Source organism: Drosophila novamexicana, unplaced genomic scaffold (genome assembly GCF_003285875.2).
Source record: "Drosophila novamexicana strain 15010-1031.04,08,12 unplaced genomic scaffold, DnovRS2.1 tig00000193-arrow-pilon, whole genome shotgun sequence".
Taxonomy (NCBI): domain Eukaryota; kingdom Metazoa; phylum Arthropoda; class Insecta; order Diptera; family Drosophilidae; genus Drosophila; species Drosophila novamexicana.
The window spans coordinates 8,685,658-8,753,472 of NW_020824787.1; the positions used below are offsets into that span (position 1 = coordinate 8,685,658).

The 67,815-nt window shown below is 40.7% G+C and overlaps 1 protein-coding gene across 1 annotated transcript; it reads left to right on the top strand.

Moving 5' to 3' along the window:
- The first annotated feature begins 13,795 nt into the window (after nucleotides 1–13,795).
- On the top strand, nucleotides 13,796–54,118 carry LOC115759106. The gene is made up of 13 exons (XM_030699945.1): nucleotides 13,796–13,897; nucleotides 28,406–28,733; nucleotides 31,488–31,593; nucleotides 36,914–37,145; nucleotides 37,205–37,352; nucleotides 42,806–42,985; nucleotides 44,914–45,053; nucleotides 45,291–45,498; nucleotides 49,534–49,746; nucleotides 49,941–50,173; nucleotides 51,120–51,258; nucleotides 51,581–52,693; nucleotides 53,061–54,118. Exons 2-12 carry the CDS (start codon nucleotides 28,454–28,456, stop codon nucleotides 52,036–52,038), a joined length of 2,337 nt encoding a protein of 778 aa, XP_030555805.1. The 5' UTR covers nucleotides 13,796–13,897; nucleotides 28,406–28,453; the 3' UTR covers nucleotides 52,039–52,693; nucleotides 53,061–54,118.
- The last annotated feature ends 13,697 nt before the right edge of the window (nucleotides 54,119–67,815 follow it).

Genomic DNA, 67,815 nt, shown 5'->3' on the forward strand with positions numbered 1-67,815 from the left:
TGATAGAATTGAATTCGTGAGAATCGCATAGTAGGGACACATTTTAACATAAATACTTTTTTTCACTTGCAGCATAGAAGAATATAAATAGATCACCTTATTTATATATACAAAACTTATTTCAAATGCAGAAACAGCCCTCGCATGCACATGCAGAGCAATTCGCAGTTTTGGCTGTCAGAAAAACGAAATAAAAAGAAAAAAACTATCGAAACGTAAATGCTCGACAGCAACAAATCGCCCGAAACAAAAGAAAAACAAAAGTACTATATAACATGTCTGCAGCAGAAGCGTTCGCAAAGATACTCGAGCGTACAAAGTTGTAGATACTCGTACTCGTATTCGTATTCACATTTACATTCACATTCGTATTTGTATTTGTATTCGCATGCTGTTCTATGGCCGGTAGCAGCAGCCGCTCGCTACAAGTTCATTAAATAAATAATTCATACGCAACGTGTGCCAACAAAATGGCGACTGGCGGCCGTCGCTTTGTTTCACTTTTTTCACACACACACAGACACAGTCACACAAACCCATGGTGGAACATTTTCATTGGCAGTTTGTTTTATTTGGCGATGTCTGCACCGTTGTGCGGAATGAAAACGCATTCGGTTTAAATATTTATGGCCAAATGTCTGTGTTTGTGTGTGCGGGCCTCGTACCAAATGGCCAAAGCCTCCCTGTATCACCAAAATGGGTCGTTTGGCGGTACCGAGGCCGGTTTCATTCTCAACTTGACATTTGCGAAGTGTGCGCCGCTTTCACTCAACGGGCTGTCAAGTGGCAGCATCATTAGGCCACCCCTGCCAGTACTTTATCTCTCTACCTCTCTCTGCACTTCTCATTTACAATGCTAAATGCCAAAGTCCGCAAAGTGAGAGCTGAGAGGCCGCAACAAAGTATGCAACACTTTTCACCAGGCAACAATTTCGCAAATCAAAACTAATTTAATTCGTAATACTGAATGACATCTGGATGCCCATTCGGACACCGGCTCTGGACTCTGGGTGATGACTACATCACAGATTACAGCTAACCAAGCTTGCTGGCTGCCCACCTCTCAGTTGGCAAATGGCAAGCATTTGACTGACATCTCTGATGCTGCTGCATGCGGCTACAGAATTTAAGCTGTTAAATGGAATTTTTTATATCCTTCTGCTCACAGTCGTAGTAGTAGAGTATTCCTGGGCCGGGTTAACCAATAAAAATGCATAGTGAAGTATGCAAATGTCAAATGTAAATGCCAGTAACCGACGATTGTATGAATACTTCTACATGTCAATGCATTCCAAGAGTTGGACCTGCATTTTTGACAGTTGCAACTTGTTGTCGGCCCCTGCTCCCAACCTCTCAACCCTTTGCTTCCATCAGTTGAGAGTACTATGTGGCATGCAAAAGTTGCTCGACATTTTTTTTATTGTACATTGCGGTTGGCTGAGCTGCATGAGATTGCATTTTGAAAAGTCGGATACATGCGAGCAGAACGCAAGAGTCTAATATTTGACTAATTTGAATTGGGGCGAATTGTTTCTGCCTCACTGGTCCCATGCAAAATGACAAAAACAGCTTACCCAAAGGGTCTGCACCATCCCTGTACAGTACGCCTTACTATTCGATTCTCAGCTGGAAGTTTCTTGAATGCAATTGTAGCCAGGTTGGCAGAATAAATATTAAAAAAAGTTCATGATTCGAAAGGTGAATACACATTAAGTGAACTAATGTTTGCTTAAATTGATAGGGAACTGTTTAGGAATATATAAAAACAATGTAATAAGGAATATACATAAATTGTGTATTGAGACTGGGAATGTAAAGTAAACTTAAATGGGTTCAGTTATGAAAAAATTAGTCAGAAGTTAGTAAGTTGAGTGTAGGCTAATCGTATAGTAGGATAAAGTATAAATCCAATATAAACACTTCCTATCCTGAGTAAAAATTCCAATATAACTTGTATGTAAACATCGTTTACACGCATCTTTACCATTGGAACGGATTCTATTTATAAGCATTTAGTTCATTTTATGACTTCGTATATTACATTATAAGCATTCGATAGCCGGCAAGTTCTCGCGCTGTTCCCGAAGAAACTGACTTCGGTCGAAGCTGGTCTCATTATTGCTGTTTTCCCACGCAGTTCCATCACTTTGACAGCTGGCCAAAGAGTGGAGCAGCAGCAAAATGTCAACGAACTGGCAATTTTTTATAATTTGCAAGCGGAAAACGTTCAAAATGAAAATATTTTTGAACAAGCGCAAACAAATTCATTAAAACGCAACAGCAACAACAACAGAGGCTAAAGAGGCTGCATATGAAGAATAACGATCCCAAACACAACAATTGACATTGACAAAGAGGCGTCGACGATGACAACGACTGAGCAGCTGGCAGTGCGGGACGGGGCGGTGGGGGCAAGCGGTGGCAACCGTCTGGGGGCTCTTCCAGACAGGCGGCGATGCTTTCTAATAAATCGGGGCGCACTTTTTGCCTAGCACTGAGAATTTAATTAAAACTAAGCTCTTCATTTGCCTTCGTGCTGCTTAAATGGGTCAGTCAAGTGGGCGTGGCAACAGCTGCTGACGACGCCCGCAAAACTTTTGCTTTCGGCCTTCGCCCATAATTGTGGGAATTTGTAATGAGACTGCGTGTCCCAGAGCGGCACAGAGGCTGGATCGGAAGGCGGGGCAGTGGGGTTGCGGCGCGACGGATCCATATGCTAATGATTATTGTCATCATCTTTGAGCATTTACTTATTCATATTTTTAATATGCTTGTCGCTGCCGAAAATTAACGTCAAATAATATGTTTTCATTATGTTTAAAGTCGCCTTTTCTGCCACCGTTGTCAAATTAATTTCACTCCATTTTCTTATTAATGCGCACAAAATTATGCTTCGCTCTTTGCCCAGCCATCATTTTTTTTTAGCCCAATTTCTTGCTGTTTTTGTTGTGGCTGCTGCGGCGCTCTTGCCTTGCCTGATGGAATGATTAAATGGCCAACAGAAATTGCGGACAAATTATGCATGCTACGAAAATACTTAAAAGTCTTGCAATTAGCAAAAAGTTACTTCGATTTTTGAGGCAATTTACGGAAGATGCTTATAAAAGGTCACAGTCTGATAGGTGGCAAATTTTTGTGTGCAAGCTTGGCGCTTTAGATTATCAATTATCAATAAAAGTCTGAAGTTGAGATCAACGTAGAGTTCAAATTTTCATTTTAGCGTGGTGGAAAGGTGGACAGTTCATATCCAGGAAAAAAATTTAAAAAAAAATAGAACGAAAGTTCAATCCGGCACGTAACCCAGCTGGAATTACCCCTTTCTGTTTTTTGTGGATAGGCAAGTGCATCCAATTTCTGTATATTTCCGGACTACAAGGTTTTATAAAAACAAGTTGCAGGACTAAACTGGACTAAGCAAAAACTGAAACATCAAGGGGTGCTGGGGTGGCGATTCAACTGGCGTACCGACACGCCCACAGTCTAGTGGACACTGATGTCAGCAACAATTTTAACCTCTATACACCCCCCACCCACACACTCACACACACAAATGCACCACATATGGGAATAGAGAGCAGCACCGCACGGGATTATTGCTATCTCGCTCTGTCGCGCTTTGCACTCTGCTCGTGTCGAATAAATTTATTTAAATAAATAATTTTTCCATTAACCGCAAACATGGATTTTGGCGCAATTGCATAAATGGAATGTAATAAATGAAGTGCAGCGCACCGCTGCAGAGGGGCAAAGCATTATTATTGTGGTTGTTGTTGTTGTTGTTTTTTATGTTTTCCATTGTTGTTTTCCATATTGTTGTTGCTGCGGTTGCTGGCGTGTTGACGCGGTCGCATCGGCTTCGTCTATGCGTCGGATTTTCATTACAGTTTTTGGTTTCCACACTCTGTACACACGGCACGCAAAAATGGGGTATGCAAATCGTATACAAGCGATGTAACTAGGCTCAATTATAGGAGCCAATCATCTGGCTAAGCCTCAGACAATTTTATTTTCCCACAAATGGGATTAATATCAGCTATCATATCATATGTATATATATGAGATTCGCTCGATTAAAGCTTATTTTTCAGCTATTATTTGATCTCTTGAACTGTGTACACGAGATATCATTAAGTCGAGCACTGCCGCTGAGTGCAATTGCCTGCTTTGGTTATTTTTTTTTCCTTTTTGTGTGTTGTTTGAGACTGAAAATTAGTTTGTAATTTGTTTAGTTTACACAGAGAAAATGGCCGCACAATGCATTTACATATTACATATTATGTTTTGCGGTCGCATTGTTGTTTCGTGTTGCTCGCATTCTCTGGTTAACTCGATTCCCTTCCGTGTTCGCTCCTTTGTGCCATAAACTCCAAAGCTGACTGGCTGTTAAAATTTAATGCCGACTTTTAGGCGTTCGCAATGTATGGGCATGCGGCCGCCTCTACTGTGGCTCTCAGTGAGTCGAGTTAGTTAATTAATTAACTGGTGATTGGGTGGGCAAAGAGGGGGGGTGTGTGTGTGTGTGTGGCGAACAGCTCTGAAGCCTTGTCATGTGTATTATTGTTGGCGAGTGGGGAGGGGGGAATACTCAGTATATGGAAAATATTTATTTGTTTTTGGCTATAAAACTAATGAGCAAAATAAAAGTTGTGCAGCTGCCTAAGGGTTAATTACAGATGTCATATCATAACAGCAATAATACTTATTAATAATAATAATAATAGTATTTATTTAGTTCATGGAATATTGTTGTGTTCCGCTGGCTACTGAGCTGGGATTGTCCTTAAATATCCCTTTTAACATGCGTCTCCTTTGTATGATTTATCAAAAATGTTCTATATATGTTGCTGGTATTTAAATTCATTCATTTATTCATACAAAGATATGCCAAGTTGAAAATGCTTTTGTGTTGATTTTGTTGTTTTCAAAACTCACTCAAAGTTATTCGCTGATAATCCAAACAACTTTGGCTGGCGACTTCCTAGTTCTTGTAGGCCCCCAAGAAGCACAAACCATTTGACAATTCACAGAAACTGACCTCACGCGGCATGTGGCAGCAGCAGCAGCAACAACAATTGAAAACTCTATGCAACGCACATCTCATAAACAAAGTGACTTCAATTGAAAAATTATACAAAAATAACAGCAAATGAAAACAATTTGTTCGACTATTGCCTTTGTTGTTGTTGTTGGTGTTGTTGTTGTTGTTGTTGTTTATCGTTTAATATAAACAAAACAAAATACATATTTAGCTAAAAGGCAACTCTCGAGTCGCGTCCGCCTTTTCGTTTGGCCACTTGAAGCCATCGATCGCCACGTCGTCTTCGATTTGACTCGACGCGGCTCGACTTGCCATTTCGACATCCTGCGTAGCATTTTTATTCAGCTCTCAGTTATTATCGAAACGTGCAGTGACAATTTGTGTATTAAATTTATGGCCCATTGTGCAATAGATGTCATGCCAGCGCTTCAAAATGGTAGTAGCAAAAAAAGAATATTTATTTATATAGACGAGGTATGTGGTATGTTATTGTTTTCAATAATTTTATGGCACTTTTACAACGTCACGTCTTCGAACAGCTTTCGAGCGTTTCGAGCGTATTCTTTTTTATGAATTTCTAATTAGGCATTTGCAACGCACATTTCTGACACCTATCGAAGGGTTAAGAGCACAACTCGCCCAGTCGTAAATGTTGTGAGCCGTTTTACGAGATTTTTATTTAATTGCAAAAATACGCATTAATGTAATCGAGGGGGGCGTCACCCCATCGGGCAGCCCACAAGCTGCTTCCTTGGGTTTTACGACAGCTGGCAGCCATTTGGAGCGACGATGTTGCACCGAGGTGCCGGCCAAGTCGTTACACTACAAGTTTTACTGTAATAATATTTAAATTCTCGAAGCTGTTGCTTTTAAGGGAACATAAGTGCTTGGCACACGCCGTCGCACAGAGCCGAACGAACGGAAGTCATGATATATAAGTTAAAATACCAGACGAAGGTCTAACAGTGAGACAACATGTGTTCTCCAACCAAATGCGGCTCAGGGCCTGATGATTAATGCCGAGGAAATGCAGCATGGGAAATGGAAGCTACGCTTTGTTGCAATTTGGATGATTTTCCAGGTCATTTTCGGCACGCAACTTACGCATTTACAATTAAAGTTGCTACGATAATATTTTGTTAAAGACCTTTTTTTATCTAAGTTTGCACAGCAACAATGCGATTACAACTGTTTTAATTAAATTGTTATTAGCATAACAAAAGTCTCTTCAGCTGCGGCTCTTCCACCTATTTGAGCCCTTTGGCCAGGCACAAATCGCTGCTGCGGCTGCTGTTCATCATGCTGCTCATGCATCTGAAGTTTTGACAGTCGACTGTGATTATTCAGGCCCCTGCCCTGCCACGCCCCGCACGCCAACTGGTAAATTTAGCAGTGCGTTTGCGTTTTACATTGACGTTAACATTTTGCTGCCTTGCATACTAAACAAAGCCGCCAGTTGATCCCAACAGCCCAAATGTTATGGCTTCTGTTGTTGTTGCTGCTGCTGCACAAACCGCAAAATGGACAAAATGTGTTCAATTTCAGGCCTGTGATTTTTCAATAGAGACAGCACCAGCTGCATCCAACCCAATGCCACACCAGCAACAACAACAACAACAGCAACAACAACAGCAACAGAAAGGTGGCTGCTTTGGCGAATTAACATTGATGGCGTGCCTATGAACGGATCTGGGCAGGTGACGGCTGAAGGGGCACTGGAGGGGCTCTTGCTGCTGCTCCATTTTGTTTGCCGGGCAGCAGCATTCGCAGTGCACTGGAACTGAGCGTTCATTAGCACGCACGTCGGCGCCATTTTGCAAACGCATTTCCGCTGCAGCTACGTGCAGTCGTGCGGCGGTTCCGTTCGTCCGTTTCCCGTTAGTCAGTTTAACCGTTAGCGAGCCGTTAAGGCCAGGTAAATGTTGTAGCTACTCTGATTCCTGTTTTACTATTTTTTTCTTTTACTATTTGGTGTGCGTCCGTGTGTGTGTGTGTGTGTGTGTGTGTGTGTGTGTGTGTGTGTGTGCGCGTTGTGCCGTCATCAAAAGGCATTTTTAATTGGCGTGTTGCAGCTTAACGCTCCAGAGAGCCAACGGTAGACAGCAGCTTCGGTGGGGCGGAGGCGGGTGGAAGGGTGGTAGGGTGAAAAGGTCAGGCAGGCAGACATGCAACAGTTCTCGAGTCGATAATTGGTAACGCGTCACGTGTAATGCCCCCAAAAGCCAAAAATGGAATTTCTAATTAAGTTTTGCTGGGATTTAATATCGACAAGCGAGCTGAGCTACAAAACATCAGTTTCAGTTACAGGCCACACACACACGGCCAGTAACTGAAACTCACAGTTTATCTGTGTCCATGTGTGTGTGTGTGTGTGTGTATTTACACACATATATCTGTGTCTATGGCTGTGTCTGTGTCTGTGTCTGTGTCTGCCTCCCAGCGAGTGTGTACGAAATTTTGGTCAATTAACACATCAACGAGCTTAGTTTGTACGTAGCCAAAAGCCAGAGCAGCCCCAAAAAGCTTCAGTTGCAACGAGTACAAAAACAACAAAAATACCAAAAAAAAGAAAGGGGGTGGGGAGGAGAAAAGAATGAACTAAATTTTGACTTACTTGCTGAAACATTTTGCAGTTGCTGCTGTTTGATGCGCTTGAGGGATTAGCAGCAGAAGCAAACGCCAGAATATCAGCAATATAACAGGACTTAGTTTTGGCTCTCTCCCACTCTCTGCCCACTCTTTCGCTCTCTATTGATGAGCTGAAACAGCATTAGGAATCACTGCAGCAGCTCGAGCACTGCTTTACATGCACATCCGGTGAGCTTTTTATGGTCTGTCTGGTCTGTCTGATTGGACAGACTTTACACTCTCCTATTAAGCAGCTGTCAATGGGTTTGTTGGCTGGAGTCTTCGATTAGTTGTGTTTCAGTACTGCAATTAAATGATTTGGAGAGCGTTAATCGTGTGCATAAAACGTTTAAATACAGCACACTGTAATATGTGTCGTAAAAGTGCATTAAATGAGCAGCAGATTTTTTCTTCCTTAAATAAATTTGGTTCTCTTTCGCTCTCCGTCTCTCTCTCAAGTATAATTGCGCGTCATGAAAAGTATAACAAAAAAACTCAATGGCGTTTTTACCTCTTGCCAAATATAGCTGCACGAGTATTACATTGATTTATGGCAGTTTAATAAACACTCGCGACACGAACTAAGCACGTTTAATACCCGGTAATTCACTAATTAATTATTTAATAAAACATTTTTACTTGCATGCGCGGACAACGGATCAATTAGAGAGACTAACTGCTCTCATTAGGCTTGCGTCTCAAGCCACGCTCGCATTTGCATTAATACAACAACAGCTGAAAGCACTCAATTAACGGAATTGACGCATTCACATCATAAGCAAAGCTCGCTCGGCGCATCGGCGCTCTCAGCTGGCTGCGCATCTAAAGTAACGGGATCAAAAGCATCATCCTTTACGGTCGGTAAACAGCAGTGTTGCCAATTTAGCTGTTTTCCAGCTAAGTTTGTTATTTTTAGAGGTTGACAGCCGGAAAGAGAAGCAGTTATCAAATACTTTAGCTATTTTTTGGCAGCTGTGGTCAACCGTGGTCAAATCTCCTCTCTCTCTCTCTCTCTCTCTCTCTCTCTCTCTCATTTTTATTCTTTCTTTTATGGCCCTCTTTTCTTGTATGCTCTTTAATGCATTTGCCTTTCATTAATTTGATTTGCATTCAATTTTTTAAGCAGCAAAGAAAACTTCGATTTAAATGAACATTAAAATAGCAAACAGGTTGCGCAGACAAAGAGCTGTTGATATGCATAAAGAATCAATATTATATATAGGCAGAGGGACATATAGACAGGCAAGTCGTGTAGCAGGCAACCCGTCAATCGCTCAGTCAGTCAGTCAGTCAATCGGGCAGTCAGACAGACAGACAGTCAGGCAAGTTGGGCCATCATTTGCCTAGAGCTGGCAGCAACAATTGATATACGCGTACGTGAGCCGCATATCGAGGAGTCGCACTGGGGGCGGCAATTGATTTGATGTAAGCGGATGGCAGAGAGAGAGAGAGAGAGCCAGAAGGGGAAAAGGGGCGGCAACTTACTTGCAAGTTTCCGAAGTGCGGTCGCAAACTTTGTGAGTGGCACGCGTTAAACTAAATTTATGAGTCAGGCCGAGAGAGAGAGAGAGAGAGCGAGAGGGAGAGAAGACCCACAGATAACTAAAGATACTTAAAGTGTGGCAGGCTGGTAAGGTATTTAGTAGCTAGTATTATTAGTATATCTAATTATTTCTTCGCATTGGTTAAAATCTTATAAAGAAGAAACTTTTTATAGTTTTGTATGAAAGATTTAAAACTCTCTGAGAGAGAGAGAAAGAGAGAGAGACGGTTGCAAGTGAAGCGACTTCAGTTTGAATTTGATTTTTAGCTTAAAACCAAAAAATAATAATTAAAGTTTAAAATTGAATGTAAATTTGAGAGAGTTCAGCTATCTCCGGCACGCTGAAGATTGAATACCCTTTAAGTTATTTTACTGAGAAATGCTCTTTTCCTACCGATTGTGCCTATAGGTAGTAAAACTCGTTACGCTGAGTTCGATGAAGATATATTTCTACAAGAACCTCTTCATCGAACGATTCTCCATATAGAGCTATAAGATACAGATATTGAAAAGATTTTGTTGAAATGTAAGGAGCAAGTTTTTTTGGTTTTACCTCCTATAAAACCTATAAAACCAACTCCTTACATCAGAAGTTAAATGTAAAGCAAGATTCTTAGATGCACATAAAACAAAGTATGCAAACAAGTTGTTGTACCCGGAAATGGCAAATGTCTGCAACTGTGACAAACCAAACAGAAATGCAGCAAATGACAAATTTATCAATTAGCCATTTATCATTTAAGCAAACAAGCCAAGTGCCAAGTGCGAAGGGCCAATCGGCAACTGCAACTTGCAACTGTTGCCTAGCTGCCAGGCAAACAAATGCGCTCAAAATATATATGACAGGCCAGACGGGCAGGACAGGGCGGGGCGGGGCAGACGGCTCATTCAATAACTCAGCCCAAAACTGTTGCGCATGCGCCACTGTCGTCGCATTGTTTGCGTTTTGCTAGGAGCATTATAAACAAACACTCCGACAGAGCCGACTCTGAGGAGCTGCCTGGACGTTGATTATTATTGTGGCAAGAATTTACACAAAAATGCAATCAGCGAGTTGGCTAAATAAATATACAAATGCACGACAGACGACAACTGGCGCGTTATCATGAATGAATATTTACACAATTCGATAAATTTATCACTCGAGACATTCGTATCCCCACGCATAGATGTTTCATTTTCATATTTAGCTGTTTGCTTGCGCCCAGATCCAGTCAAGATAGTCTCAACGATTCGACTTGCACTGTACTGATAATGCAGGCAGATAATATCTTAAGCAATTTTCAGATGCGTTTGCATGAGCTTAAATTGATGGACATGCTCTTACAAGTCAGCAGACTAACATGAGTTACGATATTTGTTCCCTCAGAACTGTTAGCTGGAGTAGAAGGCTAAAAAACTCTGCACGATAGTGTAGAAAGAAGACAACGTATCTGGCCTACATAAAAGGAATTCTTGTCATTACAAATATAATTATTTTTCACATTTTCTTTCCTCGCCTAAATGAACGCAATAATCAAGTTAACTTCAGCTTCAAATATGATTATTTCAGAGAAAATTTAAAAAACTAAACATTTAAATTTTTTATAACATATCTGACTTAAAAACAATCGAATACAAATTAAACGAGAGATTAAGTTGTATACATTTGTCTTACTATTTTTCAGATATGTGAGAATAGTAAAGCTCGTAAATTCAGAGTTTCATGTAAATCTCTTGGAAAAGAGAATGTTTTGCCATAAAAGAACCTACTTTTCGACCGATTGTAACTATGGAAGCTTTATAATATACATAGTTTATCCGATTATAGAATTCGGACGCAACAGAAAGACAGACCCATAAAAAGTTTCAAGACAAAAGCTGTAAAACTGAGAGACAGGAATATATATACTTTAATAAAGTTTACATTTAATATAATACAACATTTTAAAACTAATTTTGTGTGAATGTTAATATGGATTAACATTGATTAAAATTTTTTAAATATTTTATTTAATTATTATTATTATTGGTTTCCTATTTCAAATCAAAAGTCAAGTATATTAGTTATATTTATAGCTTAGAATTCTTTCATTAATGTTCTCCTATAATCTGGCACTGTGAATAATTATGTGTTCAATAAAAGCGAAATGTGGGTCAAGTGGCTTATCCCTTCGAAGCTAACTGATTTGATCAAGTCTTGTGCTTACGCATTTACCTTTGCTGTGTCACCTGGTCGAAATATTCGAAAGTAAAAACTGTTTGACTGGGTTCTGGGCATATCATAAAACAAAACCCAAAACAAACACAGCCTGTGTGTGTGTGTGTGTGAACGGACCAATCAATCAAACTGGGAACGTAAAGCGCGACACGATACCATCTACAACAAGTGCCCCTCAGCCTATGGCTGTACCCCGCGCCCGGCAACCTCCTGCTATCCCCTACCCCTGCCGGCTAAGACTCTATCTGAGAGTTTGTATCGCAAACAAACGACGGCTCGTCATAAATCATGGCGAGATCGCACGCTGCTCTCATGCTCAGCTCTGCTCTGCTCTGTTTCTCGCTGTTCTCAGCTTCTGTCTCTGTCTCTGTCGCTGTCTCCAGCTTCGGGCTGGCGGCAAATCTCGACGGCACTAAGCTGCTTTTTAATGCCTCATTATGACAAGTTGCGGCGCGTTACGCACTTTGTATCTGTATCTGCGGCTTGTATCTGGCAGCATGTTTGGCGCGCGCGCGTGTGAATATCTTGATTAATGCGCTTGGCAATTATTGGAAATGCATCAAGCCGCAGATTAGCTGCAACTGATAACAGCCAGGTGGCAAGGCAACGCGGACGAACTACTTAATTCGATTAAAGTTAATAATTATTTAATTTCTATTATTTTAATTACAATGAAGTCCACATTTGAATTGAGTATTTCAGACAGCGCTCTGATAACAGCTCAACCAAATGTATCTCAACCAAATGTATCTCACGGATAGCTATCCAAATCAACAGTTTGAAGCGCTATTTGTTTTGTTTCAAGCATTTCCCAAAATGTGCCACAATTGGAACAAAATGGCAATGAAAACTCTACTACTGGCGGGCAAGAGAGCGTCTGCCGGGCTGCTTGTTTGTAAAAGAGAGTGAGTTGGTCTAAGAGCAAGAGAGCAAAAGAGCGGAAGTTGTATTCCAACTAAAGTTAAATTGGACAGGTGAATCGGTCAGAGTACCACAAAAAACAGCCAAAGAGTAGCAAAGTAAGGAATATTTTGAATTATTTTATAAGAAAAGAAAATGAACAACAAAGTAAAAAAAAAAAAATAATATAACTATGGAATATTATAACCATATTATTATGGTATTTAATAAAAATAAATTGTTTGGGTAAGTTTGACAAGATCTTGAAAAACAATATTAAAATAAATAAACAAACAAAAAAAATATTAAAATAAATTTATTAAGGCTCGAGCTCCAAATAGGAAATGATTTAAAAAAGAAGAGGTCGCCAAATTAACAATAAAAATTAAGAAAAATACTTATAAACATGAAACAAGTAAATAAATAAATGTTTAAAAAATGTCTTAATAAATGTTTTTAAATATTAAGAAAAATTATTGTATTTTTAGATTTTTTGATAAGAGCAGAAACCCCAATGAATCTCTGTTAATAATATTGTCAATTTCTACCCGGTAACGCTGCCATCCACAGCTTAATTCATTCCACAAACAGTTCTCGCTCTTTACTTAGAGGCCATGTCCCTCTCTTTCACTTCACGCTGACGCTCTCCGCTTGAGATCCACAGAGGGCAAATGCCGTTGTTCGGTTACATGGCCGGTCCGCGTCCGATATGCGGCTCCTGAGCAACTTTACAACGTTCGTTCAATTCAATCGCTCGTCAACCTTCGTTCGGCGCGTTACAACAAGCGAAAGGCAGCAGCAGCAGCAGCAGCAGCAGTGGCAGCAGCAGTGGCAGTGGCAGCGGCAGCAAACAGAAAACGCAGCGAACGTCGGCGCTTGTTGCAACAACTCGGTCGCGCTCGCTAAGGCGATGGTGGTTGCAACAGTGGCAACTCGTCTTGTCCAGTTTCAGTCTCATCCCAACGCTCGTGGCGGCAACAACAACGCTCAGCACAGTTTAGTTCAATTCAGATTCGGTGCGCGTCGCGTTACGTGTTTTCGCGTGAGTGTGTGAAAGATACAGATACTGATACTGCGTAAAAGTATCTTAAAGCTGGCCACAACAAAATGCGGCACCTGTGCACTGGTCGGCGCCAGCCAAGCAATGCAAATTTGAATATCCGATAAATAAACGCAAAGTGTGTCCCCGCCTAAGGCTGTCGGCATGTAACTAAGTCAGCCGCAATACAAAAGTATCTCAGCAGAGAGTGCTAAACATATCAAAACAACCCACAAGATACACGAGCTACGTGCAACAGTGCAAAAAAAAAATAAAAAAAAATTAAATAAAATTTATTGCAACAGCTTCGACTGCATTTAGTTTGCATTTAAAAATTGTGTTGAGAATTTTGTGTGCATGTGTCTGTGCCCCAAATACGCTTCAATGCATTTGTGTAACGCTTTTTAACTATTCAAAATATTATATGAATATATACATAACTATATATAAATATATATGTAACCCATATACAATGCTACACATATGCAAAGGATACAATCTAAACAATATAACTGAAAACATTTGATGCGACAAATATTTTCAAATTAGGTAAGTCGAACTCAAAGCAGAATATTGTTTTAAGTGACTTAAAGTGAAGCTAGAGATAAATATTTTCAGATTTGTGAAAGGCTTGAATATTCAAATAAATATATTTTCTGTATTGAATATAATTTAATTTGAAAATATATTTTCCTCAAATTTTTTTTTTTTTTTTATTTACTAAAATAATATTGTTTTAAGTGAACTTAAAGTAAAGTTTTGATAAATCATTTTAAGATTTGTGAAAAACGTAAATGTTTAACTAAATAAATATCTTTTTTGCGTTCAATATACCTTAACTCTTTTAATAAAATTCTGAGAGACATTTTCAAGAAATTTAAATAGAGATATTTTACACAGATTAAATGTTTAGCAATTGCGCTCATAAATATTTGTTATCAATATTTACTTATATAAAATTAATTTTGAAGATTTTGCAACATTAAATCGTTGGTCCACAACTTTATCTGAATCAATTTGGATTCCCAACAATTTTTTAATTATATTAGAAATATTCTTCCGAGTAGATTGAAAAGTAATTTATTTAAATATTCAATTTTTCCATCCATGCATATTTTCCCAATATTGTATTAAATCAAATGTTATTTATGGCTCTTGCAGTATTCAATATACCTAATCTGTGGCTCCGTAAATCAATTTGCGTAGCACATAGAAAACATTTAAAGTCTCGTTTGCCGTAGCTGTTGTTTTTATGACAGGCTTTTGGTAAAGTGAATCGAGCGACTGAACAAATAAACAAATCATTGTTTAAATAATCGATGAGTGAATAAAAAAAAAGCAGCAAATGCTTAAACTCGTCGTCGATTTGATTTTCTTGCCAATTAGTCGAGCAAAAATGAAACCAGTTTCTTTTAATGAATTAAGTCAGAAGTGGATACAAATGTTTTCTGTTCAGTTGTTTGCCTAAATATTACTCATGGTGCAAGTTCCATTGCAACTATTTACAAGTGTTTGCCATATAAAAATAGTTATCAATTCCATGGAACAGTATGTGAACGAATGATTTATTAAACTATTGCCAAGCTTCTACTATTTCTCCCATTTCTTTCAATCGTCTACCCCTTCTGGCTGCCGCACACAATCGTGTGGCATGTGGAATTTAGTGCGCAGACTAAACGTTAATTAAACACAAATTAAGTAAAGTCAAACTGTCAACATGCCAGGCTAATCAAAATAACCTGCTGTATCTTATGGACACAAAACAGCAGCAGCAGCAGCCGTCAACGCCAGCCCCAAAGCAGGTCAACAAGAAAAAACAAAATTAAACAACAAAAACTAGAAATACATTTTTTTTTTTATCAGCCAGAGAAAAATCTTTCCTCAAACAGTTTGTAACGCTTCGGGTCCGCCAACAGTTTTACACGATCTTTATCAGATACAGCCATGTATCTACGTATCTGCGAGTTGGCAAGTTCACACATGGCTGGCGAGGCGAGCGTACTTAAGATAGTTTTCCACTGCAATTTCATAATTTCCTTGTGCTGTCAGGCAATTAAGTGGAATTATGTTTGGCAATCAAAATTCTATAGAGATCTGGCCAACATGCGCGTAAATTTCTTTGCTGTTTGGGCAGGCAAATTAGTTTTTATTGAAACGCTGTTGCGTGTTTAAATCTCAATCCGAAACTGAATCTTTATCCGATAGCTAATGCAGCTACTGCGCATGCATAATTAATTTCGTGTAAAAATCATAATTACAGCAATTAAAATTTATGTAAACAAGTTGCCAGCCGCAACGCAACGACTTAAAGATGGGGCAGCGGCTATTGCCTGGGGCGCCATTGGGGCGCAATCATCATAATAATCTTGAAAAACTTTTCTTCTTCGCCTTGTTATTGTTGTTGTTGTTGTTTTTGTTTTTTCTTGTGGTCGATTCATTTTATTAGCATTATGATAAAAGTTGGCGCTATCTTGTTTGTTATTTTGTTGTTATTTTACTGGACATTGTACGAATTGCCAATATATACAGATACTTGAATGGCTTTGTCTTATAGATTATAGATTTGCCGAGCTACGAAATCTTTTTGACATTCTTGCAAAGAAAGCGAACTTCCATTTAAAATATATTTTGTTGATGCTGAGTAAACTAAATATTTTATAAAGAAATTCTATTGGTATTTAGTAAAGGAATAAAGTTGTAATAAATTATGTATGGTTTCCGGAAGAACTAAGAACTAAGAACTATCTGTTTCTATAGGCCCCAGTTGCTCTAGCTAAACTCATTTTGTAATTATAAATTCATTTCTAAATAACAATTAAAAACGAGAAAGTGGGGACACCTTCGGCATGCCAAAGATTAAATTATCTTGTAGACATTTGCCTTACGATTTTTCAAATATGTGGGAAAAGTGAAGCTCACAAATGCAGCTTGATCAAAATATCTTGGCAAACAGAATGTTTTGCCATAAAACCGATTGTTTCAATGGTAGCTATATGATATAGTGTTTCAATATAATAGCTGCTGTAAGACTGCGTTACTAGTTCAGATAGAAACAGCCGGACACGGCTTTACCAACTCGACTGTTGTTGCTGATCTGATGAGTTCCATTTATTATGATACTTTTACTATTAGTCAACATTGTTTTTCAGCTAAGAAGAATAGTGGCATGTTTAATTGAAATAATTCAATATTCTAAATGTGTCTAGTCTTTTAAAAGAAAAGCAATTCCATGTTTTATCTTTTCAAAACGCCTATGTTTGCAGCTCTATCAAATTCCAAGTGTTTGTAAATGCTTGTTATTCCGATTCCTGTTATATTTCATGCCCATTGCTATTCTTAGCTCCTGCTACTGCAGCCTCCCACATCTCTTCTCTGTTTGCGGTCAATCCGACGTTTCCTGCGTCGAATCCTCCCACAACGAGACACATAGGGAAAATTTATGCTCATCATGCACTGAGAGTATGTCATGCAGCGTTGCTTCGACATCGTCTTGCTGTGTCGTATCTGCCCACATATTTGCCACCGAAGAATGGCCCCTGGTTGGTTGGTCTATGTGTGTGTGTGTGTGTGTGTGTGTTACGGGTTCTGCTTCTTTAATTAATTAGCATCTAACTAAGAATAATGTTTCCTGCGGCCGACGCGTCGACATTGCGGCCGCTGCTGACTGTCATAACTTGGCCGCCAGTTTATTTGTTTGGCTCGTCGGCAAAGATACAAAGATACAGATGCGCGGCCGCAGATACAACGCACAGGTGCCACAAATTCTACAATTTGTGCAGCGCCCGCTTCCCTGCTCCACACACACACACACACACAGGCACTTTTGCCCCTATGGCGTTGGCGGCAGCAGTCGTGCATGGCCAGGGAAAAGAAACAGAAGGAAAACATTTTCGGGGCAGCCAAATAGCTGCCACGCCCCCGTCGCCTACCCTGGCTGCTTGCCTTTATTTTCTTGCTGCTTGTTCTTATTGTCTTCTTTTTTATTTTTTTTTTTAGTTTTATTCTTGTTTTTATTGTTTGCCAGGTTTTTATGCTGCTTTATTTTCTTCTGTGTGTTAAGTTGTAAAAATGCAGCAAAGGAAAATTATATCTGCTGCTTCTTGCGGTCGACGTCAGCGCCTACGTCAGCGTCAGCGTCAACGTCGTCGTGTACTTGTGAAAAATTTTCAAGTGTTGCGGCTCATAAAAAGAGCCACTGTAGCTATGTGTGTGTGCGTGTGTGTAAGTGTGTATGTGCCTTGGCATGTAGTTGAGAATTTTTTCATGTAATGACTTGGCGCCAGCTTTGCTCTTGTTGTTGCCTCCGCTGTTTTTATATGGTGGCACATTTCTATTTTTTTTTTTTCGTGGCCTTAACTTGAAGTTTTCCACAGTTCTATTTTGGTTGTTGTTGCGTGTGGGGCGCTTAATTAGTAAAAAGTTGTTGTTAAAGTATCCCAAATATTTCAGGCTGTCAGCAGAGCTTAGAAAATAGAACAAATGTGCAGCCGGAAAAGCTATTCCATTAAATAACAGTCTTGAACTTTGCAATTGTAGTGTTGTGTAGCAGCGAAAAAAGTGTTTGTAGAATTGATGTCAATAGCACTGTGGTCTCCGATAGCCATTTTGTTAATTTTTTATTTTATTGAATTTTTTTATTTTCTTTTTATTTTATTTATTTTCTTTTTATGCCTTGGTCGTCTTTTAGTATAATCTTTAACTGCTTCTCACTTTTATAATTGTAATTGTTTTCTGAAATAAATTACTTTTCACTTCCAAATGTTGTGCTGCTTGTTTTCTTGACTTATCTTTAGCTCCTTAAGAGACACTCGACGATAGTTCCATTTTGTGTTCCCAGCAAAGTCGAACCCTTTTTGTTTTCTCTCACAAAGAAGACCGACATGAAGATTTCCTTTTCCTATCTAAGCAGCCAGTCGACCCTTATAACACGGTTCGTCAATGTTTCTGATACACTCAAACTTTACATGTTTTGCCTTTTGAAGAGACACTGAGAATTCGTCACATTGAGTTCCCTCGACTGGGATGCGACTGCAACTGCGACGATTTCGTTGAGCTAATTAACTTTCGGTTACAGTTCACTGCGCAAATTTGCGACCAGGCCCCGAGAACCAGAAACGAGAACTACAGGACAGGAGCAGGGGACACACACGTAGTCCATATATGTGTGTCTATATATGCACATGTATGCGTATATAAAGCATATTAAATTTGTATTTAGAAGTGATGAGCGGAAATGAATCGCCGCTCATCAAGCTGAGGAGTCGCTCGCTGACGACTTCCCGCATTCGTTGGACCTTTGTCTGGCCCGCTCGCTTTGTGGGGCCTGGGCTTGTCTTTGTGTGCTCGGGCAATCAGAAGACTCACTCGATTTGTAAGAGGCATTCAAGCAAGTCGCAGCTCAAAATTAGCCAGTCGACGTCGTCAACAAAACATTTTACGCATCACAAAACAATAAAACGTCATTAGCGCCGTTCTGCAATGCCTCCATGCAATGGGCTCAGGGTCAACCGCGAGCCGCCGGGTAGCCCAGCCCACAAATCCATCAAAATGCGGGAAGACTCATCGGGAATGCGCCGAAAATTTGGTTTGGTAATTGAGTTCTAAGTTAGCAAATGCATAGCTTAAGTACACACATACACACATTTCTGGGCATGCACAGCTCGGCTCATTAATCAATGCACACACCCTGTCACCCACACCCGCTGCTAGCAGTTGGTATCTGCTTTTGAAAAAGTTTTGTCATACATGCAATGTAATTTTTCACAGTCAACACATTTGTTAGATACCAGACTGGAAACTTGTTTCATTTAGTCAGCAAACAGCCCAAACTAGAGATAGATACGGACAACCGGAGAACCGGGGAACCGGAGACCCGACTCGTTCAGTCCAGTTGGAACAACTTAGCTCATATCACGCCCCTCTGGGACTATTCAGCTATGCAAATGTAGCGCCTGTTTCCCAAGTGTATATCATGATGGGCCACACGCCAGGTGTCAAAAATGTTTCAATGGAACTTGTCATTCGCTGGCCGTGTGAAGGTTGCCTCGAGGGTTGCCCCAGAACGGACAACATGTTTGCGTAATTAGAGCGACTCTCGAGGGTTAAGTGCCAACTGTTGTAGCAGCAATTTTTGAGTCAGCAACTGAGCGGGCTAACAGAAAGGGTTAAATGCACGCGCCTGCTCAAAGTAATCAAGCAGAAATAACGCACAAGTTCAAAAGATTTTTGAAAACCAAAACCGTTTTATAGCATTTGGTTTTATTGTGTTGTAATGCATAAGAAACCCCCAATAAAGCTTCAATATAGTTCCTCTATTCTTTAAAGTTCTTTTTTTTATATAAAGTAACTGGAGCAAATAATAGGAAAGTTATACACATTTGTGTATTGTAAGGTCAATCAAATAATTTCCGAATTTCTTAACTTTAAAACGAACTTTTCTTCAAAAATGTTTCGTAAATTTACAAATTTGTATAAGGGAAAACTTTTTGATATACATTTCATGGATTTACTCGAATATGTTTTAATTTTTTGACTGCAAAATAAGATTCCTTTTATGCTCGTAAGAGTCTGTAAGAATTAGGTTTGTAGTAAAGAACGGCAATTTAAAATATAAATTTTTTTAAATTTACAGAATAAACATATAGCTGAAATACATGCACTCTTTCTACATGCTTAAATATTTTTGTTGATATTTATAAGCATTAACTAGTCTGCCAGATAAAGGGTTATGTGTATTCTTTTCCATAAACGAATTGATGTTTCATTTAGATATTCTTCTATATTGCCGCCATAAAAACTGTAATGCAGCAGACATCAGGGGAAGTTTTTTGGCTTTTGTTCAGCTGCATTACGGTACCGCAACAAAGTAGTCATTTAATGCCCATTACCTTATAAAAACAATCAGCTAATAAAGCCTTCCTGCAACGAGCAACAGCAGCAGCAGCACAAGCAGCAGCCCAAACAAGCGTTAAATTTTATGACCACAAAACCCACAGCGAGTTAACGTTAACCCAACCAACAAAAACAACAGCAACAACAACAGCAATAACAAATAGCAAAACAACAACAACAAAGCAAAAGTTTTCAACAAGCCGCCTTTCCGGCATTGGGGCCCCATTAAAAAGCGGCTGTCCATATGGGCAACTGTGTCACAATTGTCTAGTACATGATTTCTATAATCAAATGGCCCAAGCCGCTGCATGCCACGCCCACACACAGAGGCGTGCACGTGCAGCAGAATGAAACAAACTTGAGTTGCATTAGGAAACCAACGACAACATCAGCAACAGCAACAGCAACAACAAAAAATGGCTATGGCTATGATTATAAGCTATTTGCCTAATTGCGCATCATTAGACAAATGTTGGGTTGTTATGGCGCATAAACAACATGTGTGCATATGTGTGATGTATGTAAAATGTATCTGAAAGATACTTTTGTGCCTGCCTGTGGGCTTATGCCAAAGTTCTGCTCACCTGCGGCTGTTGTCTCTGTCAGTTACAGTGCGCGTCATAAAAATTAATCAAGCGTTGCTAATTTGTCTGGCTAACGGTGCCTACGCGGGTTCCAAGCTCCTCACATGGCAATCATTAAAAAACATGTGAAAACAATGAGTGTTAACGGCTCGGGCTGTGCCCACTGATGAGCCCGCTGTGGCACAGCTGCATTTGCTGCATGCCACTGAGTTAGCCCTTCAAAAATCGATAGAGCTTGAGCCGGTCTGAACCCACATGTCCTGGCCACGCTCCGTTGCCCGGCCTAACGATTGTCTGTGCTCAGGCTCTGTGCCCTGTGCTTTTGGCTATGGAACTGGCTGTGGCCCTGGCATTTTGTCTCGTCATTCGTCTGTCGACTGTCTGTACTGTCCATGTGCTCCGCTTTTGTATGCCTTCCTGTCAATCAGCGCTTTGTTGTTGCGCCCGCCTGGCAGCCACTTACTACCGCCTCATTGTCAATGTCGACGACGTCGTTGTTGTCATCCTCGAAAATATTTTTACATATTTTTTTGAGCAGCTTCGCCATATAATTCATAAAAATTCCAGCAGTGGCCCACACACGACGAAACTGCTGACAAACCGCAGACAAAGCGATCCACAGGATGTGCACTGTAGGAGCTGGGGGTGTGGCAACTGAACCGCCTACTCCATTGACAGTTAAGTGAATGCCCGGGCGAGGCTTATCAGCTGCGGCTTAACAAGCCGTTGAGGGATGTGTGTGCAGCATGTGGGGCATCCCTTGAGCTCCAAGTCCCCAACCTTCTATTGTGAGTTATGCCCCAAAAAATTGACAGGGTTGCGTACCTGCTTTGCATGAGGCCCCCAGTTAAACCATTCCATTCCACAGTCAGCTGAATTTATCATTACCCTTTCATCTGCTGCTTGAATTGCTTAACATACGACAGATCAGACGAAATTTTTTTTTTTCATTTTTTCCTTTGTTATTGGAACCCGTTTCTTCGTTTATATATTTTAAATCAATATGTTTTACTTAATATTCCATATTGTCGGGCTTTTGAATTCTAACTTCTATCTTTTATTCATAATTCATAATGGAATTTTTTAAATTAACTGAAAGCAATTTTATTTCTAATATTTACTTCAATATTTTCTGAATATACCTTCTATAGAACCATCGTTACTTTGTGTTTGTTTTTATATACTTTCAACACTTAATCCCATCTCTACCATGGTGCATTTCTCCCCCTTTTATTACTACTGTCAATATCCTAGCGCTTCTCGTTACCCACTTCCTGGTTGTTTGGATGACATGTGACGACTAACAGGCAGCTACTTCAGAGCTTTACATTTGTATTTCTTGCATTTTGACTTGCGACCTTTTGAAGCACTTTGCCTCCCCACTTAGCATGCATATAGAGTCTAGAGTTTGCGGCATTCTTTTTCAAAAACTCGACTAATTTGATCCCCAGGCGCTGCTTGGGCTCGTCCTCTCGTCCTCTTATTTTTTTTCTAAACCGCCTTCTGCTTACGCGCTGTGATTTTCTCAGCTTGCCCAGGCGTGAAGCATTTTTTCGCAACCTTGTGACCTCACACACAAACACAAACACACACACACACACACTTACAGATACTGAACGACCCCTGAGCACCCATACAGGCATAGAAATTCAATATTGCGCTCTATGTCTATGCTAATGAATGGCTCGCGAACTGTGGACTCTGAATTGGGGGGTTGGGGGCTCGGGGAGGACTGTCCTGATGTCTCGTCTCGCCTTTTTATTTATTTTTCCGGCTTCCTGTTGCGAGCGTCGCTCCGGTTCGCCCTTTTTTGCTCTGCTGCCTTTTTGCGGTTTGCAGCAGCAACTAAAAGTATGCAACACTTTTTTTTCACTTTTTCGCATGTTGCTTTTTGCATATTTAATGGCCGGGCACAGACAAAATGGCGCCGCCTATTTTTTTTCTGGTCTTTTGGGTACCGCCCCTCCGCCCATGCCTTTGTGGTTAGGCGTTGATTTGTGGGCGCGTCGTGTGCCGCTCGCTGTCGCATCTCGTGTCTATTTGCGGTTGGGAAAATGTGGGCAGAGAGGATATTTGTTTGTGTTTTGGTTTTTGTTTTCGCTTTTTTGCACGCTTCTGATGTGACTTTAATGAACTTGGAACATGTCGAAAATCAATATGCGCTCTGCTTGAAGTGCTTTTAAGCCCTGGCAAGCTTCCTGCTTGGCTTTCAAGTGGCAGACATGCGAGAGACAGACGACAGTCAAGAGACAAACAGACAGTCGACAGTCGACAGTCTCGCTGCCAGCCTGTCAGAATAATAGAATACATTTTACTTAAGAGTGGAGGGGGGGTGTGGGTGGGATGGGGTATTGTACTGATTGTATGCAATCACAGCAACTGGCAAATATATGTATACATATATATATATCTATATATATAGAAAAAGTTGTGAACTGTCGCTCGTGTGGCAGCTATGCAAATGCAAGCAGACTTTAAGCCTGGCTACCTGTGTTGCACACACGCACAAGCACACATTAGCTGTGCCCCTTCTCTGGCTTTAACGCCCACTTCCCCATTATTAAATCATCAAAAGTGTTGGCCATCAAATTGTGACAATAGTCACAGGAAACGCGCACAGTCAGAGTCATATTCCTGCGAGAGTTGCATGTCGCTTTCCCACTCTCTCCTCATTCTCTCCGTCTCTTTCTCCTGGTCTGCTTGGATCGTTGCCTTGCTTGTTTGGGCTTCAGCAAAGTCGTTGCAGTTTCCTTGCTGTCTGCGTTGTCATTTGATTTGATTACAGCTGAGGGAAATTCGAGTCGTCTCCAGTTCTTGTTGTTGTTGTAGCTGCAACTGTCTGCTTGCTTGATGGATTATATGACGCTGCTGTCTGACTAGGCAAACAGCCCGCATGTTGGACTTTAAGCCGCCAGCAGCAGCAGCAGCGGCAGCAGCAGTAACCACGCACTGCAATCGCAGCCAATTTGTCTGTTGCAGCTACCAGCTCGCTCCAACAGCTCCCAGCTACACCCTATTTAAATGCTCAACAGTCGCTCGCTTGATTAGCGCCGCTGAATTGACAGAAATTGTCACTAGCAGGTCTAGAGTCACAGCAAGACCCCAGGGCTCAAGCCCACGCCCACTTGCAGCCCCACTTGCACCCCTAGCTCAAGCCCCTTTCAACACGTTCCACAATTTGCGTCACTTGTTGTGTGTGTGTAAAAGTTGCATTAAGTCTTTCCCTGCTCGGGTACTCCCCGCTCGCCTTCTCTTGTGCATTTGCTGCATTTTTCAGTTGGATTTTGTTCAGTTCAAGAGACAGGGAGGGGGAGGGAGAGAGACAGAGAGCGAGCTGCCGTCACGTCAATTGCTTAATTGATCAATTTAATTTGACACTCATTCAGACACTCGACGCGGCAGAGGCAAGATAAATATCTTTTGCTCCCGATTTGCAGAGCGAGTCAACTCGCTTTTTGTGTTTCGATTTATGCAAATCGTGTCGAGCCATGTGGCCTACTATATATACATACATCTACATTCGAGACACATTCTATATGTCAGTCTCTTTGCCTCCCATTCCAGCTTCATTGATGTGCTCTACTTTGGAAATGTGTTTTTTTTTTTTGTTGTTTTGTATTTTTTTCCATGAAAACTGCGCTGCGCTTCATCAATTAATCAATTTGGTTTGTTGGTATTTTCGTTGCGGGCATTTTTCAGTTGTTCTGGTTCTACTTCTTCTTCTATTTTCGAGTTAATCAGGAAGTCAGCCAAAAACACAGTTTGATGTTTAAATTTTCAGCACGCGGGTCTGCAATTTGTTTAGTCACACACATTTAGATCGAGGTGTATATATGTGTGTGTGTGTGTGTTGACATTTAAAATGAAAACACATTTGATTGATGACCTGTGTCCAGTTAGTTAGACTCAGAAATGCCAGAGGGGTGTTAGAGCAATGAAATTTGAGATTGTTTAGGTTGATAGAGAACTGGTAAAGTTAATTAAGATTTCTAGGAAATTGTCAAACAAAAGCGAGTTAAACAACGAATTATGCCAGCTAACATGCTCTTCAAATGGCACTGCTCAAAGAAAGTGTATGCAGAAGCTCAGAATTATTTGCATTTAAGAATTGGAAAAATTATGTAATGTTTTGAAAATATTATTTTAAAATCTACTTCAGTTCGATCTTTATTTTCAACCTTTATTTTAATGCTCTTGTAGAAAGTGATATATTTATTCTGGATCAGTATCAACAGTTTCTTGTTTATATTCCATATTTTTGTCCTGAGTTCAAGTTTACTTTGTGTTAGAATAATGTATATTACTTGGTTCTTCAATATCTGAATGCAATTTAGTTTTTCTCTGCTGGCTGTGACCCTTTCCCACACTTTGTGCTCCGCAAGCTGGTTTCGCAAGCTATTATATCACACTCTCATCGACAGGCCAACTGTGAATGGCAATGATTGCCTGGCATTATATATATCTCTGTGTGTGTGTGTTTGAATGTGGCTTTATATATGCTGCTAACGCCTCTATCCACTAAAGTTGGCTGCGACTATTGGGCGATAAATCTTTTATGACAACCATTAAAAATGCAGTCGTAGAGCTGAAATTGCTAGGCTGGTTCTGGCCAGCTGCCTTGGCCGGCTGGCTAATGCCACTTTTAGAGCCAATTGAGCGTGTAATTAACTAACTGTACATTTCAATTTATGAAATATTCGCGCGCGGCACAACGAAAAATGCAGCACAAACAAAAACAAACAAACCGCGGAGCGAACTTGCCACAAGACGTGCCAAGCTCAAGCCGCAGAGCGCTCGCAGACGCAAAGCGCCGCCAGGTGCAACGGCTGACCAGAAGGCATTGCCACGCGCTCCAGAGCGAGTGTCACTATGCATCTAACCTACATTGTGTGGCAGGCAGCCAGCCAGGCAGCCGGGATCGCTTGGCCTGATCGCTGGATCGCTGAATCGCCGCTGGACGCGTTTGCTGCTGTGCATATGAAGCACAGCAAGTTAATACTATGACAGGCGGCATTTGTCAAGTATTTTTTTTGTTTTTAGTTATTTTTTTGCCCGCTACAGTTGAGAATTTTCTAATTTGTTGGCCAGAGTCGAGCGTCAAAGGCTGCCGCTGGGCCAGAGTCAAAGTACCTGCGCCCTGCGACGTTGAAAGATGAGCAATTAAGCGCTGAGTTATTGACAAGAGTCAAGGGAAAAGCCAGCACAAACACACACTAGAGATACGGGGTCAGGCGGGGGTGTTGCCTTTCCTGCTGTAGCAGCTGCCTCTCACGTGACAAATTACCACATGACGTTGCCCATTTTTTGCATGCATGCTGCATCGCGGCGCTGTTGCTGCTGCTGCTGCACGTTGTTGAGCTTGGGGTTTTTGTGGAGGAGTCATCAGGCGGTCGATAAGGTTGCTCAGGTTGCAAACAGCAGGATGGGCACATTTGTTAGATAAACATCAGCATGGAGCACTATGTGGGCATCAGCTACTCGTAAACTGAGCAGCCATTGAGGCGGGCCTCTCGTTAGCTCCGGAGGAATGTGAGGTGGAATGTGGCCAGGCAGAAAAGAGGTTTGATACTCTTACAGAGCACTTCGAAGGTTGGCATTACTCAAGCAATGATTTCCAAAGCAACTAATCGAACCTAAATATTATAAGAATCCTTTTCAAGTCTAAAAGAAATGTAAGCTCGTGAAGGATTTCTGAATTCTTCATTAAGATCTGCAGCAGATAATCCTAAGACATTTCACATAATCTTCAGTTAAATTAATAGACAAATTTACTGAAGAAATATGTACCATATTATTTTCATTTATCGGAAATCTTTAAAATATAAATTAAGCTTAAGACAATTAAGGGTGTAAAGGTGCTCTGGAAATAAAGTGTAAGTCCAAGGGCAAGAACAAGTAGATGTCTGACAACTTACCCATAGGAACGCTACCTTTAATTTAATGTATGATTTGCTGTGTACCTTCGGGTAGGTAGAAGACCCTTTGAGCCTTTTATCGGTAGCCTGCACGGATCTCACTTGTCATGCCAGTGAAGGAAAAGAGAAGTCACTTAAGTATGCCAACAGTCGAGGCTTAGGCTCTAACTAACTCTTAACTTCAGTCAGAGCTGCCTGAATGGTTCTTTTCAATCTGTTGACTGTCTCCGGAATTAGAAAGCACGTTTGGTTATTGCATCATTTGGCTTTAACTGTGAATGAATCTGAAACTCAATTGATGCCAAAATAAAAACAACAACAAAAACAACAACTGCCAACGCCAAATGTGTTGCAGGCTGTCGACGTAGTCGGTCTTCGGTCTTCGAGAGGGGCTTCCACTTCGACAGCGACTTCGACTTTGCCTTCGAGTTGAATGAATGCAAAGTGAATGTGCGTGACGATGACGCGGAGGATGCGGACCAGCATAGAGTAGAGCAGAGCGGGGATCGACACGTCGTGAGCACAATGCGGATGAGGCGGATGAGGTATGTGCCAGTGTGTGCCCATGCCAGCATCCAAGGCATCGCCCCTCCTCCGCCCTCTTTTTCTCACCGACACTCTTTCGCTCTGACTCTGTGTGGCTGCCTGAATGACTTTGTGCTTTTCATTTAACATTATTTTGCAACAATTTTGCTTGAGCGAAGGCAGAGCCGGACCCGGAGCAGCCGGGGCAGATATGTGAGCCATAGAAAGCGGCCAAAGCAAACATGTTGACTGCCTGGCTGCCTGACTGTCCCCCCCACTGCCCGACACAAGCCAGTTTCCGCTTTAATTTAACGCTGGCTTACAGTTAAGGAAGAAGCAGCTGCCTCATAGACCCGTAGACCCGTCAGCTGGCGCAGCAATTTAAAGCAGCAGATGCACTGCCAGAAAAGCACCTAGCCCAACCAACCCCAACCCCGGACAGACGAAAATCCAAGTCAGCCCACTTTATGACATGCCCGTAAGGCGGGTGGCCAAGAAATTTATTTAGTTTATGCAAAGCGTGCGGCGAAAAAAAGGGCAAAAGGTAGCACAAAAGGCGGCAGCAGATGAGCGAACGTGCTACGCCAGGCCGTGGCTAGGAGCTGCAAAAAGGACATCCTAGGCGCAGTCCACCCTGGTCCACCAGCTGCTGCCGCTGTGTTTGTGTTTAGTTTGCAAATTTCTTTTGATGTCTTTTAATTTTAATGAGTTGCGATGTGGGCGAAGCGGCGGTGACTACCCTAAGCAAAACTAATTAGAAGCGAAGGCGGCGCATTGAGAGCACCGCGTACGTAAGTGTTGAATGTGTGCACTGAGAAGCGCATAGAAAGGCTCGCAGCTTAAATGAGCTCTTATTGTGAAGGAGTTTGTAGTTGGTGTATGGGCTAAAGATAAAGACGGAAAGTGTTGCTGATGAGAAGGGCCTATCTAAATAAGCTTCAAATGCAATTAAAGAAGCTTTGTTCTTTGAGAATTGCAAAGAAAGAAGACAAGCTTCTCTCTGTTCAAGCAGTTCAAATGCAGCTTATGAACCTTGAAAGTCTTTGTTGAATAAGACTTAAATATTAAGAGGAATCAACTTTGCATGCTTACACATTTTTAAATATTAATTAACATTTTGAATTAAACTTTCTCTATTACAGATCTCACTGCCAGGCCAATTTCAATCAGTTAAAGTTTATCACCAAAAAATGACGCGCAGCTTATCAACAACAAACAAAGCGAATACAATAAAAACAACAATAATAACAGATTCTAGCTACAAGATGTTCTCCCGCCAGTGCCTTTCCAGCTCCCCACGCTCTTGCTATCCCCGCTCATCATCATCTACACCTAACCACAGTCGAGTCCGGCATTTAGCCAGTCCGACAAGTAACTGGAATGGTAACTGGAACCTTAGCCTCTTGGCATTGATCATTGCCAGCGGCTGTTTAATGCTCAATACGCCAGCAATTGCGGCTTTCGACATTGGTGAGTAGAAGACGACTCATTTTTTGGCAAAAACTAGTGCCTCGTTTATCTGACAAATCAAATAAATGAACTCTTGGGGTGGGCAAGTCAAAAGGTGTGCTCATTTATCAATTTTGTCGGGGCCAAGCACCATTAAAGTCAAACTATATCTAAGGAAATAGAAAAAATTTCTATATGTGTATATTTTGAATTTATTCAAGTGGCACTTGAAGGGGAAGGAGGCGACTTCAGTTCAAGAAAAATGTATTTTAATTGACATTGAAAGCACATTTTTATGTGGCTCATCATTCTCTGGGGCAGCGACAGGCGGCACAGTTGGTGGCTTCTGGCCAGTCGCCATGGGGCGCCCGTCGCCGTTGCACATGAGATCTGACACAGCTCCGGCTTGGACATGGGTGGTTGTGGATCGTCTGCTTTCTCCCTCTCTCGCTCTCTCTCTGTCCCCGGCTCATTAATTGGCATATGGACATACATATGCAGCCTCTAAACTTTTGTGCAAAAATTTTCCACACACACACACACAGTAGTTTCAGCAAAGGTGGCTTTAATGAAGCCATACTGAAGTAGCCATGGTAGCTGGAGCTAACTTAGGATTATGGCCACTTTGAATGGCCCTGGCATGTCAGCGGCTCATAAATTTCTATGTTGATATGAGGACAGGTCGCTGGGGACATTGTGAAGGCTGCCTGATGGACTGAACAAAAGCTAAGCGGCATGGGAAGACTTTCAGAGGAAAAGTATGAGACGCAAATGGGGCGCATTACAATGGCATAAATAGATATACATAAATATATACAATCATACATACATACATACACACATGTATGTAGCATATGCGGCATAGAAAACAAATAAAACATTTGTGGCAATTTATTGTTAATGGAATTGATTTTGTTTGTAGTACACGTTAAAGCTCGGAAAATAGGTTAAATGAAAAACGTTAATTTTTTAGAGGGAAAAGCATATTTTGATTATGCAAAAATTATAGTAATAGGATATAGGAATTATAGGAATAAAGCGAAATGTTTTTAGTTTTGTATTTAAATATGAAACAATATTAATTCAGTTAGCCCTCTAATTTGAATAGGGAAAAAACGAACAAAAAGTACTCGATATATAATGTATGTAATATGTCTAGAAATATAGTTTTAGATTTGATTGACTTGATTAAATTGATTTACATACCTTAAGATTTCCATATAAATTCGTTTTGCTCTTCCAAGCTGACAAAAGTGGAAAATTGTTGTGAAATCTGAAAAAAATGAAAAAGAAAAGAAAGAAAAAACAACTATAGTTTCATTTATTTCATAGCTTTTTCTTTCCAACTTTGTAATAAGTTGCGTAGTTTACTCGTTTGCAGCTTCTTTTATTTATACATTTTCCCAGAGTCGACCACAAGTTTTCCTGCAAACTTGCAGCTGTCATATTGCATAAACAGAGCAACCCCTCCTCCCGCCAGCCAGACTGCCTGCCTGCCTGGCTGCCAGCCTTTGTCTTCTCTAAATCAAATCTAAGCCATAATATTTATAGTTAATCAAGCAAGCCAAATACATAAATACGAATTTATAAACATGTTCATCTTCAGCACTCGAAGTCGATGCAAAACTGCCTTCTTACATGGCTTGTCGATGCCTTCAATATTTGCCCAGCCACCCGCCCTAAAGCGCCCACATAAGCAAATAAGCAGAGGAAGTGCCTTAGTTGCTCTTCTAGTTGATGTTGTTCTTGATGTTGTTGTGCTAGACACATCGAGTGAGTTGAGTTAACAAAACATGCAACAATTTTCCAAATGAATGCACTTGCAATATGCAGTCGAAGGCAACGGCTTCTGACCCGGCCTAGCCCTGGCCCAGCCTCAGTTTCAGTCTCTTTTCCAGAGCAGCTTCAGTTCCCATTAGCATTGCCAGCTATCAAATCCAATCAAGTGCGAATGCAAAAAGCGCCTCTACCAGGTTCTGTCTCTGTGTGTATATGTGTGTGTGTGTTTATTTATAAACTTCTAAACGAATGCACGCACCTTGGGCAGGAGGCACTGCAGCACTGAGCTGGGAACTGGAAGCTGGTCCATGCTGTGCCTGCGCAACAAAAGTCATGTCAAATCAGTGTTGATTCTGGCGAAAATGTCAGCAGGCAGTCAGACAGCCAGCCAGTCAGCTCGACAGACAGACAGACAGACAACCAGCTGTTGGCGGCGGGGGCTCCAGCTCCAGCCTCAACTTCAATTCATATCAAAAGGCAACCTAGGGCAGGGGTAGGGGCTTGATGGGGCCTGCGAAATGCAATCGGTAGGCAATAAATTAAGTAAAGTAGTTGACGTTCTGCCCGGCTCGGCTTGACTTTGGCAATGATTAAGTGTTTGCCTTATTTAAAAGCAGATAGTAGTCGCAGTCTCTGCTCTGAGCCATGGGAAAGTGATAGGCCTACCTACACCGGGGACCAGACACTAGACACATACAAAACTGGGCGTGCCACCGCCCTGTTGCGGCCCGTTCAAATGTCAAAAGAGAAAAGTCAAATTGACGCTTGACTTATTTTGATAGATTTGATGGGCGTTGCAATGGAGCTGGCCGAGAAGAGCACAGGCCACTGGGATCCAGCCCCACCCACCCGGACATTCTAAATTTACTTTGGCGCGCCCGCCACGCGAGATGCAAGGCGCATCCATCATTAATTAACGTTATTTTTTTTTTTTGCTTTTTTCTCTGAACATTTTTAATATTTTATGGTTTTTTTTTTGTCTTTTCTATTTTATAGCAACGTGCAATGTGCCTTTGGGCATGGAATCCGGCGCAATTACAGATGCTCAAATCACAGCTAGCTCAGCCCATGACACGGGATTCGTTGGGCCACAACACGCAAGGTGAGTTATGATCAAGTTTTAGTTAAGCCACAATATGAGTTTGACTTTAAATTTAATAAAATAAAATCCTATATAAAGCTAAAATTCTTAGTTTAACTGTCAAATATCAATATCAAATGTCAAATATCAAATATCAAAAAATAATAATAATATAATAAATAAGTAAAAACACGTAGCTGAAATAAAGTTGAAAACATGTTTCTCCGAAAGGCAAAGGCTATAAGAAAATTGTAGTCAACCAAATCGAACTATTATCTTGCTACTAGAGAAAAAACAAGAAAATCTTGTAATTTCTGACATAATTTGTTAGAATATTTACAGTACAAATGAACCAAAGAGATAGCTTTATAGATCAGCAAATGCTGCTTGTTTAAGAAACTCTCGAGCTCTGATGTTTAATTTAAAAACATTTCATTTCAGAAAAGAAAATCATAATTTTACATGTCAAATATATTTTGTTTTTTTTTTTTTTAATGTCTAATTCCGAGGTTGGAGGTCAGCGCTGTAGCACCTACGTAAGCACTTAACCCAAAGCTGCCCGGACGACTGTCTCCAGCCGGGGGGAGTGGCTGGCCCCACTGCATAGATTATCATGAATGCCCCGGCGTGTTCGTTTAATTGCCAATTTTATAGACAACTTCATTAGCGCGATAAGACAGACAGTCTATAAAAACGAAATCTCAGACAGCGATTGAAAAGAAGCGTCAAACAAACAAAAACTAGAAAAACTTATGTTATAGATGACACAAACAGTTGTCCCATCGAAAAGCAAATACGAAATTCCAAACCAAATACAAAAGGGTTTTTGCATATCAGTTGGAAAAATATTTGGTGTTGAGCTAGCGCGCTTTAAGAGATATCGCGGGTTCGGGCAACAGGAAAATCTGTTCGAAATCTTTTCATGAATATGCAGCAAGGGCCCCGGGCAACCGTTTAATGGCCCCAACAGCGAAATCTGAATAGAGTGTGGCCGAGTGTGTCGGCAGCCCTTTTTTCCCTCCACTAATTAAATGCAATTTCAATGTGGAGCGACTGCAAACCGCAAACCGGTTCACAAGGCGGTTCAACCAAAGGGCACAAATATACCAGAAGCAGTGCACAGAAACTGAACTGAACTAAGCTGAGCTGAACTGAATGCATTTGCCAGCTGGCTAGACAAGTTTAGTTGAGTTTTATATAGTTTTCTTCTTTTTTTTTTTAGTTCGTTGAGGTTTTGTTTACTTTTTATTGACGCATATTTCGTTTGAATTAAAGTTTTATGACTCTACGGGAAGTGTGAGGCAATGCGGGTCAAAAGATTGGGGCGGAAGTTTTGCAATTGCCACGGCTGCTCGTTGCAAATGATTGATGACACCATCAGACCGCTGTCTGGCTGTATAATTAGTATAGGATATCAGAAGTTAACTCGCACATAACCCACACCAGCCACATCTATATAAAGTAAAGCACTCATTCAAACCATAAACATGTCAATTACCACGTGAGTTACGGCAAAATCAATGCAAACATCGGCTCTTCTATATATACACATATATACTTGCCACAGATTCTTCTCGCTTTCTGTAATAATTCGCTGTCTGCGTTTATAGACATGCACTTAAAAAACACTCAAGTGCAGGGCTGACTGCCAGAAAGAGAGAAAGACGCACAGACAGACTGACAGACGGACTGCGACCACAAAGGCATCATTAACATTAACCCTTTATGGCGGCACTAAAGTAAAACCACAAAACGATGCGTGATGAGCACGTTGAGATAAACAAAAAATATATATATGTATATATACATATATATATATATTTTCTTGTTTTTGTTTTTGTCCCAGGCAGATTAACTGGAATTTTTACTAAAGAGCCAACGAGGCAAAGTTGAACATACAAAAAGCTAAAGACAAAGCCTGCGGTACTGGAATTGGACTTGGATTTGAGTTTGGGCTGGGACTGGGGCTGGGGCTGGGGTTGGGGTCTCTGCATTTGATATGTTTCTTTTCGCTGCGGGCTCTTAACTGTTGGCCAATGGCAGCTGCTGCTGCTGGGCTCTCGACAACTGACTCACCTGAGCGGGGAGTCGTGTCTGGTGGTTTCTGCTGGTGCTGCATAGTTAGTCGCTTGTGGTGGGCAAAGTGCTGTGGATTGACAGGCGATGTGGTTGTTGTGCAGCTAAGTGACTCGAAACTTAATGGCAAATGAAATGGATTAGCGGGCAATGCATTTTTTTACGTTGTTGCGTTCACTAAGCAGAGTTCCACAATAGTTTGGGATTTCTTAGGGTCCTCATAAATTATAAACAGTTTTAAGCGAGCTATTAGCTTATGTTTTCGTTTAAGACACTTTAGTGCAGTTTTAGTACACATTTTGATTTCTCTTCAATTGGGTTTATAGGGGTTTCTTCAATAGATATAGGGGTAATCAAACTTTTTCCTAGGGTTTGCTTAAAACTGGAATAAAATAAAGAAAGCTTTGATTAATTGACGAACACAAGTATTCATTTAAGAGTGTTTAGCATACTTTTAGTACACCATTTATTTTCTTTTTACTGGGTTTTAAGATTTTTAATAGGACAGGTACGCAAAGTATTTATTTGGTTTTAGTACATGATTTTATTGATTGATTTATTTAGATTTTTTAATCATTAATGGATTTCTGAGTCAGTCTAGTAAGCTCCTTATATAATCCTCTCTTGAAGCATCTGAGCATGCTTTAGTTTCCTTAAATTCTCTGTAATCTTAATGGCAGCCTTTCACCTTAACCAACTCAAGTTGGCTTAACCCAATGACTGCCGCACAGCGCAACAAACTCTTCAAAACTAGCTGGAACTTTCTTTTGTCTTTTTCCTTCGCGTTTTCCCCCTGCACCTTGGTAACCAACTAACCACCCACCAACCAAGTCCAATCAAGCGCACTGCAATTTGCTTAACCAAAGTTCCAGAGCCATGAAGCAAAGTTCAAAAGTGCAGGCAGCATTATAATTTGTGGCTGCCGTGCACTTAGCTAACCAGGCAGCTAACTAGCCCAAAACTCCAGCCGAACTTAAAGTAATTCATTACAAAAAACATGCACTTAAAACAAATCACGCGCATTTGCCTACTGAGCAAAGAGACCCCCAGAGCCCTGAAATCTCCGATCTGAGCCCTAAGCCCTCTGGGGCAAACAGGATGCGCGAACATGGAACGCTTTATGTTGACGCTGACGTTGACGTTGTCCATGCTGGTCGTCTGCAGCTATTGAATTACAAAGATTAGTTTAATGACAGTTGGCGCTGTTTGATTTTCATTACCTCGCCCAGCGTCCAACGGCCGTCAGGCCATTAAATTTACAACCTCTTACATATTAAAAACAGCAGAAAGGGGCAGAAAAAAAAAAACGAGAAAAAAATACTTTCGCCATTCAGCAGGCGGCGCTTGATTAGAAGCCAAAGCCAGTCCGAGTCCAGTCCAGAGTTCGGCCAGTGCCCGGCAGCCAGCAGTTAGTTAGTCCATCAGCCGCTTGAAATGAGCAGCCGACGACGGCGCAGATTGTTAACTTTGGCAATAACAATAATTAAAGTCAAGTTGAAATGCACATAACTGCGGATATTAGCATTTTAAATGATGTTTATACGTATTTCACTCCGATTTTTCTCTCTGCCCTTTTCTGTTCCTCTGTGCACTCTGCAATGCCTTTAGGTTATTTGCTTTCCGAGCACTTCCACAAGCTACTGCCTGCCTCCCAGCCTGTCTGCCTGGGCAGTCCACGAAGCGGGCGGGCAAAAAAAATCTCTAAGCAATTTTATGATGATTAAATTGACCTTTTTTTTTGCCAAGTTGTGGGAGCTCTTTAAGTTTTTTTTTTTTAATAAAGTAACTCTGATCTATGCACTTGAAAGTAATTGCAGTTGGTAATGATTATAACACGGGCTGGCCAGAGGAAGTGTGCTAAGCCACACGCAGCTTGCGGTCAGCATATTAATAAGAGCACAAAGAAAGTGTTCAAAGCATTTGTAGTGTTTTTCAAGGCTTATATTGGTGGAAATCTTTTGACTTTTAAATTAAATTATGTTTAAGTGGATGCATTTTTGATTCGCGGAGCCGCCGCTCTGTGCTAGAAACTATCTAAAGCGTCAAAATGCTTCAAAGGAAATGGAAAGTGGAAGACTTGCCATAACAATCTAAAGCTTTCCTTATACGCTAGCATTTTAAAGGAATTCTTTTACAGCCGCTCTGAAATGAATTTTCTACTAAATTACTTTCAACTACAACAAATTCCTTTAAGAAAGTCATGTGCTTAAATTGAGTTTCAAGACTAGTCATAACCATTCAATCCTAAATTACTCGCAAACACTTAAAAGGGCCACAATTATAAGTCTAAACCTCTCAATTGATGCGGAAGACATTACTAATTGCACTCGATGCACACGCCAGGCACATACATAAATATAAATAACAAATTGCAAAAATGCATTAAACGCATGTCGGCCACTAAATAAATATTGCAATCAAATTCAATAACCTGCTGGCTACGGCACAGGTTCAGGCCTAAGACTCAGCAGCAGCTGCTGCCAAAGACAGGCAACAGAAAATGAAGCAATTTGCAAGACGACAACAACGACAACTGGCTGGGGAATGCGGGGCAATGGCGGGGCCAGGGGTAGGGCAGGGCCAGATGCGAGGCTGGAATCAGGCAGGGGTCTAGGCCTAGTCACAGCCGATGAATAATGGGCAAACATTAAGGCCCCAAAATGCAATCAAGCATGTAAAACTTAATTGAAATATAAACCGAAAAACGTATTTGTAGTGGTTAACATATCAATACTAGGCGAGAGGCTGAAGGCGAAATTGATTAAAGTAGCAGGGGGGAGGCAGCACACACACACACACAAACACACACGGACAGGCACATGCACGCACGAACATCCTGCCGTCCAGCCGTCTGTGTCTAACTTAAATTAATCCTTAATTACATAGACAACATCCTGCTGCGTCGAAAACCGCAACAGCTTAACGAACGAGACGAGCTGCCAGACAAACGTCCACCAGTGCCAGGCTCCAGCTAGAGCTCCAATCGACCCCCTCCCTCCCATTTGGGCCGCAATGTCAGTGGCTTTGGCGGTGGCTAAGACTGTAGCTGTAGCTGTTGCTGGTGCTGCCACTGACTGGAGCCTGCGGCTGAGGCTCCGACGCCGTGTGGTGCCGCACGTTTAATGTCAATTAATTTATAAAAATTTTACTAGCGAACCGCCTGCGCAACTGGTTATTCGCGCAGCTACCGTTTGCAAGCCTAATTAATAAAGTTGTCGTCTCTCCGTCTCTCTCTCTCTCTCTTTCTCTATCTGACTCTTTGCAGACTGAAAACCGATAATAATGGCGGTGCCTGGTGCCCCAAGCATATGGTATCGAATGCGCTCAAGGAATATCTGCAGGTGGACTTGCTGCAGACGCATGTGATAACCGCCATACGGACACAGGGTCGCTACGGCAAGGGTCAGGGTCAGGAGTACACCGAGGCCTATGTGCTCGAATACTGGCGACCGGGCTTTGACAAATGGCAGCGCTGGAAGAACACCCAGGGCAAAGAGGTAAGGATGGCCTTCAATTAACCCAACTAAGAATCACCACAATTCAACTCACTCCACAGATTCTGCCCGGCAACATCAACACTTACAGCGAGGTGGAGAACGCACTGCAGCCGATTATCTTTGCCTCAAAGATACGCATATATCCGTATGGTCAATACGATCGCACCGTTTGCCTGCGCGCCGAGATCGTCGGTTGCCCCTGGGAAGGTAAGTCCCTTGTCCAACTTGCTTCAGCTCCTCGCTCTCCGAATCGCAGTCGCTGTCCGGAGGCGAATTTAAACGAGTGCGATAAAAACTCGACATGAGCAATGATAGCGCGGAAAGGCTAACAGAGTTTTAGTGTCAGCGTTAATTTATCATCGCGCTCCGATGCTCCTCGAAGAGGAGTGCCCAGTGCCAGTGGAAGCTAGACGCTGGCTCTGTGTGTCTATTAGACAAGCCAAAGCGGCTTAAGTGTGTAGTTAGCGATAGATGTGTGTGTGTGTGCGTGTGTGAGAGTGTGGCTTTATGATGCAGCAATGCATTAGCATAGCTTTGGAAAACTTAAGATCCGGCATACCGAGGCAACAATCTATGCGAAAAACTCTGCTTATAAGGCTTGGCATGCTCTCAGATATTAGAAGAAGCTGTTCAGCTACTTTGACTGTATGCACCACAAGGAAAATGGGATTATTTTTTTCTTTATAAATATCAAGCTCAGCGGTTTGGAGATTGTCATTTTTATTCCACAGTTCCAAACTGAATCCGTATTAAAATAGCAGCCGTTTTTCTATTTTTCCTAAATTTTCTTTCCCTGGAAAAACTTGTAGATGCATACTGTCGGCTTCTAAGCAATAAGGTTTTAGAGGTTTTTTTTTAAAGACAATCATAAGAGCTTAATTAACATTACTTTTAAAGTTTAGGCGGCAGGAGAGGAGCGTTAGGGAAGATATCTTCAAATAATTGCTGCATTCTGATGCTTCCTTCTGAATTGTTTTGCCCCATGCATTATGCAAGTTTTACTTAGCTCGAAATGCTAGCAATTTGGCAAGTTATCGCCTTAGAACGGAACTCGTATTATTGTTGACCGCTTTCGCTGTAAATGCGCCAATTTTTTTCTTCCCCAAAACCCTATCGCAATTGCTCAGCTCAAAGAAAAACATGGTATTATGGGCAGCGTATTAGTCAAACCGCATAATCCAATCATAGCAACGACTGCGCCTATGTTTTCTTTTGAAGCCCTTCTGCCTGCTTTACATTTGGCCAACACATGAGGCACCACGCAATGTTGTTATGTTGTTGTTGTTGTTGCTGTTGTTGTTGGGTTGCAACATGCGAAATGTACTTGAAAAAAATATATCGCGTGCAGACATTGGCTCAGCCCATGCCAGAATCCGAAAGCAAAACCGAAACCAAATCGAAATCCAGACGTCGACAAAGCTGGCTGAGAAACTATGCAGACGACAAGCCAACGCGTGTTGTTGTTGTCGTCTGGACGGCCCGTTGTCGATGTTTGCACGCAATTGTCAAGTAGTGCACGAGCAACAATAAAAAAAAAAAAAACAACTATAACTAGTCTGGACAAACAAATTTTTCTATAATTTCCAGGTACTAGCGATAACAACAACGCGCGCGCCTAATGACAATTTGTTTGACCAGAACCAGAGAGTCAGAGTCAGCTTTTTGCTTGGGGCCAGTGTTGCAACAAAAAATTTTAGCTAAAAATAGCTTTAAAAAGCTAAATGTAAATATTTTCTTATATTAAATGAGTAATGGTGGGACACAAAAGGCGAGGAGTTGCCACCATATTAGCAGTTTTCTGAGAAGCACTAAGAAAGGCTTACTTTCTTCTTTTGGCAGTGTTGCAAACTATCGCTACAAAAAAATTGGGTAAAGTAGCGCAATTAAATTCCTTTTCCCAAAACGGAATGGTGGCTAGTTCAAAACTAAAATATAGCTGAAAGAACTTAGCAATATGGCAAAGGGTCGCAACATATGCATCCGATACTTTTTGTTATATTGGGTACCAAAAAATACAACTTTAACAATAGCTAGAATTGATGGCAGGTGCAAATTGCCGTCTGATGTCCTCTAAAAACAGCCATATTTAGCTAGAAATGAGCTGAAGTGGCAGCACTAGTCGAACACTTTACCGGGGGGAACTAGGAAACCGGGCGCGGAAGTCAAAATTATTCCGTAAATTAACGCATTGTGTGGTTGGGCTTTGGGGCCTGATAACTGGCGCCATTTGTGTTGGGGTCTCAGAACTATGTACACGCCCTTTAGTGGTTGAGTTCTGTGCGGTTGGTGGGGCCCAGACATGCAAACTGACCGCCCCTTAAATGGGGGCATGTCATTTGATTTGCTTTGGGGAATTTAGTTGTACAGAGCGCATTTCATATGCAAATTAAACGAGATAAGATGGCATGAGGCTTCATAGGGCTCCATAGTCTGGGGGTCTAGACAAGTGCCAGACAGACGGCGCAAAGAAATCAATAAAACTGCCAGGTAACGAGCGCATTGACAAAACTCAACTGGCACAAACTTTTATGGCACACATTAATCTCATCGATGCGCTTCAGCTCTTAGAGATATTTAGACCGAAATCATAATTGTTTATAAATTGTGGCCATAAATTCTGCCACTGGCGGGACCGACTTCCAACGCGCAGCATTTAAATGCAAATCAATGGACACACCTACATGGATAGAGCGCTGCTCTAGACCACACCCAGGTTTGTTGCTGTTTGCTCTGGAAGCGCCGTCACAATCATAAACAAATAGGGCTTAATCGAGCTGAGGGCAGCCGGGTAGGGAGGCAGGGTCTAGCCGGTTCGGGCTATGGTCACGTCATGGCTGCAGATTATCTTCGGGGCAAGTGACACACTCTGATTTCCCATCGAGCTAAATACAAATTTGTTTCGATTTAACAACGGCTTAGCCCTTGGCATTCGAATCCACACAACGGATTTCGTTTGAAGTTTGGATGGGGATTTTTATGCATATGCTAAAGTGCATTATTTTTATTTTATTTATTTATTTTTTTCAAATGCAACAACTGATTAGCGTTGAGCTCTAGATTTATGAGTGCCCGCTACAAAGCGATGTGAATAATTTATGAGTGTTTTGGGGGCATTAAGCCCAAGTATTAGGCCATTATGGAAATTGAAAGTTGAGCTTTAATCGATGGTCTTTGTGTAGGTGTTTGTTGAGTGCTCACTGTGGGAGCTATGTTAGTCAAGAGTGTGAAATAGTTTTGTAGCACAAAAAATTCGAAGAGGTGTAGCAGGTATTTTAATTGGAGATTTAATCCAATAACATACTAAGGCTATTAAGTAAATGGAAATAGACATATGGTCAGAGCATATGAATAAAATATGGCATAGCAAGCCTTTAGATCTCAACAGAATTGGCAGCTTATGGTGTTTAGGAATATATACCAAATACAAATACAAGTCTGTTTCTTCCCTCACCATACACAGAGTGCCAGACTCTCTTAGCCAAGTTCTCTAAATGTTGAAAATGACTTTATGTAAGTCAAATATAAACTATCTATGGCACATGTTTGATAATAATATCTTCAGAAATCTTGTGGGCGATTTCAACCCTGCCTGCGTAGCTTCTGTACTTCGTTTTGGTAACTTTCCCTTATTCTGGTTGCGTATAGAAATTTCACCTATAACTCACAACTAAGTGGAGTTGTTACGCCACAAGTTGGCTGGTCTGCAGCCAACTATTTATTCATTTATTTATTCAACTGCTGCTCAATTTGACTCATCAGCAAAGTTCACAGACGTCGTCGTACCCATTGTGAATTTGTTTGCGTGACGGGGGCAGCAAAGAAAAGAGGAAGCAAATTACATTTTATATATATTGTAGTTGCTCACTGCCCGATTTTGTCTTGGACAACACAGGCATATAACATGTATATATGAGCTTGTTTTTTTTTTTTTCTGGAGGCCGTTGCACGCACTGTGAGGACTACGTTTTGTTACTTGTTTTTTTTTTTTTTTGGCAGTTTCCATTTTGTCTCTTTCTCTCTCGACACGCAAATAAAAATCGCATGTGAGCACGCGAATAACAAGGCTTAAGTGGAAGTGTCCACCCAGGCTCCACCAGGGATCGGAAGGGGGGATTATTTGTGGACGTTGCGTGAAAGATGTCGCGTCGCAATTGTAAAACGCGCTGCCTTAAATGTCTTTGCAGTTAATTAAATATCCCATATGGCATATAGTATATAAGTATATGTATATCCCTCGCATATCGTGTACTTGTATAATGAAGGCTTATCTCTCTGTCTGATGGTCGCTCTGGTCGCTGTGTGTGTGCGTGTGTGTGTGTGTGTGCTTAAGTGGCCGAGACAAGGACTTTGCCCTAATTCCTGTAATTAAGTGTGGCGTTTCTTTTTTGTCGTTGACGACTGCCCATACACATTATAAATAAATTAAATAATAATTAATATTTGTAGGTGCCTCTCAATGCCTCCAGCCATCACCCCCTTATGCAAACATACACACACACGCGCGTGATATATTCCCGATTGTGCCCGCCCTCCCCCTTCCTTATTATCTATGCCCAGTGCGTTGCCTGCGATTCAGGCTATGTTTTCCCGATTCGTATTCGTTGCGCGGCCCGGTAATTATGTGTAATTATGTGATTTTTGGTAATTATTGGAAAATGCCTTTGACTGTTTGTCCTGTCGTGTGCTTGCCACGAGTCCGATTGTGTAAATAGAAATGCGAGTAAATTAGCCAAGCAAACCCCTCTCACTTCCCAACAGTTTGAGCTTTGTGTGTAATTATTTTGAGTGCCCTGGCAACCCTGTTGTTGTTGTTGTTGCTGCTGTTTTTCGATCTAAATGTAATTGTTTTGTTGGGTAACGTACGTACTTATCCGTTGCTGTAGCTCTGGTAATTAGCGTCAGGTGCTGTTTGCTAGGCGTTAACCAACACTTATTCGGGCCTGTACGTAATCCCAAACAATCCTTCAACAAACATCAAAACACTTTATAAACTCAGCCACAAAAGCATGACTCAGTTGCTGTTGTTGTTGTTGTTGTTGTTGTGGTCTGTCAGCCACTGTGACTTTGACATTGAAAAACTATGTATGGCCGAGCATACGAACAGCCAACCCCCAAATCCCCAATTCCAAACTCTAAACTCTTAAAACTAAACTCTCTACTTTTGCCTCTTCCCCTTCTGGGGCAGACACTTTGCTAAAAATAACCACAGAAACCAAATGGCAGACAAAAGACAAAAGTGGCCGCAAAACGAAATTATGTTTCAAGTAACTCAATATCCTGCCCCGCTACTAAGCCCCCCCTATATGCTACTGTGCTAGCAGCCCGCCTCTGGAAAAAGTTGTTGCCAGCTTAGCACTGGGGAAAAACTTTAAATTTACCGCAGTTTAAAAACCAACACAAACACAAATTCGAGACTTGCTTTGTCACTCGTTTGTCTGTGTCACGTGACACGAAACGTGACGTGACATGACGTGATGTGAACCGAGAGGAAGTAATACGTATATATTTTGATATATATATATACATGTGTGGGTGTGTGTGCGTATGTCTGTGTAGGCGGCTCGAGTTACTTTAGAAGGTTGTGGGTTCTGAGTTTTAGTTCCTCGAATTGTGCATCGCTTTATTTAAAATTTCATTTTTCAATTTCTTTTTCATTCCAGAGGGCATTGTTTCGTATAGCATACCGAAGGGCGTGCAGCGGGGCATGGAAGTGGATTTATCGGACAAGACCTACGATGGCAATGAGCAGGGCGATCGCTATGTCGATGGCTTGGGTCAATTGGTCGACGGACAGAAAGGCAAGGATAATTTCCGCACGGATATACACGGCTTTGGCAAAGGTAAGTGCATTTCGATTTTAAGCCGCTTGAGCATCAGGTTAAGGGATCGAACCGTCAAACAACGATGTTTCCTACAAATGTATTGAAGATATCACAAATATTTAAAGCTATATGCATAAGTTAACATTTATTTCACTTGGTGCCACCTCGCTCATTAGAGCACGCTCTGAAAGTTAACCCTTTCGACCCAAAACGGGCTAAAAGCTTGTTGCCGTTTAAAGGTTCACTTTTGCATGGACATAGCGCAAACTTTCTCCATATGTTTAGGCTAAAGCTGTGTTTTTTAGCTGGTGAAATCGGCCCCCTCTGTGTAAAGATTTATTGCAATAGAAAAAACTGATTAACATCAAATAATTACAAAAGTTCAACGACAGAAAAAGCATAAGGCAAACTCCAGAACAGGGCGACCAAGCCGAAAGTTCACTTCATTGAACATCGAAGGGGAAAGGGGCTGTGTGTTCGAGGGCGTGGCCAGGCAAAACTTTTGGCCTGCAAATAATTTGCCTCACAACACAATAAACAAAATAAATAATAACTTGGGACTATTTGCTGGCGTCGCAGTAAACTTGGCCGGATACAAAACCTAGTACACAACGCACCGAACTGAGCCAAACCGTACCGAACCGAACCGAACCACTTCCCTCCACCACACTCCACAGCGCAACAAAGTGAACCGCCCTGTGAACTATGCGCCTGTAAAAATGTAAACATTATGCATATTTGATAATTTATGGCAACACTGGCATTCATTTCCGAGCCGGCGGCTGCAAAAGTTCGCAACTGGCAAACTGCGAATTTTCGCAAGTCTTGTTTTTTTTTTGTCTCTATCGATATTTATATACCCTTGTGGCGGGTATTATAGCTTTCTCATGAAATGTGTAAGCCATTCGAGAAGACATATACGCCTCTATGAGGCATATATACATTTTAGATCAGAGTCAACGCTAGACCTATTTTATTACTCCTTCGAAAACAACTAAGCTTTCGCAATAAACCAAATGCCCAGAAGGGTATTTCGTTTTCGGCTTGCCGGAGCTCATTTCTCCTGTTTTTTTTTGCCTTTTCGCTGGCGCTTTGGCAAATGGCCAATAATCGAAATTATTGAAAACTTTGCGCTGTGCGAATTTAAGTAGAAAAGTTCGCACAGACAATTAGACATGCAGTCGTCGTCGTCGCGACAGACACACACATAAAGCGCAATCGCATTGCAGGAAAGCCAATGGAAAAGTTTTAGCGCATTATTTTTCATCGCTGACAATTGAATGGCCATCTTCTATATGATTATTATGTCCTGGCATTTGGCTTATTTGCATTGTAAGCAGCTGCAATCGATATGGTTAAAAGGCGCCGCCCCTTGCCTGACAGCCCATTGATATTTCACTTCTACCCCAAATGCCTCAACTGGAAATTGTATAATTTCTGCTTGGAGCACAGCTACCATAGCTAGTTAATATTGCATGACTAATGAAGCGCTACTTAAATGCTTCCTGGCCTCTAAGAGACTCCAAAGGCCCATCTCTGCCAGCTGCCCACCTAATTCAAGGCAAATTAGGGCCATGCAAACAAAACAGTGAAAAGAAATGGCTTAAATGTCGCGTTTGGCCATAATTTCTAGTTATGAGCAGTCGGCCATCCCCACATAGTCGCCCGCCAAGCCCCACTCAACCCATCCCATTGTCGCCTGCCGTGAGCATTTGTTTGTTTTGGGCTACGAAACTTCACCCCAAAGTGCCATTGACTTCGGTTGGGGGGCTTAAATAGCTTTACATGCCACTCTGGAGCATATGTGCCGCCGGGTTGGCCTATTGATTATATTTTTCCCTTTTTCGGGAACGAAAAAAAAATAAACTCTAACAAAATGACGATACATTTCATTGTATATTTCATATGGATGGTCTTTTACTATTTTATGTTTGCTTTTTTTTTAGGCTACGAATGGATTGGCTGGAGAAATGATACGCCCGGTCTGTTGGGCAAACCCGTTGAAATTGTTTTTGAATTCGATACGGTGCGCAATTTCAGTGCCATCGTTTTGCATACAAACAATATGTATACTAAGGATGTGCAGGTGAGTGTAAGCCCTACATGATTTATGAAGTCGATTAGAGCCCAAGGGCATTATTAAAATATTATTGATGCTTAGCTAAATTTGAAACTCAAGTAAATATTTTAAGAACAACTTCAATAATGTTTTCGGATATGTCTAAAATATATCTGTAACAGATTTAGCTCTTAGAACATGAATACAATTTTCCTTTCTGATAATCAACTAATTCATTTTGAATTTCTATTCACCCATGTTTAGGTTTTTGTCCATGCTAAGGTCTTCTTTAGCATTGGTGGACGCTACTTCTCCGGCGAGCCCGTACAGTTCTCGTATATGCCCGATACCATAATGGATCATGCCCGAGATGTTACAATAAAGCTGCATCATCGTGTGGGCAAATATCTGAAAATCAATTTGTACTTTGCTGTCAAATGGATTATGCTATCCGAGATCAGTTTTATATCCGGTAAGTACGTGACTAACCAGCAGAAAAGGAGGAATAAAAAATGGCTGCGCAAATTGCCCGAAAATTGCATTTGGCATACTGAAAAAAGGAACTGCATACGCGACGACTGCAAATGCATTTTTCAGCTTCATTTCACTTTCAAGTGTGTGACAGGGAATACAACAAAAATAACAAGAACAACAATGTGCAATGCATTACATTTAGCATGAGGATAAAAAAGAGCTCGAGCCCAACGAGAGTACAAAACATTTTCCAACATTTGGCTAACAACAATGCGCTAGGTAGAGATAGAGATAGAGACAGGCGAGATAAGCGGCCCGAACGGGAAAATCTTTTTAGTACAATTTTCTTTTTATTTTTTTTTAGGCAACTCTTGTGGGGTGTGGATTGGAGTGTGCTAGAGAAGGAGGGGTAGGGGTACTAAAGTCAATAAAATACCCACAGCCCATGGAATAGAATGAGGTGTCTCCGACTCTCAGGCAGTCCCTCAGCATGCAAAAGTAAACAAGCAGCTCGGGCTTAGGGGTAGATGCAACCCCCTAAAGGACAATGCATTGTATGCCTGGCTGGCTGCATGCATGGCATTTTTCAGTTACATTTGCTATGAATGCCGTCTCCGTGTCCCAGTCCTGATTAAATTGTACCAAGTGCAAGGATGCTCGGGCAAATATTTAGGCTGCCCCCCTTCCGCACAATCCAACAGATATTTGGACAATATTTTCATGGCACGTTGGGTTCACATTTAGGGATGGTCACAAATTGCTTAGAGGCTACAATGCTGTTAACATCGTAGGATCGGTCACTGAACCAGAGATCATTTATATTCATTGATTCAATGGGGATAAAAATCTACGCGCGGTAGGTGTGAAAATGAATAGGGGATAAAACTGCCAGTCTGCCAACGGCATTTGATTGATGAGTCAAATAGAGCGTGCCGCATGAATAGGGGATTTTCCACAGATGGCAGAGGAGGGCAGGCAGACAGTCGTAGCTGCGTTGTAGGCTTAATGTATTTATAGGAAGGAAGTCGCTTATAAATCCTAAAGTAACTGAGATTTTATAGTTCAATAATATGAGCTAGAGAATGTGAATGCATATAAATGATGAATAGACAGGCACAAAACTTGTGGTATATAAGGAAAATATCATAAATTGTTCATGGAGAAACAAAAAGCTTGGAAACTATAGAAAATAAATCAATTGTGAAAAGAAAAAAGTAATGTTGAGAAGATTATATGATGAAAGAAATTTGAAAATATAAAGAGCTGTAGAAAAACTTAAAAGGTGTATTCAGAAATGCTGAAACAGCTTTATCAATCGAAATTGAGAAATGATATTTCAAAATATTAAAAAGAATTTTATATTGAAAATACACAATTATCGATTAGGGGGAGTTTCGAAAGAGAAAGCAAATATGCCAAATATGATGTCTATACTTCTTCGATAGTTAATCTATAAATTAGAACAATATCTGTAGGAAATTAGCAATAAATTTACCAAATATTCAACTCCAAAAGTTTAATTTATACCGATTCACGTAGAAGCATTAAATGATCGCACAAGAAAAGGAACCTTCTCATTGTTTGCTATAAGCAACATTCGTTTTAGCAACTCATTTTGAGAACAACGCAGTTCTTTACAAATAAAGAAGTACAAAGGGAATACACAGAAGGTTCGGATAGAGACTTTAAGTTGAAGAGCAGCAAAGAGCGCACTCAAAGATCGTCAGTGGATCAGTTCGGCTACCGAGCATTACAAAGCACATTTTTATATTGGGAAACTGGCATTGGGTTGTGCTTAACATCTGACAGCCGTCCATCTGAGCCAAGGATATTCAGGCGAAAAACCACAGAGCGAAGGCTGAACTCAGACCGCGCTCGGTTGCACCACATGCTGCGTCGCCTTCCCTGGCAGCAATTACATGACGAGTAACAAACACCACGACGTATTTGTCACGCACAAGGATGCTGAGGAGGGGCACAGGAGGTGGAGAGGGGAAGAGGGGGTTCAGGGCAATGGGGGGCAGCCTTAGCAGCAACTAGCAAACCAGCTGTTTGCTGGTTTTTATTTTTATTTATCCACTTTTTTGTTGTTTTTTTTTTTTTTTTTGGTGCACTACATCGAGTAGAGGCTGGGCGGAGTAGAGCGCGTGAAGGGCTCGAAAAAGTAGGGTAAGGGTAAACAAAAGAAACGCACGTACAACCAGAGGAGAGAGAGGCAGCATCTTTCAAGTGTGTGTGCGTATATTTTTATCAGGCACTGCAGAGATTTAACCCCAATTTGTGAGATTTGCTTGCGGTGATTGCAGCTCGTGTGCCTATTGTTGTTGTTGTTGTTCTTTATGGAGTTGTATTTAAAGGTTTCTAAAAATACAAAGGCCAAAAAACAATGACAGAATAGAGACCCCTGTGACAGACCCACAAACACAAAGAGAATTAGTTATAAAGAGCATGCGACAGAAGGAAAAAATAAGTAAATGCGAAAATAAAAAGGATATGCGGCATATTTGCCATTATTTCTATTTGTACACCCTCACCCAGTGTGTGATAAATGTGGCTCGAAATATTTTAATTATTTTAAACGTTTTATGACGACCACAAAGAGCTGAGTACCGAGAGATGCAAGATATGCCTTTGTAAGTAGGAAGCGACCAGTAACAGCAGCAGCAGGAGTAGCAGTAGCAGTGACAACAAGGACAATGGCATTGGCGAAACAAAAGGCAGCCAAGCACAAACTTTAGAGGCATGCCTGACGTCCTGTGTCCTCCTTGCTGCTGCTTCTGCTCATGCTACTGCTGCTGCTGCTGCTGCTGGTGTCCAAGAAGGCGACATAACTCAAAACAGCAGCAACAACAGCTTCACACAGTAATTACGCCATTTACTGTCTGGAGAAACGGGGTCACCCACTCAAGAGGCATTTTTTGGCTAGCCCGGGGGCGCGTCTTGAGTATGGGAAGGGAGGAGGGATTGCTGTGCAAAAAGCTGCTGCCACCCCCGCGGGAGCAGCTACATTTTGCTTTTGTTGTTTTGTTATGCCCTCAAGATGTTAGCGAAGATAAATGACAACACTTTGCAGCGCTGAGCCATATGCTGGAGCTGGGCTCGAGCTGGGAATGCAGAAACCTAAGCTGGGGGTATTAGAGATCAAAGTGAACGCCTGACGAGCAGGTGTTGCTGTGTTGCGCGGCCTGCAGGGCATGACAGATCTAAGCTAATAAGCGGCATAGGCCTGGGAATAAGGTCAGCGTGGAAATTGTTATGTCAGATTGTTGAAACCCGTACAGAACTCAGCTAAGGGTGGACGTAGGCAGATAAGAATCATAATATTTAATAGTAAAGAGACAAGCCCAGTATAAAACATGATAAGCCTTGCGCAAAATATGGACGGCAGCATTATAAGCCTATTCAAACTGGAGATATAGGGGTGCAGCAACAAAGCTGCTTTTGAGGTTAGTAAGCATACTAAGTGAGAAAGTTAAAATCATAATGAAGTATGAACTAAGAGTTAACAGAAACCTTTTAGCATATAATATATGGGCTGGTCAGTTAATTTTTGTAGGTGCAGTAGGTAGAAAAAACTGGTACTTAAAATACTTATATACGCCATATGCGCAAGTTTATAAAAAAAACCCATGCATATGCATAAGACACGCGTCTCAATGTTTGGAAAAAATCAAACATCTGTATAAATTTAGTAATGCCCGAGACCCGACATAAAAACCCGAATGGTTGACAGGAAATGAACACGTTAAAGGTCTAAAGGTCTTGGGCAAGAAAAGCGTAGCGAAAGCAAAACAATTTAATGTGGAACGAAAGGTGTAAAAAGAAAGGAAACGAAGAAATGAAGAGCGAAAGATGATGAAGAGAAAAACTAATCATTGAAGCGCAGCTGTGTTCAAATTGAAGCGGCAACTTTTGAAGATGAAATTCAGTTGATGTTGTCCATAAATGACTCTCTCTCTCTCCCTCTCTCCCCTCTCTTTCTCTTTTTCTCTTGCTCTTTATATAACGCTTGTTTATTCTTTTGCTCCTGCAGTGCCCGCGATGGGAAATTTCACAGACGAGCAGGAGCAGCGAAATAATGCGCCTGGCATTGCACAGGATACACGCGAATATCCTTTGCAGAGCAACGACTATCAGCACAATCATAACAAAAACAAACTGAATGGCGGCGTCTCTGGAGGCGCCAGCAACGGTGGCGCCACCGATGCCAACGGCAACAACAACAGCTACAACAACGGGCCGCAGTGTAAGTAACAGCTCGCTGATAAATTTAATTAGTATTTTTTTTTGTTTCGCTCGGCCTCTCTGCTAATTATTTAGTTGAACAATATTTACTTTTAATTTCATTCGATTGGCCAGTTCGAAAATTGTTGCACTTTGCATGTTAATTGAAATGGATTTTAATTTTTTGTGTTTGTTGTTTATTGACGCTCTTTGCAGTAATTGCGCCACGCCCCATTGATCAGGAACCGAACGAGGCAAACTTCATTGGTGTTGTCATTGTTGTTCTAACCACGATAATTATCCTGCTGGTTGCCATCATTTTGTTCATCGTGTCACGCACGAAGCGCGCCCGTGGCAGCAACGTACTCGATGCATTCCAATACAGCTTCAATCCAAACACTCTGGGCGGCAATGTCGACAAGCATCGCCCCAATGGCAATAGCATTAAGGTGAGCTTACCACACCGAACCACACCTATATACCTACATATATATCTGAACATAAAAGAGGGAGCCGTGCTGGCTGTACAGCAGGACAAATTCCTGCCTCGAATTTCACATAATTGTTCAATGTAGCGTGCAGCTGCCACGTCCTCAGCATGTGCTCTTTCAGCCATGCCACACTTGACCAGACGCCGAGCGGCATTTATTTTATTTAATAGAACTTTTCAACGGCTTCCTATATAGGGCCTGTTCCAGCAAACGTTGTCCGGCAAATGGCCGGCCAGCAATACCACCCACCCGCCAAACCACCCTTGACTTGTGGGTGCTAAGCTTAAGTGGCGAGTGTGTAACACTTTAAAGTTGGCGAGTGTGCATGGGGAGCATAGGACATTAAATGCAACTGCTTTAAAGCAATTGCTTTAAAGTAAAGGAAATGCGGTTTGAAATTACAATGCAATACATATGAGCACTTAAAAGGTGGATAAATGAGATATCGAAATTGAAACAGCTATTAAAATGTCTTTAAAGTATTAAAAAATATATTAATAATTTTTTATTATTAATTAATTAATTATTAATAAATTATTAATCAAATAATTTAATTTGATTACTGAAAGTTAAAATAATAAAATAATTGGATAAAACGAAAAGAGAGTATAAAAATAAATAGAAAATATAATTTATGGGAGACCTTTATGGTCTTAAGTAAAAGCAGAAGGACTTAAACCAAATTTAGTTGTTTTAATAAAGCTTTAATATAAGCACAGCTCCTTCAAGAAGAAAAACATTTATAAGAAATTGATGAAATGCTCACATTAAACATCTAAATGCTATTTACCCACATACAAAGCACAAACACCCATATATTTTTACATACCCGACTTGTCACTATATTAAACATTCTGCATTTTCCTGCTCTTTTTCACGACCAACTAACACACGCATATTTCAGGCCAGCGTCGACGACAGCGACTCCATTGGCAAGAACAGCCTTTACCACGAGCCCTTCAATGTGAACATGTATACGAGCGGCGTGAACGGCTACGCAGCGGTTAATGATTTACAATGTAATATGACGCCAGACTATACAGGTGTGTATGCCAAAAGCTCCCATTACCCAATACTCAGAGCCCGAGCACGAGCCCGAGCCCGTAAGCCTGATGCCTCAAACCCCAATTCCCTTGGCTCGCCCATTTCCGCTGCGAGCCATAAAATATGGCGCCGCCAGCAACTAATGCAAATAAATTTTTGCGGCGATTGCCAGCACACACACACTCACACACATACGCACACACAAACACAACACATAGAAACACACACGCATACACAATCACCTTTCAACCTTTGCCATTTGCCTGACTAAGCGAAATCCTTTTGCGTCTTTTGCGTTTGGTCCCCCGCGGCCACATACAGATGTGCCCGAAGGTGGCTATGCGGTTCCCCATATGCAGGACTACATGCCGGCTTCGAAAATGGCCAACGCCGGCGGCGGTTATGTGAATGTGCGACGAACGCCGCCGCCACCGCTGAGCAGCATATTCCCCAGGCCGCCTACGGTGCCGCCGCCGCCTATGGAGAAATACTACGCGACCACGGCCATATTTAAGCCCATCAAGGGAGGCTCGGCGAGCGGCGGCGGCGGCAGCAGCAACACCAACACGGTGAGCAGCGGCGGCGGCAAGAGCAGCCACAGCAACCAGGACCAGCTGAATGGTATTTATGATGACGGCATGGGCACCATGAACTCCCAGTCCACGGCACCCATGATCAATCCGTATAGCAGTGGCAATAGTGCTGCCGCCGCTGCCGCAGCCGCTGAATTTCAGCGCGCCAGAACTTACAATTTCCGCAGCTATCCAGATAATCTCTAGTTCGAAGCCTCACTCAAGTTGGCAGCAGCGGCGGAGCCGACGGGCGCTGGCAGCGATCTGGCCGCCAGCAAGCACAGCAACGCCTCCACTACAATGCCCAAAAAGCCGCAGCATCTGAGTCTCAGCAGCGCCAATGGCAGCGGCAACACCCTGACCGCCAAGCCCAAATACAGCCTCACGCTGCACAACAACAGGTACGCCACGGGCAATGCCAAGAATCCCACATCGATACGCGACAATCATCAGCAGCAACAGCAGAGGCAGCACCTCAAGGCGCTGCGCCTGACACGAGACGTGGTCAATACAGATGTGAATAGCTGCGCTCCGGACTACAAGCGACCGGTGCTAACAGGTCTCTCGCCCGCCGACGATGTGGGCGTTCATCTGAGCAGAAGTGCGGCGGCTCTTAAGTTTTCCGCTGGACAAGCTGCTGCTGCTGCTGCTGTCAACAATAGTGAAGCTTCGACTAACCAAACGACAACAAATGCAACTAAATTAACTGGTACTACAATTGGAAATGGAAATGGAACTGGAACTGGAAACGCAACGGCAACTGCAACTGCAATCGCAAATCCGTTGGCGAATGGTGTTATGAGAACACAAAACAACAGGCTGTGGTATCATTGATGAAAACCCCATATTAAATGGATTTGAGGTGAGTTCTTCAGTCATCTTACTTTGAACTTAACTTAACTAAATTCAAGTGAATAATGCACTTAACTGAATTTCATTTTATATTTAACCAAAAATCGGATTTGATAAAAAATGAAAATAAATTTAGAAAAAAATGTTTATATGCTACATTTAATAAATTTAATGTTTTGTTTTGGGTAATTAAATTTGTAATTTTGTAGACACTATATATATTCTAATACAAATTCTAAATTCAACGCAATTTGTTGTAAGTTAATCAATTTAAGTAATTTTTTTCATAATTATTGTTAATGATTTAGCAAATATTTTGGAGAAAATATAAATATTAAAATCAATCTCTTCCCATGTTATTTTCATCCTATTAACAGCTCTGGAACTCTACACGGACATGCAACTAGAAAATACAAAATGAAATACAAGTGTTAAGTACTCGTAATCGTATCGTAAATTTTGTTAGAACCCGCCCCTCCCTTATATGGAGAGCACAACGCGTCGAACAATTAAACCCACTGAGCAAACGGAAAAGATAAATTAGCAAAAGTCGAATATCTAAGCAACAATGTAGCGTCGAATATATGCCAACGAAATGATAATGATACAACTTATAGAATACAATCTGTAAATATATATATGTATACCTAGTATATATTACCATGCGAAAAGGTAGTGGAAAATCCATATGATAGTAAAGCGAGCTGAATTTTTAATGAAAAGGATAACAAAACGAAGTAAAAAACAATAAAAATGGGCACTAGTTTTTCATAGATCAAATGCAATCGAGCAGAACATTAATGAAATATAAAAACAAAAAAAAACGAATTTAAGGTCTAGCATTTAGCAACACTTATTGTTTAAAAAACGAAACGAAATGAAACGAAGAAAATATAACGATATAAAAAGATGAAGTAACTAGCATATAATAATAGAGTTCAACTGATTTTTAGTACCTTTCCGAAAGAAAACAAGAACAAAAAAAAAAACGATAATTGCAAAACTAACTGTAAATGCCTGTACAACCCTAGCCCTAAACTATATTACCCAGCCCCACAATGTTTAAGCCCCACTGTAAATTTCTGTGTATAAATTTAGAGAGAGAGAGAGGTATCCGTGAGATACATAGATTGTTTGCTTACCGAGCAGATGGAAATGCCGCGTCAAAAAAAATTATGTAGAGACGTTGATGATGATAAAATTGTAACGGAATTTAACGGACCAAGAGAGCGTGCAGAGCGTCGTCGCCTAAAACCAATTAAAATGAAGTTTTCATCAATGATTTGTGATTAAATATATATTCAACTACTTAACTTATAACAAACGAGAATATTCAGTTCTTAATGCTAATTATAATTTATGCAAACGTTTTACCCGACAACAAATGACTCTGACTATAAAAATAACTATGAATAAAAAAATATATATAAATAAATAAACTATATACGAGTATAATTAATGTATTGTATAATTAATAAATAATCATGTATATGTTCCTTTTTAGTTTAATGCGCATACAAATTATCACAATACACAAGTACTAAAAGTTAAAATCGTAGTAGCTTTGTAGTAGTCAAAAAATAAATCAGCAAGTAATAAAAACAAAAAGGAAAACACAAGTGTAAACACCGCATTTTAAAAAAAAATATCAACTAAGTACGCGCGTTTAAATAATATTTATAAAATAATAACACCCACACGCACACAGACACTGACACTTAACACACAACGTGCAGTAAAAAAGTAGTTTAAATAGTAGCAAAAAAATAATGAAAAAAACAACAACCACACAGAGACATACACAAGAAAGTATTTCAAATGTTTGTGCAACACCTTCGAGAAATTTTCAAATAACAAGAACAACAAGATTAAGAGAAACGAGCTAAACATTAAGCTAGACACTTTTAAAAACATATTTAAAATGTTAATTACAATTAATAAGCTGTCAAGGGCCGATCAATATAGATATACTACTAATCAGTACATATATCTATATATATATATATATATATATATTTACACATTTCCAAACTTTCTGCACAATTCTTAACTTTCCAAGTTTCCAATTGCACATAGCGTTTACCAATACTGGCCACAACAACAGCAACACACACACACACACACAAACACTGACACCTATTGCTACACTTTTCGCATGCAAATGCAGCTCTGCAACACTGGAGACACTCTCGAAACGATATGAATAGAAAATCACGAACCTACCTACAAGACTTGTATAAATAATAAACGCAAAAATTAAATAATTAGTAATTAAGTTTAAATTACATTTTGTAAAAATTAATAAGCCAGGCGTAAGTGTATACTGTAAAAAAAATGATATAATACTTGTAATGTTTTTTTGTAAATTATGGCAAAGTTACACAGACGAATTACTAATTTGCTGTTGCTTCGCAATTCATTTCTAGACTAGTTTAATTTCTAAATTAATTTAAAAGCATTTATTACGAGTATGTGTAAATTTCAAGGCAAAAATATAGTATTAAATTATTTAAACAAAAAACAAAAAAGAAACGCTTTTATTTATTTCTCTCATTTATCAATTCAACTGCAGCATTAAATATGAATTCGTCTGCAAATTCGTTGGCAAGTATAAAAGAAAGTAAAACCGAATGGATTGCATTTCAACAATGGCATCAAATTTTATAATTATTGATAGCAAAAATAATATTTTAATTATTTGAAAACAAGAAATTGCATACAAAGCAATTATACATACAAAAACAAATGACAATTAACAAAATGGGTAATAAATATTGAAAGCCATAAAACAAAATCGTGGTAAATTTAATAAAATTAAAAATACAAATCCAAAATTGTAATACTCCTTTGTCGTTTTAATTTGATCGAGCAGAGCATATAACTGCCTTATTATAGCAGCACTAGAAGCATTATAAATAACTCTATTAGAAAGTTCAATTGTATTCAAATTTTGCAGTTTCTATGATAGAGCACGTGCCAGGCCAGGCTTTCTGCTCAGGTACATTTGCCAAGCATTTGAGTCAGTTGAGATATTTACTGAATATGGCAATGCTAATATTAGCTATTTTTTTTTTTTAAATCATACATTAAAGAAAGTCAACTAAGGAAGAACAACATACAGAAATTCAATGTAATGTCAAATATTGTCGAGGTCGCATTGATTATATAGGAAGTAGCTGCGAATCGACTGCTAATTGAATTGCAGTTTTAATTTGAAGGCGTTGCATAAACAGAAACTTGGCAAGATAAACAAGCCGTTGGCAGCCAGACGATTGACGCCTTTTCAGTTGGCCGCGGGCTGGATCAACCACAACATAAAGCAGGCACATAAGGCTGTATCTCTAGGGACCTGTAACAGCGACAAGGAATAAGTCACTGTTTACTTTTACCCCGAAGACAATACATATGTACCCGGAGGCATTAATCAGAGCACTTTACAGAACTGGGATCAATGACCGCCGTGGGGTACTGACATCTGTTTTAATTCACGCATATTTCGCATATTCCAATTGAAATTGAAATGGAAAATCGACAGCAGCGACAATAACTCGATTGCAATGCCCAGCAACACGCAGGCCACAAATCGCTGCTGGGGGGTTGGCATTGGCAGGGCGTGGAGGGAGTGTGGATGGGTGTGCTACTGGGCCAGAGGGAAAGTGCGCACATGTCGTTTTCGAAACGTTTAAATCAAATATAATAAAATAATAACGTTGAATGCTGCGGTGCCAGTCAGCCAGCCTGAGAGCCAGCCAGGCACTTGGCATTTGCTATTTGTTGCTGTCTTTTAATTGACACTTTCGATTGTTCGACTGAATAAATGACGGGCTGGGGCCTGTCCATCAATCAGCTGATTGGGGCGGCGCGGCAAGCCATCACCTGTCTGTCAGGCGTGCGTTGAAAATTAGTTGAAAGCCATTCACGAGAACCGAACCAACAAACAGCACACAAAATGGGCGAAATGTTTGTGATTTTCTTTATTTTTATTCTATTTTTTTTTTTCATTTTTGTGCTTTTGGGTGGGGCAAAATACGTGAAAAGTTCTCTCAATTCGTCAAATTGTCATTTGGCTTTTGAGTTGAGTGTTAAACGATTTTATTCTATTTATTTTTCATTGCACTTTTCGGTTTTCCGTTGTTCACTTTACAACACTTCAATTTGTGAAGCTCGTCGTTAGTCCTTTTTTTTTGCTGTTGTCCTGAATGACTTTATTTATCGCATTATGTGCGTGGGCCATTCACAAACATTGGCGAAAAGGGTTGACCTGCCTGTTTCAATCGTGATGGGATTGTGGTGCGAATTTTGTACAGTTGACAACTGAACGCGACGACAGAAGCACTCCCATCTATTTGAAATTGTGGGTAGGACATAAAAACGCGTGAAATAATCATAATTATGGGCAATATGGCGAAAATGTTGGCCAAACTCAAGGGTTATACTGTCACGCCCAAAAATAAAAGAGCCAACTGTCTGTGACAAATGCGTGTCAAGCGCGCGGTCTGCAAAATGCGAAAGGCTATGTGACAAATCAATTTTGGTTGCTTTCTGGGGCAAATCATCTGTAAATCGTTAATTGATTAATCACTAAAAAAACTACCCAATGCTTGATTGACACTTGGATAGATCTATGAGTTTCAAACCATTTAACAATTCAGCACACATTCAAAGTTAAATCGATAAAAAGTACATTTTGTCGTGTTTGGGGCGCGATCCTTAAAGGTCATGCTTAATATATATTATATCCATAAAAATTACAATCAATAAGGAAGTTTTCTCATATTTCGACTTATTATGCCAATATATGTATGTCAGAGCAAAAAGAAAAATGATTTTGAGATATTTAAATTCGAAGAAGCAAATAAGAATTGCTCGTTAGGGGAAGATTTTTTAAATGATTTCCGGCAGTAGAAAAATAACAAACCATTTTTTCATGCCAAGAATTTAATGTTCTTTGTATACGGTGTTCTTTAAAAATCCATAGATTGGTTTCAAATATGAAGAGTAAAGGCATTACATAGTTCATCTAAGATAATGCCCGCTAATACGCATGTATTCCGCAAAACAATATCCCATTCCTGCCAAAAAGAACCTCAGCTCAACTGCCAAACCATTCGGCGGCTAGAGCTCAGGGCATCAGCTGTTTGTGCCATATCTGGGTATCTCATGGATATCCTATTAACTAGATACAACAGCACCCTACTAAGCTGTCTGGACAAATACTTTAATGCTGCAGCACAAAGTCCACGATGTAAAAATTCAGAAATATGTTTTTTATATGCCTCGCGAGCCTCTCCAGCAACTGTGCAAATAAGTAAAAAGTAATCCTAATTACAATTGCTAGTTATAAATAAACATGGACAAGGCGAAAGTAGCTAGAGGCACAACAAGGCCAGACTGTGCCTGGGGCTAGCACTGGGTCTGGATCTGGATCTGAATCTGGTACTGAGAATGATGACGACGTCATTGTAATAATGAAAATCCCCAAACAAGCCATAAAAGGGATAAACGAAACGAAACGAAACGTAATGGAATGAATGAATGAATGAAATTTTCGGCAAGCTGCGAATGTGGCAGAGTAGCAGATTTGCGCTGCTACAAATGGACGGAGAGGCAGTTGGACAGACAGACAGACATACAGGCAGACAAGAACCTTCAGATGGAGTCAACAATATGTTGCGACCTGTGCAGATTTTTTAGTGGTTGCTGCTGCTGATGCTGCTGGGCGCGCTGCTGGTGGTGGTGGCTGTTGCTTATTTTTCGCAAAATGTTTGTTTGTTTTTCCGCTTACGGATTTTAATAAAGCAAATCGCTTAAATAGCTCAGCCGAAAGACTCGCAGCTCATAATTACAAATGTCAGACGGCTGCAAAATGAAAATGTTTGAAATCTTTTAATGCCCAGGCAGCACACACACACACGCACCCCTCGCCAAGCAACCCAACCAAACCCAGCCCAAACCGAGCCCAAACGAACCCAACCCGAATCCATGAACATGCAATGCACCTCTGTTAAAACATATATTCCTGTCGTACCCCTTTTGACTTTTGCATTGAGGCATCAACAATAGGCCTGATCGAACAATGGGCAATAGCTATATACCCTATAGCCTGGCCACAGGCATTCAGAGTTGTCAACTGCTCTGGCAAGTCCAGCAGAGTTGCCCCCAAGTTGCTTATCAAGCGTTAAATTGCAGCAATTTGACAGTTTATCGTTTCATTTATCGTCGCATACTCATTGTCAAAGACAATGCCAGAGGCTCTCTGCTATTTGCATAGCGCAACGCTCTTCCCCTCAAGAGTTAACCCCCGCAACTGCTGCCCGGCGTTTTGCCTAAAAACAAAGTACAAGTTAAATGTCAAATTGTCGCCCCGCTGACGGCTGCCGTTGCAACTAATGCAATTCATGTGTTGACTGTTCCACAGCGTCTATCTCACTCTCTAGCCCAATCATCTCTCGCCCTCTCTCTCTCTCTCTCTCTTTTTGGTTGCTTTTGTTTGTATTTGCGTTTGGCATGATGTCCTGGGGAATGTCCTCTCTGTCAATTTGCATGTTACCTTGCATTTGTATTGGCATTGAATTGCATTTTGTCTTGGCCCGCGCCACTCCCGACGCCCACACTCTTTCGACTATTAAACTCTCTATGTGTTTGTGTGTGTGTCCTTATCAACTGCTGCTTCCGGCCGCACGTCCTTGCCGACTTCCTTTTGTCTGTCTGTGTTTGTATTTGTGTATTTGTTTATCTAACTATCAAAGTGCTGCGTGCTGCTTGCATAACTCGAGATTCGAGTGTGTTAATTGCTGGTCTGCCCCCCCTCCGTCGACTGCTCTGCGGCTCTCCCTTAACCAGTGTCCTGCATCCTTTGTGTTAACATTTCCATTGCAGTTTTAGCCCACTTATCTATTATTTGGCTCCTCATCTCTGATAAATGTGCACAAATCATGTGCTGGCTTTCAGTTTACTTGCTGCAGCTAGTTCGGGACCAATTTGCAAGCATTTTAAGTTACTCAAGAGATTAGACTTGATTATGCGTTAGGTTAAAATGGAAACATAGTAAAGGGTAATAACCTACTACTTCTCATTTTAACAATTTTAGGAGTCGTTAATTTGTTGCTTAAGAACTGCCATTGATTAAGGGACTTGTTTGCACTGTAGTTGAGAGACAGACGGGTGGATAGGGCTATAAGTATTAAACTGTTTGTCCTGACTGAATGCTTGACGAACTGACGAACTTAATGCGAGCTTTAACGATTTTTGAACTGGTTTATGAGCAACTTTTTTTTTACATTTGTATCTTTTCGATTTCATATTTTAATGTTATATAGTTTTGGCCACTTTCTGATTGATACTTATTATAGTTATACAGGGTATATTTATCTTTCAACTATACTTTCCAGCCTATAAGCTCCTTTATCTCGATAGCTTTGTCGAAGTATGTATGTGCAGCTTTTTAAACGTGTAGCCTACTTTTGTGTGTGTGTATGTTGGAGAATGGTATACCCTGGGTTAACTAAACCAAAACAATTGGCCAGACATGTGGTTAACTTTAAGTGGTTTAGGAAGTTAAGATCCTTCTCAGACAACGCGCACTGTTTGGTGTTAACTAAGCTGCCTAAAATTTATTTAGGTAAATTTGGGCGTGCATCGATTGGAGCCAAGTTATAAGGCATAGAGAGTCCACTTAACGACAACAAACTAATTGAAACTTTGTCTAATGCCTGTTTATGGCACAAACAAACTAAGACGGCGATAGAGCCGAGTTGAAGCGTGGGAGTTTGTGTGAAAGGGTAAACGGCTGATGTGCCAGATTATAAACTGCAACCTAAGACTTGGCAATAATTTGATAATTTAATTACACTTAACCTCTTTGAACCGACGCGCCATGCCACGCCCCCCAACTAACCTAGCATAATTTATGCAACTGCTAATATAGATGTGAGTGTGTGTGTGTTTGTGTGTTTGTGTTGCTGTTGGTGTTGGTGTTGCCAGCGACATTTTGCTTGTAGAAACGCATGCATAAATAAGTTCTACATAGGAGCCGTGCCGGCGCCTGGCTCCTGCCCCTGAGCACACCCTTTCACGCAGTCCGCCCCCTTCTCTCGCTCACACGCTTTCTGCTCCGCATTCAATATGTGCGGCATCCACATAATTGTCGGCCATGTATCTTACGAATGCAAATTAGATGCAAATGTTAATAATCTGCGTGGATGAATTTTAATGAGCAGCCAAAGTGTTTTGGCGACTTGTCTCCGACGTCAGCGTCGACGTCGACGTCAACTTCGCTGTCGCCGCCACTAGAAAGTGTCAGACATGCATCAAGGATTAGCCCTGACCAGCCGGAGGTTGTTGTTCTTGTTCTTGTTAAAGATTTCTCTTTTCCAGCGAATGACAGCTGGAAACGTGCCTCATAAACGGTACATAGGTAGGCTAACCCTTGCCGCTGCTTGTTACGTAGCCAATTTAAAGTTGGGAATTTTTATGGGCCTCAGTCCCCCTAGCCTAGACTGGCCTAGCCAAGCCAGCTGTACGGCCAGACATCAAGTGGCTGCGGCTAATTAACGCTGCTGTTAAGACGCCGAGCAGCCAAGTGCGGCGGCACTGTCACGTGCTCCTCTGGATCCAACGACTATCAAAATTATGTTTTCTGACACTTTTTTGAGTCCAAATTTAGACGGGTCGTCTGCATCATTTCCTTTTCATTGCCTTCTGCGTGCTGCTGGGTCTCGGCACAAGGAACTCCAAAAATGAAAACAGATGTTGAAAATCAGTTGCACATTAAATGCTGTTCATGTGGAAACTTAATTGTGTTGCCACAGTCAACGGCACAACAGTCCCTCGATCTGTCATTTTGCAACTCGGTTTGATTTGCGGCAAGTGTCGCACATCTCTCGACGGCTTAGGGGTTGCCGCTCCAGCGTGCCATTTAGGTGTTTAATATTTGCCAATAATTTTATATATATAATACGTTTATTTGGCTCTCTTTTGCTCGTTTTATGTACAGTATATACATATATACACATATCAGTAATATGAGTTTATTTGCCCACAATGGAGGCGACATATGTTTGGAACTCCTGCAGTGGACGTGGTCAGTTGGGAGTCGAGGGTATTTATAATGGGAATTGGCGAATGTCGTTGGAAATTGAAATCGATGACTGCTAATGATTATTATGATAGAGCCCTTATTGCAAAGGAGGAATCGAAAGGAATAATATAGGGAGAGGAGAAGGGGGACAAGGGGAACGAGGGGCACAGGAAGGAAAAGGGGCGAGCGAGAGAGCTCGAGAGAGCGAGAGCGAGAGCAGCGAGCGCGAGAGCGAGAGCGAGAGCGCGAGAGCGAGAGCGAGAGCGAGAGCGAGAGCGAGAGCGATCTATATCTATATCTATATCTATATCTATATCTATATCTATATCTATATCTATATCTATATCTATATCTATATCTATATCTATATCTATATCTATACCTATATCTATATCTATATCTATATCTATATCTATATCTATATCTATATCTATATCTATATCTATATCTATATCTATATCTATATCTATATCTATATCTATATCTATATCTATATCTATATCTATATCTATATCTATATCTATATCTATATCTATATCTATATCTATATCTATATCTATATCTATATCTATATCTATATCTATATCTATATCTATATCTATATCTATATCTATATCTATATCTATATCTATATCTATATCTATATCTATATCTATATCTATATCTATATCTATATCTATATCTATATCTATATCTATATCTATATCTATATCTATATCTATATCTATATCTATATCTATATAATCTCTTTCGCTCTTCTCTCACAATATTTTTCTTTACCTTTCTGAAACTGTTAAATATTTCTTCTCTTTGTGTCGTATTCTTAAGCGTTTCGATTACCTAGAAACCTCGCTTAGCTAATGATGCGTTTATCGCAGGAAACTATTCACATATGTCCTCACCATATGACCACCTCATGCAATTTTCTCGTAATCGAACACTCAATTAAATTGCATTACTGTATTTTCAGGATGGCAACAGAAACGCATGAAATTTTGAGCATACGCCGCGCACATGATGCATTCCCAGATCGATGGGTGCTGTGGATGAGCGCTCGGGGTTCAAAGTTGTTAAAGATGTGTGCAATAACTGCGCAATATATCAAACAAATACACCTGGGACTACCCAGTGAGTGCACCAGGGGATGTTTGGCTCGTGAGCGTGAAAAAAAAATTAAATAAAAGGAAAACAAAACAATGGAAAACTCCAAATGGACATGGAAAGGGAATGCAAACGAAAATTTTATTTATATGCGATTTGATGGAAATGCAAGGGGTTTGGGTAAAGAAAACAAATAAAAATAATGGATTGAATCAAATTTTGGTAAAGAGTCAGTTGGCGAGATGGAACCGTAGACTCCATTGAGTCTAAAGTATGCAGTTGCATCAGCGAAGGGAAAAACAACAAATGACAACAAATGTAGAGCAAACAATGGAGGGGAGTTGTCCAGGCAAACATTTCACAAGTGGATCGTCCCCCACGAAAACGCGACAAAGGCAAAAAATTTAAAAGTTATACACAGTAGACCGAAGACTAAATACCCTTGCAGATAATGAAATATATATTTCTGGTAAGCTATTCAGCTTTTAAACTATTGTTTCTAATGTCGATAATTTCAGCATAGTCAAGAAATTCTAAGATTCTATATTTTTTCTATTCTATTCTATATGAGCTCAGCATTTGATACCGACCAATAATATATATATTTATAGTTTCTGGGTTCAGTGATGACTCCTTCACATGTTTGATAATACCCTTTGTAAGGGTGTATAAAAAACGACCTTGTAAAATGCGAATGTCACTTTAGTCCAACTCTGGGATGTCGTTCTGCTTCGCCTTAACCACTTCCGTTTTGTTGTCCAAAAAACCATGAGCATTGTTGTTGTTTCTACCGCCATGCTAATCCTGTAACTGAGCCCTCGAGGGTGCCCCTGTGGCCCCGGCACGCCTCAGTGACTTTCGCTGTCGCCAGCGCAGCCTCGGCGCCCTTGGCTGGGATTAATTCCACACATTAGCCGGAAATTGTATATATGCAGTATATATATGCCCGTGCCCTGCCTTGCGTGGCCAGTTGGTTATTCCGTGAATATGTTTTTTACTTATAAAGTGTGCCTAATGCCAGGAGCTAAGCCTGGAAATCTTCTCGAACTAAGCTGACATGACCAATGGCGGCCACTTGTTAATTTCTCATACTAATTTTCGGTGGCAGCTCTTTGCGCTTGCTTTGCTTTGCTCTCATCATTTTTTAAGGGGTTTCCAGTTGCCCCTTTCATTAATCACACTGATCGCTTTTCGAGCACGCACTATTCGCCATCATTTTTTAGGATTTGGCGCGCATGTGGAATTTCCACACGCAGCTTCTCAAGGGAAATGCGACGCTGTTTCTCTCTCAGTTTTAGCCGAGTAATTGAAATTTGTGTGAGTGATAAATTCAGTTGTGGTGCGCCATGTTAAGCGCATGATTAGCGCATTTTCCTCGCACAACCGACAGTTTGCCACACACACACACACACATACACATAGTTTTTTGGCCAGCCCGCTGTGCCCGCGGGAAATGGAGGGTGTGGCACTTTCGTGCCTGGCCTGCCAACAATGGCTTTTAATTATTTATTGCCTAATGACCTAATGACTTTTCTTTTGCCCAGCCTGAGAAGACTAAAACTCACTGTGATTGGCATATTGCTAGTCGACGGCAACAACTAAAGCCAGAGACAACCAAACTGAACCAAAGTCACGAACAGCCAAACGAGTGAGTGAAGGGCAAGATTTCTTGCTCATTGCTAGGAACTTGTGGCTTTAGTCAAAACAAACGTTTTTCACAATTTAGGAACATTCTATTTTCATTGTCAACCTGTCTCAACAAGAATCCCCCCATTAAATATGTGCCAAATTTGGACACAGAAAATAAATAGATACGCAAAAGCTATAATCTTATTCAACCTATGCTTTTGTAGTTATGTATTATTACTTTCCGTCAGGGATTACATTACGGGTTTCCGTGCTCAACAATAATTGTAGAGGGAGACACTTGAAATATTAGCTCTTCAAATATGTGTTTCAAAGGTTCAACTTAACTCATTCTAAAAACTTCTTGTTATGGTTGTCTTTATAGTTCCTATTTATTGTGCCAGAGTTCTTTAGAGTTTTATTTGTCAGACTCAGTAATTTTATGCAGCAATAAAAAGAGTGGTATAAAAAGAATATATATAGGCAAAGAAATAAATATAAGTTTAATACACTTATTATTACATTAAGCTTTAATTGTTACTGTCTTTCTTTACTGGTAAAAGTTACTTTCTTATTACTTATCTAAGCTCTTCTTAGCGCTCTTGGTGATTTTATTTTATAATTTGAAACGAATTCTGAGTAAAGGCATTAAAATTCGCATTGCGTCTGGTCAGTTGAATGCACTTTACCTCTTTCGCAAACAATCTAATTGCCCTATAATCCCATTAGCACCTTTATTAGCTGTCCAGACTGTAATTCAGCTGGTGGCCCCAGAAGTCAATATTGCCACTCCTTCTGCCCAGCGCCCACAATCAACTCAATTTGCAAATTGTGGCCTGGCATGTGCCACACTTGAAAGTATTTTAAAACCATTTATTTCAAATGACCCACACGATGAAGACGACGACGAGGAGTTGGGCCGACAATTTTAAAACTCCAAACACGTAAAGGCAACCAAGGAACTTGGCCACGATTGCAACCTGGCCCGGGCCGTTGTTGGTGCCATAAAAAATTCATTTGACTTAAAAACTTTCCGAGAGACAAAAAACCAAAGCAAACTGAGGCGAAAACTGAGCAGCAGTCGGCACTCGAAATTGATATTAAGTCAGGTGGCGCGTGTCCATTACACGCATTGCGGCCAGAAAGCGAAAGCCTCATAGAATTCAGGTAGAATATAGATATATAGACAGACTGGGAGTAGAGAGAGAGAGAGAGAGAGAGAGAGAAAGGGAGTCCAATCTGACAGTTTTGAGGCACGCACATCCCGTGCATGGCATAAACAAAACAATGCCCGCTCCTCAACCAACAACTCAGCTCTCAACTACGAGCAAATTTGCTTAGCCAGCGCGGAAATTGTGGCCTGCTGGTGCTCTATTGTCTTATTGAACTCCGCCAAGAGTAGTAGGAAACGGAAACGCGACCCAGCCGCAGGCAGAAGCGCAACCCCCGCACTCCGTGCCCAGCCCCTCAGCCATGGTCAGCGGTCGGCGTTTTGTCAAGAGGCGCACGTGAACTATTAAAATCACTTAAGTGCAATTCATGTCACGTTCGCGGGGAGTCAGCCCAAAACTTACAAGCGATTGATATATGCGATGTCAGTCCTTGTATATGTGTGTAAAATTATCTCTGTGGGTGTGTGTGTGTATATGTGAGATAAATAAACTGACAGAATGGCTGGCCAATTCTTGATCAACTTAATGCCATTTACATATATCAATTTCCCATTCTCTCTTGTCAACTTTTATGATGGCCAAGGTCATGTTAAATTCAATTTTTGGATTTGGGTGTACAAAAAAGCAAAGAAAAAAAGCTTCAAAGTTTTCTTGAAAAATGGTTTTGCTAATAAATATAGGCCCCTGAACAAAGAGATTCCAGGTTCGAGTATCAGCCTAGTGAATGAATCTAATCTTTCTAGCTAAATGTAAGCAAATGTTTAACAATAGCCTATATTCTAATAATAATACTAATATGGTGAATGACAAAAGTGATATTCGTTCCTTTCGCCAATATATAATATTGCACTCCGTCTGCTTATATAAATATCATTTGTTTCCTTTCGCTCGTTTATTTCTGTTTATCTTGCAACGCTCTAAGCCGCGGCCAATAGTTTGACAGATCAAACGAAACTTTTAACATTTCATTTCTCTTTCTTTTGCAAAGTTGAGACTTGAAGTAAAATAAATCAGTACTCACATGAAAATAGTTCCGGCACAGAAGACATTTTTGATTCCACTAGATCACATTGTTTAAACAGCATCAACAGCTGAATTTATCACTGTAATAAAAATACAAACATTATTTAATAATTTAATGAATAATAATATAGATATATATAGTTTTATATATCGTAATACTAGCTTTATATAATGTTGCCAGCTTGACTAAGTTTTTTACATCATTTATATGGGATTTAAATTCGTGTCGGAGTTTTGATTAATTTACTAACCAGAAGCCACTCAATGTTTATATGTATTTGCGTTTTGTGGCTAAGCTTCCAGTTTATTTGAATATTTAAATACATTTTGACGCTTGGCGAGATTCCCATTCGCATTTTTAATGAAAAATGTGCAGGGATGCGTGTGCAGGGAATAAACAGCAAACAGTTGTATAACATATGGCAATGTTTTGTTGGTCAAAATAGATTTGATCTAAGCTGATTATTTGCATTGGCCAGCCAGGGCAAAGCATTTGACCCAATTCTGTCAAATAAGCAAACAAAATATTACTGTGAATTGGTTTTTGGACACAGTTGCATATGTTGATTAATTTTACAACTATTTGCGCTCACCCCAAAACAATTAATACGAAACCGCAGAGATCTTCAGTATAGGAATTCTGTGTTTGCACCGTGCGACGTGTTGTCAATTAAATGCTGGAAAATTAAACGCCACAAGCCGCAGGTCTAATGAAACCTGCAAAGAGGGGCACAAGAGTTGTCCCACCATTTACAAGGCAGCCACTTGACAGGCTCAGCAAGAACAACAGCAACAAAAACAAAGACACAAGTGCACTTCTTACCCTCTCCACATTTCTCTCACGCCTTATGTATATATGTATCTCAGCTGCACTGATTAATTACAGGCAAATAAATTTTCCACCTCTCGCTGCTTCGCTCGTCCACAAGCTTTTCATGTCATGTGTGGAAATGATAAAAATACTTAGCACTGTGTTAGCATATTTTTGAATACCCTGTATCCATAACTGAGGCAATAAAGGGTATGCAGGTGTTTTGAAAAGATTTGTGACTACTGTAGAAGGTAGTACTACTGTAGTAGTAGGTAGGCGCTAAAGGATATATATATTCTCAAGAATGACAAACTCTTTGA

Coding starts and splice junctions, on each gene's coding strand:
- LOC115759106 (XM_030699945.1), top strand. CDS start 28,454: ATGACGCGCAGCTTATCAACAACAAACAAAGCGAATACAATAAAAACA. Junction 42,986..44,913: donor TATACACGGCTTTGGCAAAG/GTAAGTGCATTT, acceptor CTTTTTTTTTAG/GCTACGAATGGATTGGCTGG. Junction 51,259..51,580: donor TATGACGCCAGACTATACAG/GTGTGTATGCCA, acceptor GGCCACATACAG/ATGTGCCCGAAGGTGGCTAT.